Consider the following 62,216-nt stretch of genomic DNA (forward strand, 5'->3'; position numbering starts at 1 on the left):
TTATGTCTTTCGTTCTATATATCACGTGATAGATTGAGCTTTTCTGTTTTTCGTTCTATATATCACGTGATATATTGAGCTTTTCTGTTTTTCGTTCTATATATCACGTGATATATTGAGTTTTTCTGTCTTTCGTTCTATGTCTATATATCACGTGGTATATTGAGCTTATGTCTTTCGTTCTATATATCACGTGATAGATTGAGCATTTTTGTCTTTCGTTCTATATATCACGTGGTATATTGAGCTTTTCTGTTTTTCGTTCTATATATCACGTGATAGATTGAGTTTTTCTGTCTTTCGTTCTATGTCTATATATCACGTGGTATATTGAGCTTTTCTGTCTTTCGTTCTATATATCACGTGATATATTGAGCTTTTCTGTTTTTCGTTCTATATATCACGTGATATATTGAGCTTTTCTGTCTTTCGTTCTATTCCACATTATCAATCGTTCTAAACCACGTGCCAGTCGCTCTATGCTTTTTTTTTTATAGTTTTTCCTAACTTTCTTTCTCTAGACCACGTCACAAATCATGGACTCGATAACAGTAACAGGTGTCGTCTGAAAAATAAACAAGCATTGACGTCACTATTTACAAGAAGACTGAAAAAAGAACACACGAGTGTTTCCATGGCGGTAGATAGTTTATAAGATGCCATCATATTGCGCCCCAAGGAATTCGAAGTCTTTGAGAACGACAGTTGAAACGAGCTACAAGCCAAATGTTACGTCTGAGAAAAGACTCCGTTGCAACTTTCATCGTTAAACTCGCTGAAATATCACCAATAAACGCTACATCAATCCAGGAATTCAGGAACACACGTTGCTCGTGAATTTGTAGTTTCTTTTTATTGGTTGGGACTGATTACAAGCAAAGGTATTCACAATGTTGTAATCTATAGCGTGAATGCCCAGTTATTCAGTGATTAAGAGCATGTTCTTTAGTTGTTTATGCATGCGTTGGATTTTATATGGTAATATATATAAACCGTGCAATGCTCAGCATAATTTTTTGATATTGGAGTTACCTCCCCTTGATTTCACCCATTATTTGATCATTTATCGTATGATATTTACTCATAAGCACTTAAAAAAGTGAAAAAAAAAAAAAAAAACTTAAGCAAAACATAAATAACGCCTTGCGAAGAAAACACAAACTGACATATGCTATATATAGACACAGGTTTCACATGTTCAGGTATGTATATTTTCAATTGTTTTGAAATCAGTAACTGTGCAACATTTCCAAAGGGCAATCATGTAACTTTCTAATTATTAGAAGTTATTAATTAGAGTAAACACTTCAAAGATAATGCTTTAAACTTGTATACGGTTAAATTAGTGTGTTAAAGACACACAGGAAATCATAACCTTCAAATACAAAATGAAAGATGGATAGAAAAAAGTAACAATTGAAATTAAACTGCAGCATAGAACTGGTTTCTTCTAGGACTTATCAGTGATGCTAGGAATGTTAACTGGTGATAACTTATTTGAGTTACCTCCCTTGCATGACGGAGGGGAAATTAAAGGGCTAAAAGAAATCTGATGATGCGATAGCCCTATAATGAAATACATGTACATTTCATAGTATATTATTGTTGGATTTCAAAAGAACGTCAAGCAGACACACACTGTGGACTTAAGTTCATCAGTTGTGCTTGCTACCTGTAATATGCACATTTCAAAATAAATTAAAGTTAGAGCAGAGATAAAATTTTGCATCATAATCTAAGTCATTAAATTTTCACAGATTCAAGCTCCTATTAGGGCGTATGTTACGCACCCATACTTGTCGGGTCGTAGACTACACTTGTCATTGTCGGCAATATAGATATTGAGTATATAACATTGTATATATTCGGTCATCTTTCACAATAATATCGTAATAACACTTCTCGGTTAATTTCTGCATCTATAACATTGGTAGGCCAGGTGTGCGTTGTATTACTACTAAATACTGAATTAAATATTAAAATGTGTTACACACTTGGAGTTTACAATTCCTACAAAAAGTATTGCATCACACAAATAAAGCCATTATTGACAAGATTCGCCCACGGCTTTTAAAATCACCGCTTGTTTTATAGGTGTCATATATAATGGAAAACTTTTAACGATACTACGGAAGGTGAAACAGGAGACAGAAGGCCCATCATTGAGCATCCTTTAGATGGAACACCAGCTGGTCCTTACGCCCTTTGTTACCCGGTACGTACTGTAAATCTTAATAAATGATTGGATTAAATAGTCGACACAGATGTGTCATAAATCACAAACTACACGGAGCTCTGACACCCAAGATTGAATACTGTCCTTGTAAAAACAAGATTGTATACATACAGCCCGCCATTGTGGTCTGCTTCATTCAGCCATGCGTGACAACGTAATTGAAATCCATGCGCAGCCATGTGCATCCTCTGCTCCATTACCCTTCATATAAATGTTTTATCGGCCATTTTGTTCAGATATGGCTAGCATGCGATGGAGATGCTTATCGGTTGTGTTCCCTTTGACCATCGGTCAGTCACGATCGCCATTGACCCTCGGTTCTTTATTAAAACCTGTTATTACCAGACATTAACTTCTCTATAGCCTGTCATACACTGGTGTGTCAGAAGAAAACAATTTCTGACATAAAAAATATGGTACACCGCTATATACCTCGGGAAACCGTTGGTAAATGTGAGCTATTGTCTTGTATTTCCATATCCATACTGGAAACTAAATGATTTTATTTTACCTGTTTGTAAATACACATTGGGTGTTTGACGCAGGGACCATGCTCAGTTATTTTGATGATATTGTATTATACAATATCAATTCATTACGATTTTCCAAAGACCCGTCACTGTTCGCTATTTTCTTTCCAAGTATCTTGTACATATAATATCGCAGCCAGTTACTCCAGTGTATACATGTACGTTATATACTCGATACATCGGCAAATTGGGTCGCCTGCTTTGCGTATCCAACGAAGAAGTCGACGCGACAGATTGGTAGAGTCGGTTCTTCGGTTTCAATTAATTATCTATCCACTTCAACTCAAACAGATACAATAAGAAGCTGAAACTTTTGGATAATGTTAATAACATAAAGTATTTAGCTTCGGGTATTGTATAAGAATATAGCACAGCCTATTCTTGATTTAAATCTGTCTTAATTATGCTTTGTCGGCGCTGTAGTATCTTTAAAAGAAATATCATACACGGCATGTCACCATTGCATTAGTTGTTTTGAACAAATATAATTTCTTTTATGTTTTAAAGACGCGAACACTAGGATACCCAACGGTGATGATGGAGGCTTATTTCCGGAATGTCACTTCCGGTTTTCCTCAGCTAACAACTCATGACGGACCTCTCACCATATTCCAGTCTTCTATCAAACCTGCATAGGACGAGATTTCTATGCAAATCGTCATCAGACTTTGAGAAAAGGTGTTGTAGAGGGCTTTCAGTAATGACCCAGATTTCGTGTCTTAATTATGTGTTAAACACAAAGCCATTGGCAGCCATTGTTGTCATTAGCTAGATAAACGTAATTGTATTTTCGCAACAACTTCATCCACACACACGTTTCGATGGGCATTGATACACCAGTGTTGCTGCAGATCGTGAACTGAGCTTTTAAAGCCGCCTGCTGCTTCATTTTCAATTCCGAAAACAAGACTTCGGGTGGTGATGTTACCTTTGTTGCGAAACAACACCTTTCTTTCTGAGGAAATACACGCCACAAACACATTGTAAAGGTATGAGTTATTTGAAATTAAGTATCACATCATTACCACATGAGGGGGAAATCTTAGCTAAAATCAATACAAAATGGCATCCACAGGAAATGATGAGCCATTAAACCAAAAAGATAGTTGTCAGGAAGTCTCATGTCTCCTGTCAAATGTCGAAAACAAACGTAAATCATGGCGTTGCATCTTCTAATAAAAGTCAGTTATCAGATCATGCAATGCACTTTTGAAATTTAAATCTGCCTACATGTCTACTAAATACATATACCCTACGCTCAGAGTTCGTATCTGAACGTCATTGTGACGTTTTGACATTCAGTGGAATAACATTTGGATGTTTGATGCAAAACCTCACAATACAGGATTTCAAGAGTGAAGATTATGTTCTAGTTTCATTGTCTTATTGGGAAATCTTCTGTTTTTCTTGTGTGATATGAAACTTGACGTGTCCCATGCTCTTTGATATTCCTGGGACCTGTAGCTAGGAATCCACTTAAGACTTAAGGTTATTGTTAAACTATTTGTGGATGCTAAGGTTAGTTTCGAATAAAAGCACATATAACCTTATGGCAAACGTAATCCCTTCATATGATGAACTTAACAAAATGGGTAATTCGAGGTTGTTTTAGTGAAAAGGTAATACAAAGATAACTTTAGTTATTTTAATGGGTAATTTTCTGTAATTCGAAGTCTTTTTTAGACTGCATTAGTGTCCTTATCCCGAGGGAACTCTAAAACCTAAAATTGTTATAAGATGGCATTTCTTCTTCATCCGTCTGTCCGCCCTTCCGTCCGCTGTACAGACTTACTTAAACTATGCTGCAATGTTAATTTCTAGCATTTATATCACTTTTAGGTCTCGTGTGTGGTTAGGAATTCATGTTTTTAAGGTTAATTAATTGATATTGTGATATTCAGTTATAACATTTAGAATTTTTATGGTATATGTGTGGACCGAAAAGTGGCAAAATGGCAAAAACTACTTCACCTCCACATATCCTTGTATATGTTTGATGATAGGGATTGTTAAGTAGACTTGCTAACCCCGTAGACTTGCCCACCGCGTGGACTTGCTCACTGCATGTTGGTACAGAGTAATCTGTGAAGTTAGGCAATTTTCAGTTTAGAAAATATCAAGAATATCATTCCGAGGGTTGGGGATTACTCTGTCGCAGGGGGTTGGCAGAAATATCACGCATTATGGGACCAGCGATATAACACCTTAGGGGGTTGACAGGTTGACAGATATATCACATCCTAGGGGTTGACAGAGATATAACACCCTAGGGGTTGACAGGTTGACATATATATCACATCCTAGAGGTTGACAGGTATATCACATCCTAGGGGTTGACAGATATATCAAATCCTAGGGGTTGACAGAGATATAACACCCTAGGGGTTGACAGGCTGACAGATATATCACATCCTAGGGGTTGACAGAGCTATCACACTTTAGGGAGGGCAGTGATATAACACCCTAGGGGTTGACAGGCTGACAGATATATCACATCCTAGGAGTTGGCAGAGATATAACACCCTAGGGGTTGACAGGTTGACATATATATCATATCCTAGGGGTTGGCAGAGATATCACACTTTAGGGAGGGCAGTGATATAACACCCTAGGGGTTGGCATTAATTTCACAACCTAGAGGTTGGCAAATATATTACACCTTGGGGAGTTACAGAAATAACACAACTTAAGGGATGACAGAGATATCACACCCTACGGCCGGGTTAAGAGAGATATCACACCCTAGGGGTTAAGAGAGATATCACACCCTAGGGGTTAACAGACATATCATACCCTAGGTGGTGACAAATATATTACACCTTAGGGAGTTACAGAGATATCACACCCTAGGAGTTAAGAGAGATATCACACCCTAGGGGTTAACAGATATATCATACCCTAGGTGGTGACAAATATATTCCCTAGGAGGTGACAAAGATACCACACTTTAAGGATAATAGAGATATCACATCCTGGGGGTTGACAGAGATATCGCACCCTTGGGGATGACAGAGATATCACACCCTAGGGGGTGGCAGAGGTATCACATCCTAGAGGGCACACAGATGCACTCACCACACTCATGCATGTCGTACGCACGGGAGGCCGTCCTTAAATGACCTTAGCTGTTAATAGGACGTTAAACAAAATAAACCAAACCAAACAAAACCCTAGAGGGTGACAGAGAAATCACACTCTAGGGGTTGAAAGAGAAATCATAGCCTAGGTGTTGACAGATATATCACACTGTAGGTGGTGACAGAGATATCACACCCTAAGAAATGACAGAAATATCACAGCCTGGGGTTCACAGAGATATCACACCATAGGGTGACAGAGATATCACACCCTAGGTGTTGAGATATATCACATCCTAGGGGATGACAGAGATATCATATCCTAGGTATTGACAGAGACAGGGCACATTTGATAAGGTAGATCTGCATGAAGTTTGCGTTTGATCGGCCCAAGCGAACTTGAGCTATTGCACGGAAATGAATTTTCTGTTTTTAGTAACAGTGACCTTGACCTTCGACCTTCGGGCATGAAAAGCAAATTCCAAGCAAGCGCTTTTGGTGAGGAAGATCTGCATGAAGTTTGAGTTTTATCGACCAAAGGGAACTTGAGTTATCCCACGGAAACCTCTGTGCGGACGACGACGCCGAGTGTTACCTATATGTCGCCTGCAAAAAAACGGCGCTTTTTCGCTTTCTTTGGGATCGAAATACAATTTTAGCGCCATTTTACATTGCCTTTTCGACTCGAAAAGGCAAATATGGCCCTTATCAGCCGCCATACTTATCAAGGGTCGTCATGTTAATCTGACCTTTGTTAGTTTCGACCTCGTTTTACAAAGTAACAACTAATTAAGCTTATATGTTGCTATTTCCATTTGTTTGAGTCACCTCGTCGTGTGTAGACAACGCCTTCATTTAATTGTACATGTGGCTGTTGTGAGAGAGCAAAGCATTGGACAACATACTGTCTGTACTTCTCTTGGCTCTGTGTGTCTTCGAATGTCCCATAAATCATTTTTTGTCTTACATGTCTTTGTCTGAGAACTCGTGTATCCATATATACCGCATGTGCGTATGTTGGTAAAAATCATGCTTTATATTTATAAAACTCTAATTTCAATGAAATATAAAACGACATAAATTTTTAATGTTACAAGCGTTTATTTGAGTGGTGTATCAGTAGAGGATCTAACACGAGTGTCATTAGGATATGCAATCAATCGAGTTAAATAGTTTAATAGGTCACGCGGATGAAAACAATTTTTTATTACATTAACAGGTATGTAAGATTCTATTAAACATATAAATGATGGCAATGCCAAAATATTTCACCTTTAAGATGGGGGGAACTTGGGATGTACGTTTATCTTAAGTGAGATAACCGTGTAACGTGACGTCACACTTTTGTTATTTGTCTTAGGATGTATATCATATGTGAAAACACACACCAGCTATTCAATGTATGACGTCATTCATTTATAACGCCATAATAGCGTTACCACACGCACCATACCATACCTATACAAAGGGGTTATGCCATGACAGACCATGTTTGATAAGAAAATATATGATAAGACTTCTCCTAATGTAACGAAGTTACCCGTTGCCTAACGTGAATACATATGTATGTAGCTGATGAGAGAATGCCATTGGAAATCTAAACAAGCAAACAAGACGCTGGCATTTCATCATAGATGACAATATACTGAGCAAAAATAACGGTGGGTAGTATAGGCTATATAACACTTCTAAGATGAATTAATGAACCCAATCCAATATATGTATAACAGTAAATGTGACATTGTCATTGGTGATTCATTATGATATCCCAGTATTGATATAATTCTCTTAAAAGCTCAAATTTAGAAAGAAATCCATTTCTTGCAACCGAAATAAATCTCTTATATCAATTTTCGAACTTTAACGGTGCAAGACATCTCAACTCTACCCGACATCGATGCATTTTCCTGTGGTTATTTTTTTCAAAGACATCGACGAGTCCCTTCATCTCGACAGTCCAATTCAGACATTCACACCTTGTCATTCGCCTACAGAATCCGATTTACTGATTGGTTACTATAAGCGAGGTGCAGTATTATATATATACATTTCGTAATGAACTCTTATCCAGACAGAAATGTGTGTGATGCATTATTGCCAGTTATCTCGTTTAGGCTAGATAATGCCAAACGTCACGTTGGCAGACTTACATCTATCATGGACCCCGGACGCCCTACATTTTCTAACAGATGACCAAACACTCATCGCACCTGAGGACTCAAGGACGATAATTCCTGGAAAGTGTTATTGGTGTAATATGGAGTCTAGGAAGGTGAGCATCATCACATCCCGACATCATGAGCCATTACTCACCTCCTGTCACATTTATCATCTCGGGTCCAAGGACGTGAGTTGCCAGCGTGTTTATCAGATTCTCTTTATACGTTCTGGATAGTCCTAGATAGTCATAAATGTTTTTTCGATAATGATTTGCTCAATAAAATGTATAGTTAGTTTAACGCAGTTTTGATAATTCATGAAATGTCATTTTTTTTAAATGTCAAAATCAGCAACATTAAAAACTTGAAATGATATAGGGCATAGAATATCATTCCTTGCCTGGATGACAAAAGTGTGATTTTTAAAATGATGTGAAACTTGTCGATTGAGAACATTAACGTTGCTCGAAGAATTCCTCAATGTCATTTTCAATTCCCGGGGGTTCTTTCGAAAACGACATCTTAATTAACTCTACTGCCAAATTACTCTATTAAAAGCGCCTAATTGCTTTTGTATTGTGACATATATTCATCCGTCAAAGGTTCAAGCTAACATAGTCCCGGTAACTTTAAATCCCACCAATTAGCATCCACTGTATAACTAGCCTGGAATTGGCTTTTGCCATTATCATAAACCTCCCCCAGTCTTTCCCTTCGGTCAATAACCGATTCCCCACGAGTAGAAATCCTCGTAGAATACATTTAGACAGTGCAATCTCAAGGGTTTATGACTCGAACCACGACCCCATTAGTGTGAGTATATGTGTACGGGTTTGTTTTCCGAATGCCACCCGCGTAAATCTACACACGCTATTCGAAAAAAGCAAATCCGCCAGTGGACTGTCGACGGTAAAATGTACTATTGCCGAGATCTTTGACCGGGTTACACAATAGACAAGGACTATTGCCGGTATAGAAACCATTAAGCGCTTAGTCTATAAACCTGCCAGCAAACCAAGTGTGTTGTTATAGAAACTTCGTCCCTTTTGTAATTGTCTTTTCTATTGGATTTGATGCACTTTAATTTGCAACAAGTAAGACTTTGTTGTACTTCTTTTGATCTTTGGTATTTCCCAATTTAATGGAATTACCAAAATGTTCTATGCACGCGTCCTTTTTTTTTATTTGATGTGTCGATTAATTAGATTAATCTTTAATTGGTACTGCCCAACTTTGTCCACGTCAACATTCTTAATACTATAGTATCCACGCAAATCAATATTTTATTCACATACAACCCGAAAACATGTTGCCAATTTTATGCTCTGTTTTCAGGTGTTCTAAGTCTCCCTATTTATTTCCTCTATAGCAGATTTTTACACCACACCACATATTTTGAGGGACATAATTCTGATTCAGGGAGCAGATTTGGATGTTTCTAGATCGAACGTGTGACTAGTGGGGAACTTTTTTTTATACAGGTCATTATTTTTGCCGACAATTTAGGAAAATAAATTGTTCTCGTGCCCTGCTTTGCGCTTATCGTATACTACATCTTTTATTTCTTTCATAGCATGTCCATATCATAGCATTTTTGGGGTATAGGAATTCACTTGCCTACCGCCAACTACCACCAGTGCGTCATATTTCATAAAGTTCGCCCTTTTAATCCCTACAAGACAACATTGCAGAGAGTGACGATAAGGCATATGCTGGTTATATAAACATCTCATAATGCTATGTGGTTAAAAAGGGAAAGCTCATCTAACACAACCTATTAAAAATATTCTCGTCGTTGAGTAATTGAATTATTAAGCAATTTCAGCTTTCTGGATATAGAAAGACCTAGCAATATATTACGTCTTCCTGAAATCGATATGCTATGTATTATAATTCATTTTGTTTGTCTTTAACAGTGCAAGAACAGATACGGAACAGGCATTACAGTGTTGACTATCATTCTACAGAGACTAAGGACATTTAACGTGATTATAACTTCTAGATTTCATCATCTAAGGTTTTCAACAGAACAAAACAGAAATATAATTTACCCTTATACTACAGTATAGTTTTAAAGGAGAAGATTAATGTACTTGCTGATAATCACCATAATTTAGCTGTTAAGAGTGTGTCGCCGATCAAGGTCTCCACACAATACCGTTTCTTTCATTATACGAGCAGTACTCCCAGATCGCGTTACATCCTGTTTCGCTTCTTTTTCGCAAACGATATGACCTTTCGTCACGATTAAACTCGGCGATATGTTTTTTGAGTAATTATGAGTTTCGGACCAATTTCACAACAATTATGGCAGCGATGTATTGCAGCGATTAAGACCTGTCGCCCCGGTGTGACTTTTATGCCAAACTGACACCCCTGGTGACATGTTCAAGCAAGCGCAGATCAATTTCCGGTTATCCCATATGTTATATCATCTTTAGTTGTAATTGTTAAAGGTTAGAAATTATAAAAATGTCCGTGTTAGATTAAATACAGGAATTTAATCTTAATGTAACGGTATAGCCAGCAGATGGACTCTGTGTGTAGAAGTGATGCGGAGACAGTCTCCATATATCAATAGATAACCGGTGGGGTCTGTTGACATCTAATTAGTGTATGCTGGAGAAGTAAGGGGCCTTATCAAATTGATATGGCATGTGCTACGGACCAGTGTACCTCAGAGTTGACCTTCCCAGGACACCAAATTTTTATAAGTAATTAATCTGATAGGAACAGTAAAAACAAACGGTAGAGCTAAGTTTGGGCAGTCATAGACGAGGGTTGGCTCGGTTACACACTTTGTACTAAACGCTAGTAAAGACGACTGTGGAAAACATATATTAATGTGTTGATTGTCGTGGGTGTTGTGTAACATTTTGGTGGCAGCGGTGGGATATATCTGTCAGACACATCTCTGGGATATATTGAACACATTTCTGGGATATATGTATCTTAATTAAGTGTTTTAATTTTGGTATATCAAGAAACTGTTATTGGCTATTATAGCTGTTTGAGCCAAAGGAGGTCTATGAACTGTATGCAGTAACATATCACAGTGCAGTATGGCAACTGAGGAAAGCCTGATAGAACTAATGACTGGTGAACAGATAGAGGAACAAGTTGATGAAGAAGTAACTATTATGACAAAGGTTTTAAAAGACAACACTGAAATGAAGGAATTTGAAATGCGAAAAATGGAAATTGAATTAGAAAAACAACGCTTAGAATTTGAAAAATACAAAATAGACCGGGAATTACAGCATCAATTGCGTCTGAAAGAACTTGAACTTGAACTTAATCGTGGCACAACAAAAACTGAAGCCACAACGAAAATTCCAGTGAAACTTAAATTACAACCATTTAATCATGACAAAGAAGATGTGCTAACATATTTGGATGAATTTGAGTCGGTATCCAAGCAAGCAGGATGGGAAGAAGATATCAAAGTCTTACATTTGAAATCCTTACTTGTTGGAGATGCTCGCGAGATTGCTTCTCATTCTAGTAAAACATATGAAGATCTACGGAAGGCCTTAATTACACGATTCAGCAAAAGGAGGTCTGATTATTTCGGAATGTTATCTGGTATCCAAAGAAACCACAATGAAACATACCGAGGACTTATGGCACGCATAGATCAATATTTGGCAAGGTTCATCGGAGAGCGTGATACTATTCAGTGTTTTCGAGAAGAGTACTTCTTGAAGGCGTTGCCAGGAGCACAGTCCCAGTGGATACGTAGAAACCAGGGAACAGGGACGGTGGTAGAGGCTGCAGAGGATTATATAGTACCTCAAAGAGATCAGAATAGGCGGAGTGCTGGGCATATACCTATGGGATCGGGAGGTACGAATGCCAGTAAAGTGGTTTCACAGGAAATGTCGCGATTTGCTGGCGAGGGCAAGAAGAATGTGGTGTGCTTTAAGTGTAAGGCACGGGGCCATATTGCCCGGGACTGTCCGAGTAATAAAAGACAAGGAGGACAAAATCAGGCTTCGTATCTTGTTAGGCAAACAATTGGGGAGCGACTGATTTGTGTGCCAGGTCTTGCAGACGGACAGGAAATAAGCTTTGTCAAGGATACTGGGGCTGATGTGACATTAATTCGTGAGGAATTTGTCAAGCCAAGTGCTATCCTTGAAGGACAGTGTATGACGTTATACACGGCGATTGGCCAGCCGTTTCAAGCAAAACGGGCAATCGTGGATCTTGACCTTCCATGCTTTAAGGGTCATGCTCAAGTTGGTGTCGTGTCGGACTTGGCTGCTGAAGCTTTACTAGGAATGGATATTCTTGACAGGTCAGTTATGGCAGTGACAAGGGCACAGTCCAAGCAGCAAGAGGCTGAGGAGCATGTCGTGGAGCGTGAAATGGAGGTAACAAAAGTACTACCTCGAAACATTATGGAAGAAAGATCGGAGGAAAGGCTGGGTGTTGATGAGCTGTCAACGGTCAACTCAGAGGAACTTTCCAAGTTACAGCGAGAGGATGAGTCGCTGAGTAAAATTAATGCGAAGTCCTTGTCGTCAGCTGAGGAAGCTGATGAAGATGATGTTGCTTTTTATTGGGAACATGACATTCTAAGGCGAAAGTGGAGGACTGGAGATGGTAAAACAGCTGGAAAACAGTTGGTACTTCCCAAATCACTGAGACAAGCTGTCATTAAACTTGCCCATGACAGACCTTTAGCAGGACATCTTGGACAAGAGAAAACTAAGCAAAGAGTCCTACAATCATTTTATTGGCCTGGAATGTTCTCGGATATAAAAAGTTACTGTCAAACGTGTGATGTATGTCAAAAAGTGGCTAGACGTGACCACCAGAGAGCTCCAATGGTCATTGTGCCAAGAGTTGGACAGCCATTTTGGAAAATTGCTATGGACATTGTCGGACCGTTACCAATGACAAAATCAAGGAATAGGTTCATCCTAACTGTAGTTGACGATGCAACGCGATATCCTGAGGCATTCCCATTACCTAGCATTGAGGCGGAGAGAATTGCTACAAAACTCATGGAAATGTTCAGCCGTGTAGGTATCCCAAAAGTTATCTTGACAGATCAAGGTACTAATTTCACCAGCAAGTTACTGACGCACCTCTACAGAAACATTGGGATCAAAGGTATCAAAACAACTCCATACCACCCTCAAACAAATGGCACAGTAGAACGGTTTAACGGTACTCTGAAAGCCATGCTAAAGAAGCTGTGCGGAGGTAATGTCGAGCAATGGGATGAGTTACTGCCCTATACCCTGTTTGCATACCGTGAAGTCCCACATGAGGAAACTGGATTTTCTCCTTTCGAGCTTCTGTACGGTTGGCCTGTTCGTGGACCTTTACAAGCACTAGAATCAATCATGACAGGAGAAGGAGACACCCCAAGATCTGTGGTGGACCATATAGTAAACATACGAGAAAAACTTCAAGATGTCAGTCAGGTGGTTCAAAATAATTTAGCAGAAAGGAAGGCCAAGGTCAAAGTATGGTACGACAAAAGGGCAACTGAAAGATCATTCAGTCCAGGGGATGAAGTTCTTGTTCTACTCCCGACGGAGAACGCCAAGATGCTAGCACACTGGAAAGGACCATATAGAGTGACTGAAAGGGTCAACAATGTCAATTACAAGGTCAACGTCGGAGGTCGCAGAGGAATAGTCACGTATCACGTGAACCTGCTTAAACGGTACTACCGTGCTATGTACATAGTTAGCAGAGTAGAGGGTGACGATGTTGGTCAGGAGGGAAAAATCTTTCATCCAAATGACTCGGAGGAGACAGTTAAGGATGTTAACGTCAACAAAAACGTAGGCAGTGACAAAGTGATGGAACTGTGGGCGTTGTGTGCTGATTTTGAGGATGTCTTTACGACAAGGCCAGGGAAGGCAACTGTAGTGGAACATGAGATAAAAACTACATCAGAGATTCCCATAACACAACGGCCTTATAGGATTCCATACACTCAGCAGGCTGATGTAAAACAACAACTGGATGAGATGGCTGAGCAAGGCCTAATCATACCGTCAAAGAGTCCATGGAGTTCACCAATAGTTTTGGTCAGAAAACGCGATGGAACGATTAGAATTTGTGTGGACTATCGAAAACTGAACAGCATTACAGTGTTTGATGCTTACCCAACTCCCCGCATCGATAACATACTTGAGCAGCTGGGAAATGCTAGATATTTGAGCACTTTGGACTTAACTAAGGGTTATTGGCAAGTGCCTCTTTCTGAAAATTCCAGAGAAAAATCTGCATTTATAACGCCGTTTGGACTCTACGAGTTCACCGTCATGCCGTTTGGAATGAAAACAGCTCCAGCAACTTTTGCACGACTCATGACACAACTACTTCAAGGTCTAAGCCATGTTTTGGCTTATTTTGATGACATCATCATACACTCCAACAGCTGGGAGGAACATATGCAGGATGTTCAGGCTGTGATGGGGCGACTTAGGGAGTATGGCTTCACTATTCGACCAAGTAAGTGTAGTTTGGGGCAGGAAGAAGTAAGGTGCCTAGGACACCTTGTTGGAGGTGGCAAAATTCAGGCAGATCCGGACAAAATCAAAGCAATGATTGAATTTCCTTTACCTATCACAAAGAAACAGGTACGTGGATTTCTAGGGATGACAGGATATTACAGAAAGTTCATCAAAGATTTTGCTGAGCTGGCAGCACCGCTTACCGACCTTACTAAAAAGGGAGCGCCAACAAAGGTCATCTGGAATGAACATGCTACCAAGGCTTTCAAAGACCTAAAGTCTAAAATGGTATCAGCACCAGTGCTGTCAATGCCAAACTTTGAGGAGCAGTTTGTTCTGCAAACAGACGCCAGTGACATCGCTATTGGCGCTGTTTTGACACAAAAGCAAGCAAGTGAAGAACACCCTGTAGCATACCTTAGCCGGAAGTTACTGCCGAGGGAAAGGAACTATGCCACGATAGAGAAAGAATGCCTGGCCATAGTTTGGGCAATCGAGTCCGTTGCACATTTTGTAAGTGGTACAAACTTCGTCGTGGAGACCGCCACAATCCATTAGTGTGGTTAAACCAGGTTCGAGACAAGAACCAGCGCCTATTGAGGTGGGCACTAGCTTTACAGCAATACAACTTTTGCGTGAGATACCGTAAAGGAAAGGATAATGCCAATGCAGATGGATTATCACGTATTTAGGACTTGGTTAATTTTCAATTAACTTGGTAAATGCATTCAAACTGGACAATAAGTGAATTCAAATTGGACAATAAGTGAATTCAAATTGGACAATAAGTGTATTCAAAAGTGGACAATAAGTGAATTCAAATTGGACAATAAGTGCATTCAAATTGGACAATAAGTGTATTCAAAAAGTGGACAATAAGTGTATTCAATGTGAACAGTAAGTCTATTTGAGTTGGATATTAAGTAATTTTATTATGGATTTATTTGGATTCAGCTTTAAGCGTGAGTATTGTCTACTTCTTCTGTATAATCTTTATAATGTAACCGTGTACCGAGTCAACCTATCAGATAGATATCAGTCCTATAAACTTCTCTTGTTATAGAAGTTTATTTTTAGGAGGGAGGTGTTAAAGGTTAGAAATTATAAAAATGTCCGTGTTAGATTAAATACAGGAATTTAATCTTAATGTAACGGTATAGCCAGCAGATGGACTCTGTGTGTAGAAGTGATGCGGAGACAGTCTCCATATATCAATAGATAACCGGTGGGGTCTGTTGACATCTAATTAGTGTATGCTGGAGAAGTAAGGGGCCTTATCAAATTGATATGGCATGTGCTACGGACCAGTGTACCTCAGAGTTGACCTTCCCAGGACACCAAATTTTTATAAGTAATTAATCTGATAGGAACAGTAAAAACAAACGGTAGAGCTAAGTTTGGGCAGTCATAGACGAGGGTTGGCTCGGTTACACACTTTGTACTAAACGCTAGTAAAGACGACTGTGGAAAACATATATTAATGTGTTGATTGTCGTGGGTGTTGTGTAACAGTAATTAATAAGGAAACTTGCATCACGCATAATAAAATGAATTTTGCTTTATTACCTTCCTTCTATATATTCGGTTCCTTCTGTAATATATTCTATAGATTAATGTACATGTTCTATATCCCTAGCATCAAGATGTGACAAAGAATTTGCAACCGGCCGTGTGATATAATTTAAAGTAGACATCGAAGTACTGCTAGTGGTAAGGCATTCAGGAATTTCCCCTAAAGGACGAGATTTGTTTGTTACACCCATAACCAACGTCGGAAACCAACAAGATCCTGCTCTTGTCATTTGGGGAGGTATTAAAACGGAAAGGGCAGAGTCTCGATGGTTTCCGGTGAAGATCTTCACTGAAGGGCAAACATATTTTGCTCTCACTTTCCCCCGACAAGTTACTGCTGGGGATCTCCATAAGTTTGTAAACAAATATATTGGACAGTAGGTGCATTGCTTAACGATAGCATTACGAAAGATAAAACAAGTCTCATATGATTCATTTAAGAAATAATTGTTATTTTTTGTTGTTCACTGGTGTATGAACGGCATTTTTTGACAGATATTTTAAATGACGCGCATTTTTGACAGATATTTCAACATGACGCGCTGACGCGCGTCATTTAAAATATCTGTCAAAAAATGCCGTTCATACACCAGTGAACAACAAAAAATAACAATTATTTCTTATATTTACATTTCAAAACTATTTTTCAACGTAATCTTTGAAAAAAATCATAAGAAACAGTATTCTACGTTCGTTATACGTAGTGACGAAACAGCTGAAAGATCGATGTAACAGCGTAACAGATAGTTCCAATTTGGCGGGAAAGGTCATCAAGGTCATCAAGTACACAAGTACACAAAATATAGTTCCACACAAATTCATTAATTCAATCACGTCACGTTAACATTGTGTTATATCTTTAAAGAAATATTTCAACAAGCATTCTCTAACTTGAGGACGTGAAAGGGAAATCTCCAACCCTCGGCGTGATGGTCTTGATCGTCTAACCCTCAACAGAGCCTTCGGTTAGACAAGAAAATCACCCCTCGGGTTGCAGTTTTTTCTGCGACACCCTCAAAGTTGGGGAATGTTCTATTAGTAAAAACAAATAACAGTGTACAATGTATGTCATACATAGGAATCTTACACATCTGAAATGGAAGACTAATAGAATCTAACATGGGTCTGTTCCGTGGACAGGGATATCTCAACTCGCGTGTAAGAGTTTGGCCAGTCAGCATGAGGCTTGCCGAGTACTGACCAGCCAAACAATTACACGAGGGTTGAGATATCCTTGTTCACGGAACAGGACCAATGATTGAATTTGTTCTCACATACTTGCAATCAAACGTAAGTTTTTATGAAAGTTTTTCATCGCGCCATCTTCAATGCTCCTTGGAATGTTCGTCAAAATTGATGACGACATCATTTACGACTTGGTTACTCTACTATTAGTGCGTAGCGTCATATAGTGCGTGCCGGCTGTTTCCACATTCGGTCACACGAATCATAATAAAGGATAACAAGGGACCATATAAGAGAAGACCTCTACCCAAGGAAAAGCACTGATTCCTCTGTGGATACATAAACCAATTATTTGTGGAGTGTATTGCCATAATTATGATATTTTCATTTAATCTGCAATGCGCAAAATCAAAGATACTTGAAAATAGCGATTATGATAGCGACTTCCTCGTTTTCATTAAGATTCCTTAAACGAATTTTCCGAAACACTTTCTCCAGAGATTTGTTCATTTGCAGCAGACTTTTTGGTGCCACCTAAAGGATGTTCCTAATGCGCTGACTGATTGATTTTAAAGGTCACTCAGGATCTAAATGAGAATATACAAAAAAAAACTTGTAACGAATGGATGTCATGGAAGCAACATAGCAATTGGGATGGCATACTGTACATCTAAAATCCATCCTACACCGCAGCTTAATCGACTCACCGACTAACGTACATGAGAAACCCTGGTCAACTATACAAGGTCTCGAACCCCTTCTTCATAGTCTTAAACTAACTATACAAAGCCACTGGACACTTCTATATAGCACTTAACCTACATTATCTCTAGCCCATTCAACAAAACCTCTAGCCCATTTTACATAACCTCTAGCCCATTCTACATAACCTCTAGCCCATTATTTATAGTTATGAACCCGTTCTACATAGCATTGAAACCTTTCTACTAATTTCATTACAAACTTATTGATAAATCTACTGTTATCCAGTGATTTTTAAGCTGACGCAGGAGGCTGCTTTATTTTGAAATTGCCACGTCCATTATGAAGAACTCGTGAGATCTCGAGCTATTTATAGGGTAGCCCCCCCTTTAAATCCATATATAATTGAACCCAGACTTTATTGCCTCGAACCTGTTCTTAATAGCCTAAAACCCATTCTATGTAGCCTCTAATCCATTCTAAATAGCCTCAAACCTTTTCAATAGTTTCGTACCTATACTACTAAATTTTGTGAATCCACATATCTTCGAAATTATTTTACATAGCCTCAAACTCATTTTACATAGCCAGGAACCGATTCTACATACTTGAGTAGTCTCGAACCAATTCTACATATTTATTGATGTTACGAGTTTTACGTCCGCCATTACGGCCTTAATACCTTCCATGTATCATACTCTACATAGTCTCGAACTCATTCTTAATAGTTTCGAACCAATTCTACATATCATCGAATACATTCTACATAGTCCCGAACCGAGTGTACTTAGTCTCGAACCAGGTGTGTTATTGTGGTATTAATCGCATTGTTGCCATTACTATTCTAATAGTTTTGTTTTTTTAAGTTTTATTTTTTTATTTTTTAGCTTTTTCCAAGATTACCGTAGATTGAACTTTTGCTTCGTGCGAATTAACCAGAGTTTGCCTAAACCATTATAGGAAATTTCATTTATTTCTGGATAGATTCAAACTCTTATCAGAGGTAGCATATCAACAGTATGGACTGTTTCCAGAAACGGTTTATATTCCCCAGAGCAATAAATCGGTTTTTAATACACCGAAAACTTCATTATGATTTTTGTCAAAAAATCTGTTATCGAAAGAATGTTTAATCCTGTACACACCAAACGGTGCAAGAGCTGCGGGAAAATATGATGTGTTGTCAATTCCATGCACGCACTGCGTGAAGATACATGTATTTTTGTGTCCCAGTTATGTGATGGATTTTGAATACGAATCAATGCAGTATTTTATATCAAAATCAATAAACGGTTTACAAAATATTTCCTAAAGCAAAATTTCTAAAAGACGGGTTTTTGCAGAGTTCCATAGTCATATGACCAATATTCTCAATGGTAGAAGCATTCCGTACTACGTACCCTCCATTCATATAATTAGCCCCCCAACCCCCAACCCCCAACCCCCCTACCCCACCCCACCCCTCCCCATCCCTATCCACCTCTCATCCTCTACACCCTCATCGTGAAACGTGATATCATGCTTCCCTTTAATACATTAATTTCTTTACTTTCTAGAAAGCTGCTAATTCCTTCTCGGATCATTTCTTCGTCTTTGCAATATTTGTTCCTGTTACTCGTATGCCCATAGAACATGCCATTAGTCTTTGAAAAATAGACATCAGACAATTGCGACGGCCACAATTTACCATTATTGTCAGTCCTGTTAAACGTAGCATCCATATAGGCCAAAATATCACCACATGAAAGTGATTCAGTTATCTTTACGTTGCGGATATTGCTGTCTTGAGACCAGACTATTTAATTGTATATTAGCTAAAGTCTACCCATTGTTATATATTCGTAGTTTTGTTCTAATCGCCGACAAATCAGAGAGAAAGAAACCCATAACAGTCAACAGCGTTGCCAAAAGATCCCTGGAATGGTCAATATACATCAAGAGAATCCATGAATATTTAATGAGCTGGCTGGTTGATTGTAACCTTTCAGTATAACTGTCTGCTGTTCCTATGTCCAGCCTTACTCCCTGTTGGTTTCGGATGTTAAAGGCTTAAAATGAAGAATTTACAGTCCACCTTGCTTTCCAGAATGCCGTCCTCGAAAGTCAAGTCGGATGAAACCAAATAAACTATTGTGATTTCCATACAAAAGAGGTATCGATCGTGCAAACTCTCGCCAAGGATGTGTTTCGTAAACATCAGATCATTGCAGTGTCACCTTGTAATATGATAGTTATTTATGTGTATATCCGGGTTCTAATTTAAGAAGCGTAAAAATCTGTTAAGGCGTCTATGTATATATTATTCACGAGAAGACTTAAATATATTATAAATAATCTGTTTTCTTAATCAAATATCTTGATTGTTTTCCGAAAGCCTGATTGCAGGATCCGCCATTAGGTAGAAATGTAACGCAGCTAAAGCTATAGTTTCTTCAAGAAGAAAAATGAAGAAGAAAAGAAGAATCTTGATGATAAATTTATTTAAACTTAGTTTAGGTAAGCGCATTAGGAATAAAATAAAAATGCTATTTTCGACCAAAACGCAAAAACAGGATCTTTAAGATTTTGTAATTATCCTATTTTATTTAAAATCTGTTTTCATGTTTGCTCTAATATGTCTTGCGAATTGCCGAAGGCACATAAAGTTCTAAAATCATCTGCTTCTTCAAATTATCATCAATTTGCTACAATAGATACCAAATATAGCTGGGCGAGCTCTGAAATCGATTAGATTGTCAGTAATAAACTATATTTAGGTTATCCAATTTGAGAAAAGAATTCAGATATCAATACTGAACGTCAAAATGGGTGCAGATGATATTTATGAGTAAAAAGTGTTAGCCCAAGGTCTTCCACTTCTTTAACATCAAGTTAACAAAATTCAATCATTTCTGTTTCTGGCCTTCATCATACGTCAACAATTTTTGACTATTAAGAAAAATAAATATGTATTTCTTTTTTACATATCCTGCACGTCAAGCTGGAATTGGTCTTAAACTACCCAATGATCATTTCGAGAAATATACAAAAGACAATATAACTGTCAGAAAGGAACATATACTAATATATTTGTCTTAGCAGTAATGAAGGCCTGTCTCTATTCTACCTTCTTTTGGCAACTCAGGCTTGCATATTTCAGGTTGATGAGGTGATTTATTGTATTCGTCTGGTGATAAATTTAATGAACTGTGAATCTTTTCATGTTCTATTTGTGTCAAGACCGACCAATGAGATTGGCGAAGGCAATATATGCGATCCTGGTATTTTCATAAAAGAATTTTGTTTATAGAGCGTATCTTTACAAGACTATCAATAAATACTGGGAACTTGAGCTTGTGAAAGAATACGAAAAACAGTTCTTCATAAAATAATCGTTTTCATATCCGTGCTAGAAGCAATATTTCATTGTTGATATATAAAGGCCAAACAATAATTCATCTGTGCATATTGATAATCAATATTAATTTGGATAGATGTATCTTCAATTTTGTTTATTTCGATACGTAAACCAAAACAAATCTAACGTTTTGGCGGACTAATACTAATCACGTGGCGGTAATTCACAATAAGACACAAATCCTTACGCCCATGTTATGTTATTGACTTGGTTTCCAGACAACACACATACTTACTATATACCTTATAGTTTAATTCATTTTGGCACTACTGTATTAATGTCTCGGCTAATGTAGAGTTTGTGTTTCGTAAACCTTTGCAGGTCAATGTGCAGGTCAATGTGCAGGTCAATGTGCAGGTCAATGTGCAGGTCAATGTGCACGTCAAGGTGCAGGTCAAGGTGCAGGTCAAGGTGCAGGTCAAGGTGCAGGTCAAGGTGCAGGTCAAGGTGCAGGTCAAGGTGCAGGTCAAGGTGCAGGTCAAGGTTCAGGTCAAGGTGCAGGTCAAGGTGCAGGTCAAGGTGCAGGTCAAGGTGCAGGTCAACTTTGCATGTCAACTTTGCAGGTCAAGGTGCAGGACAAGCTGCAGGCCAAGGTGCAGGTCATGGTGCAGTTGGTAAAGTGTAGATACTGTTGTTGGAACTTTCCGGTTACCGATGTTCAATGTAACTTGTTTTCACGTTTTATTCCATTTTTATAGTGATATTGTTCAGAATATACACTTATAATCTTTCGAAATCCAGTATTTGAATTAAGAAGTCTATTGAATTATAGATCATTTGCACCTCCCCATCCAGATTTGACATTATTCGAGTTTTTTTGGTCGTCATCTCTGGTCAACACTTAAGACTCTAAGTATCACAAACGAGTCGTTGCAGTTATATGTTGAATAGTTTTCAGCTCTACTGTATCTTACACTCAATTTGTTTAGAAATGTAATAATATTGTATGCGTGTTTTGTACAATCTACGACATAATGCCACACATAAGCGTAACATTGTATTAATCTTATATATATTTCAATTTCTACTTAAGTTGGACCCAATGAAACTACCAATCGGTTTCATATGTCCATGAATTTAACCAGATTAACATCAATCTACCCGTATGAAAAACACCCAACCCAAATGTACATTCGACATGGACCTCAGATTCTGAGAATTTAAGTGCGATTTTCAACAAAAAAACTGCTAAAATCCCTTATTCCCGCCCGAAGATTGATGCCTAGTTTAGTATAAATATGCCCATTTACAATCAACATCCTGATGCTGTAAATCGTACGAGTGGGCAGTGGACTGGGAATAAAACATTCGTGTCAGGTTCCTGTGTGATAGGCGGTCGAAATAACACCTCTATTTGGATCAATGTATGCAAGGAAGTTCAATCGATCATAAAGAACTATCGGTAAACATTTAGTAAAGAAAGCTTTTAGTTTATGAGTTTCGTAAAGTCACAACCAACTCTGTAACATGTTTCGTAAAGATGGCTGTTCAGTTTGTATCGAAGCGGGAGACAACTAGAGAACACAGTCTAGTAATTATTCGTTTTCATAATGAATTTTAATGATGCTAGTTTTTTATATTGTTTTATGGTAAGTGTCTTGCATAATCGCATTTTCGTCTTAGTAGTACTGCTTGGTCATCATCTGATGACTGGCTATTTCTTTTAACATCAACCATTAAACTTTCACCAGATTCTAGTAACTGAAGACTTGTAAGATTGTTCAATGCGTGTTAACTGCAATATAAGGATTGAATGTTGCTTTCAATATTTTTTGTCACAAGACGCAAGAGCAACTCAATTCATCACACCATGAAATCGACCAAAGTAGCATACAATCCTTAAATGCAAAACAGCGGCTTTAAATCGGCGTTTTGGTGTGCACTATATTTCACGAAGCAGATTACAAAGAAAAGTTAATTCAATAAGGCGTACTAGGTACGAATACATACGAATACATTTAAATATTTTTCCTGAAAAGATATTTAGAAATGTATAAATATAATATATAATGGGCACAATGTTATAGGACTTCGGAGATGTGTTTGTTTGTTGAATTCATCGCCCTGTCAATTACCAGGGCCATTTTGAGGCGTGCTCTCCATGTAGTAGCTGGTAGATACATTACTGAACAGGATACGGGAGGCCTGTCGTAAGTCATCTAGAGCAATAAGGAAAAGTGTTTGTCCAAGGATACAACCACGCCACAACAGCAAAGACCGATCCCTTTCTTAGCTTCTCGAGAAGCATAAAACGCCTGGACAGGGAGTGTCGAACAACGTACCTCGGATTTCTGAGGTTGAAAAGCCTGACGTTCTAATCGACTGAGCTACCGCAGCCCATACTTCTGGGAGAAATCTTATCATCTAGCTGGGCAGATCACTATGTTTTTTTTTTCTCATTCGATAGTGGAAATAAAAAGATCGTCCTGGTATAAAACAAGTCTATTCCGCCAGTCGGACACTTTTTGGGTGATGCTTAGACAACATGTAAGCAGTAACAGCGTGAATAGTAACCGGTGCCCAGCTGTCAAAAATGATCTTTAAAAAATGCGGCATTATTGTCAATTAGAAACTGTTAGTGGGGCGACCAAATAATTGGTGGCTAAATTATATTGAAGCTTTAGGTATGTATATCGATCGACTGCATGATTTTATATACATATTAACTTCGTCCATCTTGTTATAATTGTATATCTACATTTTATTGGAAATGATCAAAACTAATAATTCAGTATTGTATTCCCAATATGTAAAGAAGACTCATTCTTTCAGTTTTTGTTCGTTCCACATTCGTGAGGTCATTAACACGTAGTCCTGATCATTACAATATAATTTCATGTTTACATTCTGGGTAAATTGCCTACATTATATTAGAAACGAGCAGATCGAATCACTTAATATTGTGTTCCCCATATGTTAAGTAGATTCATTGTTTCGTGTTTTCCTCCTTTCACAATCCTGAAGTCATTAACACGTATCCCTACTCATTACAATATATTGGCGACTGGAAGAGTGAACGGCTTAACCACCATACACTTGACTGACATTACGTCAGGTCACACGTTTTAATGACTCGGAAAGAACCTCTTGATTGTCCTAAAGGTACATTTAGCAAGAAATAGAAGCAGATAAAATTTACAATGAATGTAATTAAATTGTTCGCTAATTCGAAGTTTACATCAGCTTGACGAATTGTACTCTGCTGTAAAATCGGTATGCCAAACAAGACACAGAGAGGAAAGACAACACAAGACACGTGTAGTAGAGGTGTTGATATGTTTATTTGTTTGTTTCTTCGTTAATTTGTTATGTTTTTTTTTTTTTTTTTTTGCTTTATGCATGTTTTTGAAAGACATCCGTTCTAATGACATTACCCATGGGCCATAATAAGAGTACTCTTCCACTTAATTGTCGCCATGACGACACCTAGCCAATATATTCTACCAGAATGCCTCCCAGCGAAAGCTTCGTATCATCACGGCAACCTGTCTTAAATACCCCATCTTGGTCCTGGAGGATTAGTGCATTACCATAACCGAAGAGATGAATGGTAGAGGTCTATGAGGACAATGAAAAAACAATGGTCGGTTTATCCTGCTGCATGTTGATCATCTTAGGAGATTTAATATCATCCTTGCACAACTGGGGATTTTTCGTCGATGTAATATGCGTTGGCGTTCTATTTCTGAATCTTTTTTGAGTAGACATTGGGAGAGCCAAGATAAAGACAAGAAAAGAGTCTATGTCCTTGTCAAAGGATGCGAAGTTGGAAATTTGGAAGTATAGAGAGATATGTCTGTTTAATTGCGTAAGAAGATGTTCCCCTTGGAACAATTTTAGTAAGATGCAAATGTATCTAGACAAAATTGCCTGCTGCCTGATAGAAACATTTTGGACAATGATCTTTTTCATTTTTCATTTGTTTTTTGTTTTTGTTTTTTGTTTTAGTTTTTTTAGTGGTAATGTCCTGAACGTTTTCCTTATCCGATCCCGAAGACTTTGAGATTTGACCAAGTGTCGTTTATGCCAATAATGCTAAGACATCTGTTATGTAATTTTCCGTATGTTCATCTTCGATTGCCGTAAAATTACGGCTGCCATGACAACGGGGACTTCATTGTGTGACGTTTCTATTACCTTTGTTATTTTCCTCAGTACGTAACGACTTTTCATTTTCACAGCGAAACGAGTCAACAATCTAAAAATATCATCATCAGCTCGTTATTGTCGGAGGTATACTGATTACAAATGGCAGTTATTAATGACATAAACGCTATTAACATTCAAAGACAATAATTCAAGAATCAAATGAAAGGTTGCTGCATATGCTTCCTACCTTAGCAATTTTGTCAGCGCGGATTTAAAAACATGTAGTGAAACAACGCTGAATAGCTCATAGCGAAATCAATTATTTCACACGTTCTATATATACCTTAAAGATATTATTTGATCAAAATCGTTCCTAATTAGCAAACACAGCCAAAGTAACGAGTGGATGGCATTTTGAAAAAAGAATACTGATATTCTTCAAATATCAAGAAGCATTAAGATCAACCATGCTACAACGAACTATCTGGATCCTTGCCTACTCTCCGTTGGCTTCAATCATCTTTAAATTTATTGCCAACTAACAAACACTACTAACAGGCAAGGAAATAGTTTTCCTAACAAGATAAACCCCGCTAACAAGAGAAATATTGATACATTTCCCTCAGGATACCAGAGAAATTTGAATCTGAGAATTTAATTGTACGCTCATACTACCTTCATAGTTCATACCAACTAATATTGTAGATCTATACAAAGTTCCTACGAAAGTACATATTTCGCTTCTATCAATATTTCTATCATTGCCCATTCACAGTTGATTATACACTATGATGGATTGTGATGGCTGATGAAGATATTCCCTGGGTGATAGACTCATAGATGAGTAAGAGAAGAGATTTCTATCTCTGTTCACACCTCATTTAACAGTCATATATATTTACACTGGAAGGGGTCGGCAAATTAGACAGGAATTTCTCATAAGAAATATTGTCGCCATGTTCAGTGGGTTGTAAAACGCTTAAGATGTCAGTTATATTCATTGAAAGGATGTAATGAAGAAAAAATGCCCATCCAATTTGAAAAACAAGACATCAGCTTTAAATATTAGTTTATGAGGAATAGTAAATAAGAGAAGATTTTATTTAGTACCTCTTAATTTCTTCCCGTGTGCTAAAGGTATCAAATCCGATATTTCAAGGTTGCTCAATTTTCCATATACCTACCCGCCATGATGATAACTATAATTATTGTCATTAACTGACTCAAGGTTTTCCAAAATAATACTTAAGAGCTATTTCAACTACACTCTCTAGCCAGCTGAAATGATAGAATTGTCACCCGGCTCTACCGTCATATCTATTTGTCATATTGGACCGTTTTCCTTTCAATTATTCTTGATTAATGGTTTCTTCGTCAACTGAATCCGATTGAATTATACAACTAGAAAGCCATGTTACTCTTGAAACGTCTTCCTCTGTGTATTGTTTTTGTTTTATAAAATGTTTATCCATTAATATGGGTTCAAAACGGCGCCATAGAATTTTACCGCTTTGTAATTCAGTGGCATTGCAAATATTTCCAACATTATCCAAAAGGTAGTGTTTAAAATGTGTGCTATAATGTGCAATGATAGGTATGAAAACGAAGAATTTACGGTGTCTAGTGAAATTTAAAAAATAATAAAAACAACAAAAACTAAATATTATGTGTTTTATAAACACGGCAATCATAGGGGATATATGGAACTATTTAACTCATGTTCAAAGTTTGATAACCTCAATTTTTTAATATTTCAGCACAAGTTATAAATACAATTGTAGATAGATAGATAGATAGATAGATAGATAGATAGATAGATAGATTCACCATATTGACTATGAATGCCAACTGAAAGCCGTTCAATTCTTATATTTACCATCTGCGATTTTTTTATTTGTCATGCGATTTTTGTTTTGAAATTTTCAAATTAAAATTCCCCGCGCTTTCCAGTAGCTGATATCACTTCCTGTTGGCAGTTCATAGGCTGGTGAACTCGCAACTGAATTGGTAGGGTTATATAGTGGCAGTGCCATACAATGGTAAATATAATACGATAAACAGCAATATCAACAGGCAATATAAATTTGAAACGAATGCAACCGCTATATCAATATTTTTATATGGGATATATGAAAGCTCTCGTTTACGTTTGTACCGAGACTTCTCCATTGACAAAGAGGAATCATTTCGATATCCGTATTACCCAGGGCTTACGTTCGCTCCGATTAATCTGTAAATATTTATAAATAAGAAATGTTATTAAAACGTATACGACCTCATGCAGTGGGATTCACCTTTTGACGTTCTTAAACTAAATACAGAAGTATTTACAAGAAATATAGCCTGTGTATTGAGCCCTTATTATCGTAAATATAAAACTTTAATATGTGCACTATTTGGAGCGGAAGGCTTTTGGCACTAATGTGTAATTTGTCCTTCTAAAGTGGTTGACAGTCAATCGCGGCTATCTGTATAGACATGATGCCCTATTGAACATTTTCATAAAATAGACCCTTTAATATACTGAGAACAGAGTAAGGCTGAAATCAACAACAGACAACATCAATCATAGTCGCTGATACGTGTTAAAGGTCGCGCATGCGTGATAAAGATCATGGGGACAAATTTTGGTACTCTGTCAGCCGACCAAAGGGGAACACATTCCACAATACAACCCCTTCTATATCCTTAATGTTGAGCTATTCTCTGAATGTCCCGAGGCATGCTACATCAACATACCAATATGTATTTACAGTTTTATAAATCATAAACATCTACGCTGAAATTTGATTTTCCTGTATGAATAATTTGCACTGAATGCTTTGATGTCTCTTTGTAAAAAAATTCTTCACGACCTCGTGCACTTTTTTAATATGAACGCAAAGGGAAGATGTTTTGCATCTTAAAATAATTGAAATCTCAGTTCACCGTATTTGTGAAATTAAATTCAGTAAGACATAGTGACAGTAAGCTGGATTTAAAATTCCTTTTTTCATGTCCCTCTAACAGTAAAATTATATGTCCTAATGGTGTCTGTTGAAAAAAAGTGTAAGTCTGTCTCAATAACTGTAAGGGCCGCAAAAGCTGAACCGGTTTAAACGCCGGCGAGGCAGCCATGTAATAGGGCTGGTCTGTGCTGTTGTGGTTGTATCCTTGGACATGACACTTTACCCTTATTGCTCTGGATGGCATTCGCCAGACCTTTCGTGTATTGATCAGTGAGGTGGCCATCAGCTACTACAGGAGACCCCCCACTCAAAATGACCATGCCAATCCATGCGGCGATAAACCCAGCGACTAAACAAAACCAATTCATTAACCCTGTTGCAATAACATTACCTTCCGCTTTGCTATATTTCTCTGACTATAGGCAAATCATGGGCGTGTTGAAAGAAACTGCTGGATTAAAAGATTCAATGAAGATGCGAAAGATTTGCAGTCAGGGGATGAATTAAAACAATTAGATAATACCGACCTAGGTTTTATCAACACCATAATTCGACCTCAAAATAACAAACATGACAGGAAAGTGGATTAACATCGAGGCCGATGCAAAGGACTAAATCTTACGTGACATTCCTGGATTTGAATAGATTCACATCCGTCGATGTCGCACACAATTTATGCATATTCCATTGTGTTCATAAACCTGCATCTTTCTGAATCCTTCAAATACCATTAGCAGCAGACGAGAAGATAGTCACCTCATACCATCACACTGTGGGGTGCAGTTGGCAGAATCCGTCTTAAATCACAAGAGGGTTCTTTACAGAATTCGACTTTCAATGTCATATCTACAAATAAGTCATTCACGTAAAAGAATGGAAAGTTAGCAGTAAATAATGAAGGCCTCTTTCGTAATTTTATCTTATTTCGTAAATCCTGATCAGCTATGCGGAGTTAATGTAGATTGTGCGTTATCATGATCAGTAAGTTCGATCAATGGGTTCAATAAGTACAGAACATATTCCTGAGTCCATGTGGAGAGGCGCGCTACAGACAACAGCTGCTGGGCATCTAAAACCCATTAAAATGTTTTTCTTGCGTGATCTGTTGTACAATACCGGTAAAAAAATTCCCTCGAGTATCGGGGCGTTACTGAAAACAAACCTCGTGTTGTTTCGTGATCAACATTTCACGGATATTATAACGTATGACAACCGGTTCAAAATCATATTTCTATCAAATACACCGACAGCGAGTAACCTTTTTTCTGAGTGATTCATTGCAGGCAGCAGGTTACATCAGAGTCACTCTTCAGCTAAAAGAGAAACCATTTTTGAATTTCCAACAATACAATTCGGTAGGATTTTACGTCACAAAATGGATGGCAGTTTGCATTGATCATTTTCCGTGTCAGACCACGGTGTTATAAACGTTCCTTAATATACAATGTCATTGGAGATAAGGGAAAGGTTCAGGAAGTTCCTTAATTCCGTAATGCTTCAGAAAGGAATATCAAAAATGGACAAATTTTCTCAAGTTAAGGAATATTGACGAAACTTGGGTAAAAATAAAACGTAAATTAAAAACACGGTTGATTTTCAACTGAGATCAATATAAAATCTCACAAAATATTGCTAGTCTAATATTGCTGACTTAAAGCAGACGAATATGAGCACGTGCTGACGGCGTGACTTAACTATAATAAGACAGAATTATACAATAATAGATCAAGGATTCATTAACATGAAAAGGCTGTATTAAAGACCTTTTTGGCGTGAATATATACAAGATCACGGCAGAGCAACTTAGTCAAGCAGGTGTCACGTTTCTCTAGCGTGCAGCACGCAACCGATAAAAGTGTCCTATTCCACGTGTTAAAAAACAACGGTGTCAGTCAAAGGCCTTCTGACAGAGCGGAAAATGTATATATTCCAATTAAACTATCAAAACAAACATACGAGAAGAAAACGTAATTTGCAAACCTTGAGAACCTTTAAAAGTTCGCTCAGGGGGTCCGAATTATTTTCGAACAAATCGTATCGCCTTGACTTAGCCCTAGTCATCAAGTATATTATCGACCAGTGCCCTATATTCTTTGTTTTTATTTTATCTACGTCCTTTACGAGTTCGACTTCAACGTCATTACTTTTTCAATACACGTGTGTAATATTGCCTTAAAAGATTTAGAAATATTGAAATATGTATTCATAATCGATTTAAAATAGATTTTATTCAGATTTATATATTAGGACATTGACTTGGAAAAGGCACGTTTGAAGCTGTCATTAAAAAATCATCAACTTTTAAAAGTATATATACATGTTCTTGTCATATCTGTAAGACTTCGCATGAAGTTAAATAAAATTGAGATGTACAAAAACCTTTATAAAGACATCAGACAGGATTCATGTCATTGGCTTTTCTTTAAATTATCCTATTATGTATCTCCAGCTTACCATCATTTTCGAGTTGTCAAATCTTAATGAACAGGAATACGTGTAACCCTATCGTCTTCAGAAAACCCCGCCGTATGACTTTCACAGAGTGGTAAGGTACACTTAGTTTTGTTTTTGGTTTATTTTTGTTTAAGTGTCCAGGGTCATTTAAGGGCATACCTGGTTTCGAGGTGGAGGAAAGCTGGAGTACCCAGAGAAAAATCACTGGCCTACGGTCAGTACCTGGCAATTAACTGTCCAACGTAGGTTTCGAACTCGCAACCGAGAGGTGGAGGGCTAGTGATAAAGTGTCGGGACACCTTAACCACTCGGCCATCGCGACCCCTGATAAGGTAAACAGCTAGATATCTGCCTCTAAACTGTTAAACATAATCAAAGTACGAAATGCTGATGTCGGTATCGAAAATCGATAATATATAAGCAAATACAACAAATATTGATCAATGACGGAAATTTTAATACACGATTCGTGGAAATATTAAGACATAACAGGAAAAAATGAATTAATTTAGTCCGGAAGATTATATTTTCTTTAGACATGTACAAAATTAGAATAATATACCATGTATTGCTTTTATTCAATATTCACCTCAAACGTTCGAGTTTGAATCGTTCAGTCAATATCCCCTTTTGAAATGTCCCTTAGACGTCCAATTTATGTATTAAACCACTCTATAACTGAATGTTCAACTGTGAGAAGCCGTTAGGTATTTAAATTTTATTTCAGTGCAAGCTATAAAAACAGCTGTTATAGTCGTGTGCATTATCTGTGCCAATGTCGGAACGCTCCATAACCCCGTCCAAGTGTATTTGGTGGCTCAGTGTGTCATGTCGACGTCCTCAATATGCAGAAACCGTCCCGCACTAGTCCGGGGCCCTCTCTTATTTATATTTAACTGCTACAGAGGAGAATCATTTTAAAACGTTAAATCTGAAAGGTCTCTATGACCAGCATGCTTAGCTACAATTCTGAAATCAACAACATACCATGACCTTAATTTTCTAGATATCACCCTTAAATTTACTGTACTGTCTTCTAAACAAGACACGAAACATATCTCGTCGTAAAATGTATAAACAAAATTAACTTATCTTAAAGTTATCGTGCTAGTACGGAAGCCGAATAGGACCAATGAAAAAAATAGACTTAGTTGGTATCATTAAAAAATAAATAAAAAATCTCGTATATACGAGTTTCTTTCTCGTATATACGAGATTATTTCTCGTAATAACGAGATTATTTCTCGTATATACGAGTTTATTTCTCGTATATACGAGATTATTTCTCGTAATAACGAGATTATTTCTCGTATATACGAGTTTATTTCTCGTAATAACGAGATTATTTCTCGTATATACGAGTTTATTTCTCGTATATACGAGTTTATTTCTCGTAATAACGAGATTATTTCTCGTATATACGAGTTTATTTCTCGTAATAACGAGATTATTTCTCGTATATACGAGTTTATTTCTCGTATATACGAGATTATTTCTCGTATATACGAGTTTATTTCTCGTATATACGAGATTTTTTCTCGTATATACGAGATTATTTCTCGTATATACGAGTATATACGGGATTATTTCTCGTATATACGAGTTTCTTTCTCGTATATATGCGAGTTTATTTCTCGTGTAGAATTTTTTCTTGTTTTTTCGAGTTTTTTTTTCTTGTTTTTTCGAGATTTTTTTTCTTGTTACGACAATCGCACGGTTTTCGGCACGTAATGGTAAAGGCTGAGAATGACGGAAGACTCGTTTTACGATTATGTGGACTCGCTTGGGGTTGCAAGTGATATATTACGGGATCAGAAGGTAAGTGATTATGTACATAGGCCTATTTTATTTTCCTTCTAATGAATAGGTCTAGTGAAATGTCACATGCGGATCATGAGTGATGTAAATGATATAATCATGTAGCTAGGCCTACATCCCGTCATCCCCGAAATGGCGGCGGACCTACACGCTTCAAATGATATATGATGCAGCTACTTTTTATTACTGATTGATTGCCCTCAAAATTCGAAATAAGAAGCACCGAGATATATCTCCGAAAACTGTTAGCACTCGTGTAAACATTATCCACGTGTGTGGCGATGTTATTGTATGGCGACGTTAGTCGCTAACTTGAAATGTGTATGTTCAATATACATGTGTGACAATGACAATTGTTTTATTCTCAGTGAACCTAAATTTTATACGTTCACGCGACTTCCGACAGATGGATAATAATAATAATAATAACTAGATTTGATCAGGATCAAAGCACGAGATTTCCAGCTAGGAAAAGATCGCAGACATGCGTTCGTTCTGACGGACGCTTTTGTACGTTTTACCTACGATTTCTATTCGTTTTCTCTTCGCTTCCCTTCTTTAACTGATCATTTGACTTTTAACCGTACCTGTAACTATTTTTTTCATCTCATATGAAAGAGCATGGACCACTGAGAAGGAGAGTGTAAATATTTTGGTAATCGGATAAAAAATTACGGAGATATGGCACTTTGAAAAGTTAAAAGTTTTTCCCGCCAAAATTCAAAATTCAGGCAAAAATGCTTCTCTTCCGTCATCTATACACCTATAGACTTGATTTTTGGCACAACAATAGCATATGCGAGTGGCTACAAAACTTATTACTTTTCATTGACCTTGACCTTCATTCAAGGTCAAATAAAAAAAATCAAAATTTGAAAAAAATCTTTCTATCGTTTTTTCCCTTAAACTATCAGTGCATCTTGTAGTTCATAGACAGGACATACTTTTCTCTCTAACATGCATGTCAATGTCCCAGAACGAGTTCAAATCGAGGTAAAACTTTTAAAATTCAAAATGAGGTTTTTTTTAATTACATTTTAAAGTGCGTGATTGATGAAGATGAACTGTGCAAGTTTTATGGTCGTGCGATGAAAAATGAAGAAGAAATGGCACTTTGAAAATTTTTCGTTTTCCCGCCATAATTCAAATTGATATTTAGCACAGTGATAGCTTGTACGAAGGGCTACAAACTTGGTTACTTTTCATTTATCTTGACCTTCGTTCAAGGTCACAGAGGTCAAATAATCAAAAATCAAAATTTTCAAATTCTTTTAATTTTTTTATTTTGATTCTCTTTAGAAGAAAATGCTCTTATGAAGATGTATGCAACGTTTCAAGGTCAAATCATCAAAAAAAACAACAACAAAAAAACCCGAAGATAAAAGTATGGTATACACGATACACAGCAAGGTATACACGGTACTGGATGCACGATATTTTTGCGGGATACATAATATACGATACAGTAAACACAAAACACGGTACGGTATACACGATACTTTTTACGAAATACACGGTATTTGGTACGAGCTGCACGGTACGGTATGCATGATACATGATACACGATACACTGTATGGTATACACGATACTTGGTACGAGATACACAGTACAGTATACACAATACACGGTACGGGAGAGACGATACACTGTATGGAATACAAGATATACGGTTCAGTTAACACGATAAAAGGTACGAGACACACGATTCACTGTTATACGGTATACATGGTACGGGATACACGATACACGGTACGGGATAGATGATACATGTTACTGTATACATGATACAATACGGGATACACGATACATGGAACGGGATACACAGTACAGTAAACACGATACAAGGTACGAGATACACGATTCACGGTACAGTAAACACGATACAAGGTACGAGGTACACGATTCACGGTACAGTAAACACGATACAAGGTACGAGGTACACGATTCACGAAGGTCAAATGATACAAAATAAAAAAAAATCAAATTATCTTTAAAACGGTTTATTTTCATTGTATATGAAAGAAAACGTTATTTTGAAGGTGTTTGCAGCGTTTGAAAGTCAAATCATCAAATATAACTCGGAAAAAAAACCTTTGGAAAACATTTTCTCGCCAACATTAAATATTATCCTCAATCTACGCTTAAAATGTTTTCTTCCAATATTCTGATACCTATAGACTTGATGATTAGCACATCTATAGCATGAATGTTTAACCTTGACCAACGATTTTTATGATCAAGGACACGGTTCAAAATCAAATGACGGTTTAAGAAGTGAAACGAAGAGAAAACGAAGAGAAAACGTAGGTAGAACGTACAAAAGCGTTCGTCAGAATGATAAAATGTCTGCGATTATTTCCTAGATGGAAATCCAGTGTTTTGATCTTGATCAAATCTAGTATATATATGCTATTATTTGTGTTCCAAAGAAATTATCGGCGGATTCTTATAACAACAACTGTCGGTAATAAAAAGTAATGTTTTACTTACATCAGGTAATTTCCTACGGCATGTATATCAGGTAGAAACAGTCACCGTTGCCTATTATTAGCTCACCTGCCCGAAGGGCAAGTGAGCTTCTGCCGTGGTGCTGAGTCCGTCGTCCGTCAATCCGTCGGTCCGTCTGGCGTCATTTTTTTCATTCAAACAACTTCTTCCCAATAACCAAGAGGCCCAGGGACTTGATATTGGACCTGTAGCATACGGGTGTGAAGGACTACAAAGTTTGTTCAAAGAAATAACCTTGACCTTCATTCAAGGTCACATGGGTCAAAAAGGCTATAATCTTCCAACGACTTCTCAATAACAAAGAGGCCCAGGGACTTGATATTGGGCCTGTAGCATGCTGAGAGGCCCACGGACTTGATATTGGGCCTGTAGCATGCTGAGATGTAGGGCTACCAAGTTTGTTCAAATAAATAACCCTGACCTTCATTCATGTTCACAGGGGTGAAACCAGCATAAATCTGTAAACAATTATTTTGCGATAGCCAACAGTCTCTGAAACCTGATATTATAGACAAATATTATGCTGGAATGAAGGACTAGAAAATTTATTGATATGAAAAAGTAAGCATACACTGATATTTGAAAAAAAGAGGTAATCAGCATAGTAAAAAATCTATGTGTAGAAATGACCTCAATCAACGTCAAAGTTGGTGTAGAGCCAGGTGAGCGATACAGGCCCAGTGGGCCTCTTGTATCTTTTAAAGTGTACCCTGAACGTAAAGCGATAATCGAATATGTTATTCTTTGTAAACACAAAGAAGAATGTCGCAAACCGCATCAAAATCGGTTGGCCGAGTGCCGAGATATCGCACATCGAAGTATGGTGGCCAGTAGCATAGAGGACAGTGCGAACAGTAGCAGCACAAACATGTCTGAATACGATCTGGACATGAGATTTTAGGTTGTTGAATTTGGCGAAAATTGCCGACAAGAAGTCGGAATCCAACAATATAAGTTTAAGTTTAAAAAAAAAATTGTGAAATTGACTCTGAAATCTGAAATCTGATTAACACAGACTGGTGTAATAATCGGTCAATCACCAATAAATGTATATTAGTTATGTGTTTACCATTTCTTACTCATTACCAAAGAAAGGAACACAGCATCAACATTTTTATATAAAATAATGTGCCATTTCATTCGCAAATTAATATTCAAATAAACATACCAACAATACAACAGTTCTGGATACTCTGGTTTGTGAGAACAGACGAACACACATACAGTAAATTCATGCGTTATATTCTATACAAAACCTGCTTCTAGTCATGAAGGACACTTAATTCAGAAAGTAATATATTATAATCATCATGATCTACAATAGACTAAATCTCTCCCGTATGAATATCAGTGTTGAAGTCTACAACAAACTTCTACATATACAGATTGTATCCCTTATTTTACATGCCATGGTCTCAGGGATTAAGGACGATTAAATGCTTGAGAAAGATATAATTTATATACGATCGTTGTCAGTGAAATTATATAAAAGTGATTCGCAACAATTATAATATAATTGATACTTTCTGTACGGGTATAAAGCATACAGAGTAGCTACTTATTAAAACCATCATTTTAGCTCCTATTTTTATGATAAAAAACCTACAAATTATTTCATTGTGACTAATCATAATTAATACTAAAACTTATAAACTCGCAATGATTTTCGTGTATGATTTTTTTTTCAAATTTTATGTATTTTTTGCTATTTTTTTTTATTGTGTCATTATTGTGAAGTGATCCAGATCCTTGTGGTTTTGCTTTCCATTCGTGTCGCAAGTCATATCTTCACTTAAAAAGGGACTTCTTAACAGATGTATAAACATGTTCGGAGAATTACAAATTCTCAAGTTTGAATGGGATAGTATACCGCTAAACAATTACCAGGTGTGAAATTACGGTCCACAAGCTCGTCACACCTGTCTCTGCACCGCAGGTGTCTGTGATTTCTGGTGTTCTAATCGGCACACGCCGATAATTGCTTGTGAGTTCACGCGTTTGGTTTCTGTGCACTTCAAAAAAGTTCCGAAGACATGCTTTTACAGGTTGTACATAAATTGAGCTTGAATTTTATTAAGAATTGCGTTTATACTATAGGGAATACATTTTCAAGTTGTTGAAATCAAACACATTATTTTTGGAATTCAGTGAGTTTCGTTTTCCTTACAAACGAAAAAAAAATCGTATCTCAAAGGTTTGTCTATAGAGTAATTAACCAAAGTTACCTCATTTATATATATATATATACCCATGATGTTGAAAAATTACTTTATGAATCTTGTCTGGGAGTTACTGATCTTTCATGGACACGTTTTATCAATTGCGGACAATTACCCAAAAAATCACAAATAACGGTATCATTGCTGTTTTGGCTAATAAAAAATTCAAAATGATTAGCATTTATTTCACATCTTGTATGAATTGCATTTTAAACTTGTATTACTAGAAGTATTATAACCGAAATCAATACTGGTACATTTGTATGTAACAAACCGGTCATGCCCTCATAATAAACGGCCCGTTATTCAAATGTCATACATGTTACCAGAGACATATATACAGTATCTGATGTTACAACGACCCGTTAAAATAAAAAAAAAATTAAATATACATGTTATATACGACCTGTTATAAAAGAAAATAAATAAGATGATACACGTTGTATTTGGCCCGTTATAATAGAAAATTAGTAAGATGTTACATGTTGTACATGTATATGGCTCGTTATGAGAGAAAATTAGTGAGATGCTACATGTTATATATGGCCCGTTTAAAAAGAAAATTATATGTCCCTGGTTTCGGTAGCACTTGTTATTAACTAATTCACCAATATAACCCAGGGAGTTTATTTAGCACTTTCATTTTTGTTGTCTTATTCGCATTAATTACAGGCACGTGTTCACATTTGTTTCTATATATTTCCTATAAGGCGGCTCCGATCGTGTTCAACCTGTGACGTCACAGGTCAGAGGTCACCAAAACGAGGTATTCAGGTGTGTTTTCGAGAAAAATCGCAATTACTCGGTAATGGGTCGGCCGATTTTGATACAGTTTTCTGCATTCTGGTTTATTAATCAATACCAATAACATATTTAAATATATTTTTTCGTTCAGGGTACACTTTAACAGCTGAAATATATAATAGCGTAATTACTGCCGAAGTGTTCTGGGTACGACTGTAATGTTCAGCGCTGTTTATTAAATCGGATAACACCTTAACTCAGTAGCAGTAACATTTTATACGCACATACGCAGCCCAACTTCCTGCGGCGGAGGTATGAAACGGGTCCCATTGCCGTCTATAATAACAATGTTCCCGGTGAAACTTCCTACGGGAGTGTATTAGGGCCACTAGAAAAATAAAATGTCGTACGTACGACTTACTATGTTGTACGTACGATTTACTATGTTGTACGTACGACTTACTATGTTGTACGTACGACTTACTATGTTGTACGTACGACATACTATGTTGTACGTACGACTTACTATGTTGTACGTACGATTTACTATGTTGTACGTACGACTTACTATGTTGTACGTACGACTTACTTTGTTGTACGTACGACATACTATGTTGTACGTACGACTTACTATGTTGTACGTACGACTTTTAAAATCATATCGTACTACGACATAGTAAGAGTCTCCATTTCTATGGGGCGGCTTGTCACTATTAATTAACAAAACTAGATATCCATAACTGAAATCAATAAATGAATTATGGACATCAATGATTAATCTCGAATATCAATAATTGAATTATGCCTATGGATATCAGTGATTAATTTTGAATATCAATAATTGAATTATGGATATCAATAACTGAATTATGCCTATGGATATCAGTGATTAATTTTGGATATCTATAAGTAATCGAATTATGGATATCAATGAATGAATTATAGATATCCATAATTCCAATTTTGGATTTGTGTAAATTTGAAACAATTCAAGATGTCGCAAATTTTTAACTTTGGATATCCAGAAATGAATTATACATATATCAATAATTCGAATTATGGATATCCAAAAGTCGAATTACGGATATCCGAAAATACATGAAATTATTGATATCCAATTTTTTTTATTTATGATATGAATTCGAATTATCGATATCCAAAATTCAAATCATGGATGTCTAGTTTTGTTTAAGTTTTGTATGGTGTCCCATACATTTCACATGGTTTCTCTTCTTGAACACGCATGTGATGCACTTATTAAAGAATTAATTGGATAACTACATGTACTATTAATATTTTTAAGACGTGTAAGAGTATATACTTGACGAAACTTTGATACACATATCCCTCTATTCCACGTTACGCGGCGTAATTTACTGTACATCGCCGTAGAGCGTAATACCGCGTAACAGTGCTGTAATACACCGTAATATACACGTATCTCCCCGTAAATGTTTACGCCGTCTTACTGGACGGCTTTTCGCGAAAGTGGGACTGAGCCATAATGTACAGGTGTTACCCACCTTAAGATTTATGATGCCCGAACCGAACCTATACTTACGGGTATGTTATGAGAATATCACCGATGTTATCTTGATATCACCGATATTATCTTGATATCATCGATATTATCTTGATATCACCGATATCATCTTGATATCACCGATATTATCTTGATGATTGTATCTTCTAAATCGATGTGTCTTATTTGATTTCAGATTGACCAATATGTCATACAACTGATGTCCGAAGAGGAAATGAAAAAATACATACCGTTGCACGGAGACAGAATGAAAATCCGAAGGTACATAAGAAATCAGGACAAACATAAAAATATGGGATTGTCCAGGCAAGGGGAGCTAATTTCGAAGTTAAGATCAAAACTTGAAAATAGATTGTCCCCAGAAAATTCTGCTTGCGCAGAAGTGCTCGCACTAGACATTTGACAGGAAATGACCATGCTATGAAGACCAATCGACTGATCGAAATCGGCTGGATCCACATTAGTGGTACGACACGCACTCAGATAAGAACAAAGCAAGGCGGTGGAACGAGGAAGGTTACAGTTACAAAATCAGCTACTAAAAAGGACATCCATGACCTAGCAGTGGGATTGTTCTTTCCAGACGGGGTTTCCTCCAAGGGAAGTAAGTCTGACTTCACGTTTGACGTCTCTGATTATCAAGAGGCACCATTTGAAGACCATGTAACAGTGGGGGAGTTGTACACTGCTACAAAGTTGAACATTCTGAGATTTTATTTGACATCAACTGCCAAAGATACAGATGATGATTCACTGCCGGATTTGGAAGGCGATTTGTCGGCTCTAAAAGATATCGAAACATTTAATGATGAACCCATGGATACAACATGCACCAACATGATAGCGGAGGCTGCAACAACGGCAGGTATTTTGAATGCGATTGATATAATGGAGGATATCGAAATAGACCCAAATATAAATGATAGAAATGAAGAATTAAACGACACTCTACTTTCCGAAATACTTCCGTCCACTGAACAAACTCTGCGTCTGCATCGCGGACATATCCTTAAAGACCTGAACCTTGCAATCAAGAATGTGGATCCATTTCGAGATATCATAACTGTTCAAATTGTTCTCCCGAATGGAATTATTGAGGTAGCGGAAGATGCAGGGGGAGTTACAAGGGATGCCCTAACAGAATATTGGGAAACATTTTATGAACAAAATACAATGGGTGGCGATTTCAAAGTTCCTTGTATCCGTCATGACTATGGCACAGACGAATGGACTTCAGTCTCCAAGGTCATTGTATTCGGTTGGAAATCTGTAGGATATTTCCCTATAAGGTTGTCTCTTCCTTTTGTGGAAAGTTGCATGTTTGGGAAACACACAGCAGATCTCAAAACGGAGTTTTTAAAAACATTACCAAAGGCTGACAGTGATGTTCTGAAAGGCTCAATGTCCAATTTCCAAGCAGTTTCGTTAGATGACCTGACGGATGTCCTCGACACACATGATGTTAAGACAATTCCGAACCCAGGAAACATTGAACGCCTTGTGAGTGAGATCGCACACAAGGAACTTATTCAAGCTGGCATGTTTATTATCAACTGTTGGCATCCAGTGATGAAGCATATGAAGATGATCACTCATGAACGGTTGGTAATCATGTATGACCAACTGGTCCCATCACCAAGACGCGTGGCGCAGCTATTTAAATTCCCGGAACACATGGCTCAGGAAGAGTTAACCACCGCAAACCACATGAAGCGCTTTGTCAGGGAACTAGATCACGGCAACCTCGGGAACTTTCTACGATTCTGTACAGGATCAGACATTCTCTTATGCAAACACATACAAGTCAATTTCGTAGTCAATGAAGGTCTCGGGAGGCGACCAGTAGCACACACATGTTCCTGTATGTTGGAATTGCCAAAAAAATACGAGTCATATCCTGTTTTCAGATCAGAATTCCTAACGATTCTGAAAGCTGGTGTTTGGGTAATGGACATAATATAAACAAATACTCATACTTACATTGTGTACCAATATCTAGCTATTTTCAGCGGGGCTTATGTCATTGCCCTGGTATTCCTTAGCTATCAGTGATATTCATGTTCAATGGTGTTAATGACATCTTTAAAATATATACCGTCGAATTGGCACAATTTGTATCATATAGTTTCACATCTAATGGTACATGTCGTCACAAAAGAGTGCTGGATTTTGCATAGAACATCTTTGAGACCCAGTACTATAGTTTTTAAAATGACATGTACTTTTTTTTTTTAATTTAGTAGGGAACAGATGGTTCTCATAATATCTGTCGTGTTTAGTTCGTGTTCTTTAAAAACGATTGATAGTTAGTCCCGCGAATTTTAAATTTGAATATAACATTGCAATATGTGAGTTAGTGATACACATAACATGCATGGCAAATGCTTTCATAATCGTATGCCAATTATCTTAAGCATCTTATTAATCTTTTTATAGGTATTACACTGTTCATTTAAAACTTCTGGTTGAGCCACAATAAGCAGTGGTTAAAAACAATTGGATAAAATGGACTGTCAACGGTTCCTAATCGGTGACCTGTACATGCTTCTATAGACTTGTCGTTATTGATTAAAAGCTAACTATATCATTTGTCTATGTCTTCTTATCTGTTTCAATCCTCATACTTTGTCAAAACATTTGGCCAAGCACAAAATGAACATATTTCGATACACAAATCCCGCATACATCTGTTTGTGCAGTATGGAATGTATACACAATTCAATAATATAATGTCACGACCAGCATTTGTGAGAATAAAATCTATTGCATAGCACAATGATACGAGTACAAGATTCTATTTACCACAGGATAAAAGCGATGATCTCAATGTATTTCCCTATATTTAAGTCACTTGCTCAGTTTAGCTTCGCTGAGTACGGAAGCGTATAGTGACCCCCCGAAACCAACTTATAAATGATTAAATATTAGTTTGTTATGACGTATGACCTACTTAAAAGTTGTCTTCACGACTTTTATATAATTTTTAATCACACTAGCGACTGAAATGAAGCTTCTATATCATGATCTCGTTTTCATTACATCAGTTAAGTTGTCATGTGACATAATTTGTGTCAATTTTGTGACTACCGAATTTCCGACAGAAAAATCATTATCGTATCACAATATTCATCAAATAACCCGGTTTGACAACTTGTAGAGTAATATCACGTTAAAACGGCTTAACCATTTAATTAAACCAAATGCTATGTTACAAAAATGGCTGTCAGACTCCAGTCGTTTTAACTTGATAATATTACTCAACAGGTCGTCAAACCGAGTCATACGTTTTCGTAGTTACGTATTTGATAAATATTTTGATACAATTACGACTTTTATATTTAAACTATCATTTACGAGTTCTTTTTTTCTCGTTATCGCGATAATGAAATACAAAATTGTAAGGTTATCACGAAATTGACATAAGTTATGTCACATAACAACTGAACTGATGTAATGAAAACGAGATCATACTATAGAAGCTTCATGTAAGTCGCTAGTGTGATATATAAAAGTTGCGAAGACAACTTTTAAGTAGGTTGTAGGACATACTAAGCTACTATTAAACCATTAATAAGTTGGTTTCATCGGGGTCACCACACGCTTCCGTACATATGGATGGAAAGTCGTGTATTATCCTCTATTTTCATAATGTGTTGACTGCTTAAACCTAATAAGTATTTCAAACGTCATAATAAAAGAAAAGAGATCAGACGAAGACAGCGTCACTAGATACAGTATATTTATTAGATATCAGACATAAACGTGTAGCTACATTATGTTAGTACATGTAGATATGTCGTCAAGCTGATGTATTCATTTACAACAGTGATTTTATTATATTTCTCAAATTGTAATAAAGCTCCTTTTCTTGAGTAGGACATGTCGGCATGTGACACCTGTTTACGTCCATTATGTTCTGAGATAGTTCATAGACATCCTCATCACATGTATATGTCCCTTTTGGCGTTGTCTCTTCTTCACAAATCTGTATACCCATTGCATCGACAGGACAGGTTCTGTCCTCCACATCATACATTTCTGGCATGGTATACATAGTCACCGGACGGGAGCCTCCACGACACGGACCTTGGGCTGTGCGTATTTTGTGGGAGTTCCATGTTGCTACAAATTCATCTAGTTCTTCCTGACAAAAAAAAATCATCATATGATAGCATGTTCCTTACATTTCTGACATGGTAACAATTCAAATGCTGCAACTGTATTTGATTTCGTTTTATTTTAAAATTCTGACTACCACCTTTTCATAGTTTTTGCTTAACAGGCATGACTGCAATAACGTTCACTATTTACCGAATGAATAATAAATCGTATCTGGGTGAAAAAACGTTCAGGTGACAAATCCGTAATAAATTAACGTTGGACTGAACCACCAAACAATATCTTAAAAAGAATCGGAATTGGGCATCGGCATAGGTGATTTATACTAACAATGCTGATGAATCTTAGCCTATTTACTTTTTACTTCAGCGGATTCGGGATACACGAAAGTGCACCTAACATTTCTGGTATTAAACTGTTTGTATGATTATGGTTGTCATCAGATGTCTTATTTTCTTATAGAGATAACTCTCAGAAATAGATATTTACATAAAATATCTCAGTTATAGAGAAATATATCTCTGGAAATAGAGAAATCCAGGAAATCTCCACAAAACATTGCGTTTTCATCATCGGTTAAAGATCTGAACAATTTCATCCAAAATTGACATGTTTGTTTCCTCAACATCCCCCATAACCACTCAATTCTTTGATTGTTTGTGCTTTTTCCGTATAGAAAACTTTTATTTCCAGCAAGTTCGTCGTCATGGTTTTGTCTAAGAAATATTTGCATTTGTTCAACATGTCCGTTTTCGGTCCCCATATCTGCACGTACTCTCTGTGGACACCCTTGTATTTGTTTTACTGCTTTTATGAAGTAGCTGGCTATAACTTTTGGATCGTTGTTTGTCTTGTAGGCCTCCATCCAAATAATTTTGCGTGAGAAACCATCTATGCAACCATGAATTGAAATGCCGTAAGGTTTAAGTTTGTCATAACCGTCTATATGCCAGACGTAGTTAGGACCTTTGCTGAAGTATGTCCGTCGTCGTAGCCTCCGTCTTTTCCTAGCAGCTATCCCAGTACTATCCAATACGTGTAAAAGTGCCAATACCGTATCTCTTGGTATATTGAACCCATGTTGTAAACATTTCTGATGCATCCATCTGTATCCATGGTGAAAATTCGATGCCATAACAAATAGTGCAACGTCCAATATGTCCGAGTGGTTTTTCCTTCTCGACAAATGTTGCTGTCGTAAGATCCTTTTCAATGTCGATCTACTAATAACACAGCCAGACGAAATCGCCAATGACGACAATATTTCATCATTACTGAATCCCAGGTAAAAGCAACATTTCACAATGTCGGTAACAACTGCCATTCCGTAGTGTTGTATTACATAAGCTCCGGTTTCATGATGGAGCACACTGTTACATGTAATGCAAGACACTTTAATATATGTATAAACGAGAAATAATCTCGTTATGACGAGAAATAATCTCGTATATACGAGAAATTAACTCGTATATACGAGAAATAATCTCGTTATTACGAGAAATAATCTCGTATATACGAGAAATAAACTCGTTATTACGAGAAAGAAACTCGTATATACGAGAAATAATCTCGTTATTACGAGAAATAAACTCGTATATACGAGAAATAATCTCGTATATACGAGAAATAATCTCGTATATACGAGAAATAATCTCGTATATACGAGAAATAAACTCGTATATACGAGAAAGAAACTCGTATATACGAGAAATAATCTCGTATATACGAGAAATAAACTCGTTTATACGAGAAATAATCTCGTATATACGAGAAAGAAACTCGTATATACGAGAAAGAAACTCGTATATACGAGATTTTTTATTTATTTTTTAATGATACCAACTAAGTCTATTTTTTTCATTGGTCCTATTCGGCTTCCGTATGCTAGGGAGCCCACAGAAGCATCGTTTCTGAAGTGAGTCATGTTGGAACAAGCAAAGACAAGTCCGGTAATTCAAGAATTGGGTAATAACTCTAACCCATAATGGCTGTATTTGTTCGCAATGCATAAAACTTCAGGAAACTTAATGCGGTTAAAAATATCTTTTCGTGCCAAATCGCTCCAACAAATTCGTTTTGTATTCATTGGAGCTATGAAGTGTTCTCGGCGGCTGTTGATCGGACTTCGCTGGGGGTCCACTTAAGTGGCGATGAAACACCAATCGGTTAGATAACTTGTCTTTTCGAGTAGAATGATCATTTAATTAAATTGAATCGAAACCCAATGGATTACGTTTTGGAGATTATTTTCACTTGAAGGAAATAATCGATACCACAATGGACTTCTCGTGTCTTTAATTAAAGGGACAAGAGTCTTTGAATTGGTATTTCATTTTACTAAATATCGTCAAAAGTACAGATTAACAGTTAAATTTCTATAAAAGCTCATGAAAGCAATTTACAAGCTCAGATTTAGAAATACTGGTATCATTGTAAAGGCAATATACAAGTTAAAAACATTTAAGCAATAATTCCGTTCCTTAATGGTGGGATATAGTCAACTATGAATGAAATCCGCGTTCCATTGTTGTCAGAAATAGGTTTAATCGGGAAACACGCGAACGTTACTTAAGCTCATCACTGCTTACGTTAACATTCCTCTGTTTATGTTGGGTGACCGAGGACAATGTAGATATCGAGAAACCAAAAGTTAATACGGAAAGTATCAACGAGAGTTGAACCAGGGGTTCCGGAAGTTTTTTTGTTTTTTTGTTTAACGTCCTATTTAAGGACGTGCCAGGTTTGGAGGTGGAGGAAAGCCGGAGTGCCCGGAGAAAAACCACCGGCCTACGGGCAGTACCTGGCAACTGCCCCACGTAGGTTTCGAACTCGCAACCCAGAGGTGGAGGGCTAGTGATAAGGTGTCAAGACACCTTAACCACTCGGCCACCGCGGCCCCTTTCCGGAAGAGTAATCGTCTTCCGCTCTACGTTAAATCTGAGCTAAGTGACATTCTCAAACCCAAACTTGAGGTCACGGCAAGAAACTAGTCAAAAATAATCTAGACGAAGAACAACTTTTCGCAAAGAGTGCTAAACCACTGGAAATGAATTTAACTTCTGCGTAAATGAATATTAGAAGAACAAACCATTGTAGGACTCTGAATTGCTTGGCTGGCGAAAAATATTGATATAAAATATCTAACATCTCCATGCAAAAGTCTACTTATTTCTAAATAAATATACGCTTCTTATTCATGCGTTATGTCTGGTCATTGAACCATGACGTAATTGATATGCATGATTAAATTAGGTTAGTCCGTCGATTAACAGTAATTAGGTGCAGTAACCTGAGAGAGATATAACGTCCAATATAAACAGATTGTACAGGTCAGTGGGGTTAAACGTACTTATGCAGAGGACAAACACTTGTTCAAGTATAGTAATGGAAGAGGGTATGCCGAAAAGTACTGCCCGGAATCAAATGTGTTAAACCCGAAAGGAAAGTCAGGGAGTCTAAATCGGCCAAAACTACATTAAACAAGAGTACTGTCGGCGGTACAAAGCTCGCTTACATTGTATATCACTACACCTCACACTAGAATGAGGGGCGAGTTCACCATCGGTACAAAGCTCGCTTACATTGTATATCACTACACCTCACACTAGAATGAGGGGCGAGTTCACCATCGGTACAATAAATCACTATACCTCACACTAGGATTAGGGGCCGAGTTCAATATCACTACACCTCACACTAGAATGAGGGGCGAGTTCACCATCGGTACAAAGCTCACTTACATTAAATCAATATACCTCATACTAGGATTAGGAGGTGAGTTCACCATCGGTACAAAGAATAATGGGGTAATTTCACCGTTGGTACAAAGCTCGCCTCATATTGTATATCATTATATCTAACACTAGAATGAGGGATGGGTTCATTATCGGTACAAAGCTAGATTTACATTGTATATCACTATTTCACCAACTGGAATCTATATTGCAATATATTTATACCAATATTTTAACAAAAACAAATTGCAATATTTGAGGTAAAACTGACATAGTTAAAATTAGGTTTTGAATTGTAGAAAACAATAAAATTATTACGATTTTGAAACATATTTGTCACCAAAAATTAATAGATAACATTCATAGCAACCCTGATGCCAGATATTATTACCCTAGTACAATCATAAAGGAGCTAACTGATGCCTTTCAACAATTTCATCAAAACTTAACATTAGATTTGACTTACGTCCAAAAAGTTTTAAACAAAATCAGGGTTTTCCCAAAAAAATATTCATTTTTACTCCGGATAGTAATACTTAACCCCATGGCAACACTAAAACCAAATATTGGAACCCTAGTTCACATATAAAGGAGTTTACTCTAATGCCGTTCAACACGTGCAACAGAACCTTAACATTTAGAAACCAATACCGACGCCGACGCCGGAGTGACCACATACGCCCCTCCTCTCTTCAAGAGGCGAGCTAATTATAGAAGGAAGTATCCCCTAATGTGATAGTTACCTACATGATATCATTGTATATTGGATAATTTTGGAAGTCAAGCAATATAAATATATTTGGGTTCAACATATCTAAAGTATTAAAAGGAGAAGACGCTATGATCCAAGCGGGATTTAAATATTAATTTCACTCTCTGTGCTTGAAGAACCGACGGAGATGATGACATTTTAATTAGACTTTCTGGATCAACTCAACGAGGATGAGATGAAGAACGGGTGAGCATTCTGAGCAAACAAATAAGTTACTTCTTAACTAGGTTGTTATCCACCGAACAACACCTAGATAAACTCATTAAATTCCCTCAAATCTAATGTCAAAGCACATTGCAGCGCGAAACGAGAACCCAGAGGCGTGTGTGTCTGTATCTAAGCGACAAATACACAACATCGAAGAACATGTTAGAAATCCCATAGGGGGGTCTTTTTTTATTCATACTTGCTCTCCTCTCTTTCACTGAAGCGCCCTGGATTATTAAAATCTTTTACATCATTCGTTAAATACCAAAAAAACAAAAACACATTTTCTCAGCAACACCCATATACTTCTTTGCATTGTCGAGATATTAATTTATTTGCAACTCTCCGTCAAAACAGTTGATTGATATAAGCATTTGCAAAGTACATAAAGACGTTCACTTCTTTTCTGTTGAGGATTTGACTGAAATAAACTAGCATCATCACCCGTATGTAAGCCATTCTGAGATTCCATGCTAAGAAATCACTCCCGGAAGCATTATGGAAGATTGGGGGTTTAATCAGAGGCCAAGATTCTAAAGAACAAAACCTAGAATAAATTGGATGATCTTAATGACCTGTCGACATGACTCATCATGACGAAATATACTATAAAAGTAGAGATAATTTGTAAACGTATAATTCCATATTTACGACGGTTATTTAAGTAGCCACTTGATTGTAATGAACGGTGTGCGTGTGTGCGAAATTTACACTTGTTATATGGAATAAATATATTGAAGGTTATATCCTTGAGTCTGTGTTCATTTACTATACTTAATGGTTATCAAATTATAAGACCCCATTCCCAGTGGGCCCGAGATCAACGAACCTAGGTTAGGTCTCTTGGATAGAAACCGCTCCCTTTAACAATACAATGTACAAACAAACAGCATATGACTTGGTTGTTTGAAGAGCGAACTGGAAACAATAGTGTATACAGCTACCGAATTTTATTGTTTTTATTCATTTTTCATATCCATTAATCTCAAAAAGATGTATCATTATCGATGAATTTTTATTACAATTTGTATTTATCGGTCTTATCATTTTACTGCATGTAAGTGTATGGAATGTTCATTACAAATTGACGGTACGTATCCTGCAATCTCGCACGATACCTAACAAACTGTGAATCTTGGCTGCAATATAACTGCATTAGCTCTTCCCGCTTATATAGACGATCGGGACACTGTATAGACAGTGTGTACCTTAACACTTTTCGATTTGTATGGAAAGTGAAAAGATGACAGTTTGTACCCTACAATAATTCATATTTTAACAGAAAACAATATCAAGACATACCTGTATTACCCTGTATTTCGGCTATGATACAAGTATGCTTGACATGAAATGTGATCGCATATTCCCTATAATTATTCATAATTCACATTAAAAATATCTTTGGATATCAGCAAATTTAGTGTAGAACATCAACCTATTGGTCTTTTTCAGTATTCTATGTTTATGGAATATTACGCAAAATAATAGCATATACCCTTCAATTATTCATATATCCTGAGTAAATAATCTCGCAAGGTACAGTAAATGTACAAATCACAGGTAGTCTTATTTTAGCGCTGAAAGCCTTCCGCAAAATCATGATCGCGTTAATTAAAATTTCTTATATCTTTCCCAAGGTAACTACTATAAGTACGTCTCATTAATGCGCTGATGCGTTTGAATTCAGTTTTGCGCTAAACATTTGAGTACGCGAAAATAAGCATGTACACGAAAATAAGCATATTTACAGTATCTTACAATATGAACCTGTTGACTCTTTCCGCTTCTCAATAGGACATTAGAAAGTGATATCATGCACTCCTCAATGGGTCGTCTGAAGTAATGTGTCTGAGTGTGGTCAATGGTGATACGTCTTATGTCCAGACGATGACCTGAGTGGAGGCGAATCAATAGCAGACGAGTTGTAATATCCCCTCCGCAGCTGTTAAGACATTTACCAAAATAAACAAATGCTTATTCCAAAAGTAATGCTTGTATGCTATCTACAGATATCCGCACAGCGAAACAATATAATATGAACATAAATAGGCCAAAACGTCCCACATTAGTGGTGAGATTTCAAGAAAACGTACTGAAATTTGATAATAATTTCGTCGACTGTAATTGACCCTGAATAAGTTTTTGCAATGAGTGAATGAAAAATAATACAACTCGTGATATCAATACAGAAAAAAACTAGTTGAATTGATTTTTTTATCCGTTTTTACATCTTAAATTTTTCATCTTCAGCGTGATTGCTATGGGAGTCATAGTTCACTTTTAAATCAGCGTTCCTTAATTGAACTTTGACAGCCTGTCTCTTTCATGTCAATCAAATAAAGGTTTTGATTGACTGGGATCGCTAAGGGACCTATAGAGAGCAGATCACTATATTCGTTAAAGTGCAAATCAAAAATTGATTCTTGGGAGAAAACAGTTTACATTATCACAGGTCTTGTCTGTCTATAATAGATGTTTGGAATTTGTTTCCAATGCCAATATTTAACTCATTTTAAAGATTTCCCCAATACTTGACTTAACATAAGTGATTTGACTTAACACCAGCGTCAAACTTTTGCAGCTTGAAAATCAAGTATTTATACATTTTGTCAAATCAATTGATATCAGTAAACATGATTTTTTTTTTGTACAAAAGACAGACACATCAACAGTATATTTTAATAGATAGACAAGAGGCCCATGGGTCTGAACGGTCACTCGCTTTCTGAAATATTTCAGTCAATTTGTCCCTTTTTGGTACCCCCAAGGCCATGGAACTGGCCATGGAACTGGCCATGGAAGGTTTCTGTAAAATTTCACTGAAATTGGTTTAGGGCTTTCGGAGAGGAAGTTATGAATATAAATTGTTTACGGACGGATGACGACGGACAAACATATATGCAGTACATTTCAAAAAGATACCAATGCATCAAACAACTGTGTGGTTCTAGGACTCATCAGTGATACAAGAGGCCAAGTATCTGGAAATCAAAAAGGGAAGTCAGGGAAGGGAACACAACACAGACCTAAGATAGAGCAGGAGGTACACTTTCCCCGTAATTCAATTTATCTTGGAAAAAATAGAAAGAGAGAAATAAATTACCCGCGTCTAAATTCGTACAGATAGTGGTATCAGTTCAGAATATACACACAGATTTTTTTTCAGTGAGGCGTCATTAGAAGATGCAGTGTATTAAATTGCATTGAGTTATAAATTTGCATTGTTCTCATTCATTAGCATGCCTGCTCGTAACAGGTTTCCAACAAGTTTCTTTGTAAAAAATTGTATTGTCTTTCAAATTTACAGTTTTGCAGTGCCTCGACCAACATTCACTTTTTTCTTTGTTTCAGTCTGAGAAAGACATGCTATCAAAAAGTTAATCCTTACATTCTGATATTAGTACAATAAAATATTTACTTTTTATTGATTTATTATTTTTTTCAATATAAAATGTTTGTTTCGGTGGCAGCTTGATTTGCTATAGGTAGTGTTTCTAATTCCTGATGCTGAGGCGCTGATATATCGGCCAAAAACGTTACATGATCTATGGTCGGATGGAGCTGTAGAATTCGATCCCTTCATTGCTGCAATGCAAGAAGAGACCTAACTGGTAAGTAGATTAGCCTCAATTTCGTCTGACCGGTGACGTGTACAACCTGTCAAGTTCATGTCTCTTGTTCGACCCTCTAATAGTCGGACCTTGGGACAGACCCCGCGTGACAGAACAGCGACAGAACCACGTGTGTTATTTGGAAAGAAAAAAACAATTAATTCCGGAAAAGAACGTCTTTACGACTGCTCGAGGACATTAAGGCATATGTCCAGCTTGTTTGCACTGACCCAATAGGTATAAATCCATCGTAAAAGGTCCGTATGTGTTCATTTTGAAACAATCAATTGTGCTCGTGCTAAATTATTCCATCAGCGCTGTTTGTGAAACCTACAATGTTAACTTATAGATTTTTAACTAAAACGTTCAAACCAATGGATTTCAAGAGAACCTGTTTTTAAGTGATATTTCTGTAAGTTAGTCTAACAAACAAATGCTGATATATCTTTGTGTGAAACGATATGTATTTTTTAAAGTGATAAGGAATGTTTCTTGTCAGAGTTCTTAAGCTAACTAGTCTCTGAACAACCGGGCGATTGGCATTCCCAGGGGTGCTATGTTTGGTTCCGTAGTGAAACCGAGCCGATGCGGTTATGATGTGTTTAATTACATCCAATATTCTCTACCATATGAATCAATAATCTAGCTGACATTTTAATGGACTTGACAATACTTGTGTCATCCGTTCAACGTCCGATATATATGTACATACGTATATATATATGCAAATCAAATATATGTGAAATGGACATTTGATGAATCGGAATTAAACATATTTCCGGATCCATATATTTGTATCAAATATAATTTCAACATAGCAGATATCCACACTTTTCGATTGAAATGTACAATATTAGATTTACTATATGGTATTGCTAGGCTTAAACGCCTACATGTACAGAGAAAGACCCGTGTTGTTAACTACCGATAATTGCCGCCTTGGGGACAACTTTATTAGGGAAGGTCGCGTGTTCAATATATAACGAAACATACATGTTCTAAAACACAAAAAACTCTATTAACACTGCTTTTTCTCTGTGGCACCTAACTCACGAACTTAGCAGAAGACAGTAATGAGTGAAAAGGCCGTAACAATGGCGGATTTTGTTGTGTTGCGGTTTCCCTATAAGCTTGTCAGGAAGCGAATCCGTAAGATATCACTATACGGCATTGTTGGTTTTAAAAATACACCAAAGTTTAAATTAACGATCCTGTGTTTAAAATTCGCTCAGTCAATACTTGTTTAGAAAATCGTCAATTCAGCACGTGGCATTTCAATTGCTAGAGGCAAGCGTATTCACAATTTGTTGACAAATGTCGGCATCATCGGCGGAATAGTATTGTGATGCCATGGTTGAATAAAGGTACTTACTGTGCCAGTCCTGTCTGAATTAATTATGCATTCGAGTTACATTTGAATATTTCATGTCGGCGTCGTAATTCAGAGGGCCTTGGTTTAAACATAAATATGTCACCGACTTGGGTACTGTTCGCGAGGAATAATTACACATCCCCACGGCCTTGCCTGGTGTAGTCTCAATCAAGCCTCGCACTCGCAATTATCGGTCTTGAAGGTCGAGGAATATTATTGCTCTTCGATAAAATTATATATAAAGGATTTAATCAAAATTAATCAATATTCTTTATTGGTTTACAACAGCATCTTTATGGCGATGATATTTTTGTGATGTACATATTTTTTATGTAGAGATAAAGATTTTAGTTAACGATCAATAATGCGTTTTTATTAAGTCAAAGTTGGTGTATATCGGAGGGAGGGAAAGCAATATAATGATAGCAAAACATGAAATTGATTTTTGCGTTCTGTTGCAAATTAAACGCCAAGGGTAGACATGAATAGAAAAAGGCTATATATAAGAGGCGCAGAAAAATGGAAATGCAATTCCGGATACAAACGAATTATGTAAATATGGCCATGGTGTGTGTTAGTCTGACATTGAGCTTCCAGGGCAGACGAATGTTTTATACCTGTAGCAGTATATATTGATTTGTCATCAAACGTCACCGGGACACTGATTCTGAAGACACCGTGATTTTACAGCGTTTGTTCCAGGCACCCATATAACAGATCTTATGAATAGTAAAGAGTCGCCATTGTCCGTCTCGTTTATCTGTAGCTTCCTTTTAAAGATCTCTGGTTCGTATTTAGTGTCAACTGCTTAATGGAAAGCTGATAACAACACGCTGCAAGATTATACAGGCTTTTAAATTTATAGTGAAAAAAAAACTGTAAAAAAACCTGAATAATAAAATAATATGTTTGACTTTATTCTAGTTGAATTTTAAAAGGCTACCTGGCAGAATACAACAGAATAAGATTGATGTCAACAAATGTAAATTATCATATAAATAATTTGTTTACCGTCCTCTATACAGATTAAACATGGAAACAAAGGACATGGCAGTTTAGATACGTAATTTGTCACGACAGGTATAAATAAATATGCATGTACATGTATTCTTTTACATTTGTATTAAATGGCCAAAATGATAAACAATGCAACGGTATTATATTTTGTTAAGGTCCTCTTTCCATATTAAAAATCTGAACATGTCATAGCCTAGCATTCGATAAACCTGATACAACAAGGCCATATGAGAGAAGGAACGACGGAAATAACTAAAATCTGTGGAAAACAAGTATATGTGACCACTATGGTGAAATGATTTGTATTCTTCAAATCAATTTATTAAATAATGTTTTCTTTCCGGACCGTGTGGTATCGCGCCATATCATCGACGTCCTGACGTCATGTCATGTGACGTCAAATATTTGCGTCCATCTTATACATTTGGAGAAAACATCTTTATCAATTCACAGATACACAATTTACAACATTTTTGTATTTAATAAAATTGAAATACTCACATGGGTATGACATGCAATTTTGTTCATCGTTTGCCAATATGCAGATAGGCAAAGCTATACCCTTTATAAGTAAACACAATATGCAGTGTATACGGTGTTGTTGTGAATATACGAGTTTCGTGTTTAACAAACGACTAGCAAATCAAGGTCGTGATGAAAACTGGTGTGCATGCAAGAAAACTAAAATTAAAAAAGAAACCATATATCCAAACTGCTGTCACTAGGATTCCCTATGCTCTAACCTCCATAATCCAAAGCCAAACGAAATCCTACGATTCTACTAGATGTTCTACATGTGCTGCTCGCGATATCATCCTTTGGGATATGGCAAGCCTATTACTTCATCCTTACTGTAAGACAAAGCTTACCTGAATGTGTTTGTAGATGGTAGTTACATGTGCAGGGACTCTTTTATGGTCTAAATTTTGTACATAAAAACTCTATATGAAGATATATTACCAAGCATCGCGTTTTACTATTACAAATTTTATTTGTTTTTAGTTGTTTAGGATCTTCGCAACAGCTAGGGTCATATGAGGATGGGTGGCTAGGGGAACACCAACAGCTAGGGTCATATGAGGATGGGTGGCTAGGGGAACACCAACAGCTAGGGTCATATGAGGATGGGTGGCTAGGGGAACACCAACAGCTAGGGTCATATGAGGATGGGTGGCTAGGGGAACACCAACAGTCAAGGTCATATGAGGATGGGTGGCTAGGGGAACACCAACAGTCAGGGGTATATAAGGACAGGTGGCTAGAGGAACACCAACAGTCAGGGTCATATGAGGATGGGTGGCTAGGGGAACACCAACAGTCAGGGTCATATGAGGATGGGTGGCTAGGGGAACACCAACAGTCAAGGTCATATGAGGACAGGTGGCTAGAGGAACACCAACAGTCAGAGTCATATGAGGACAGGTGGCTAGAGGTACACCAACTGTCAGGGTCATATGAGGACAGGTGGCTAGAGGTACACCAACAGTCAGGGTCATATGAGGACAGGTGGCTAGAGGAACACCAACAGTCAGGGTCATATGAGGACAGGTGGCTAGAGGAACGCCAACAGTCAGGGTCATATGAGGACAGGTGGCTAGAGGAACACCAACTGTCAGGGTCATATGAGGACGGGTGGCAAGGGGAACACAACTGTCAGGGTCATATGAGGACAGGCGGCTAGGGGAACACCAACAGTCAGAGTCATATGAGGACAGGTGGCTAGGGGAACACCAACAGTCAGGGTTATATGAGGACAGGTGGCTAGAGGAACACCAACAGTCAGGGTTATATGAGGATGGGTGTCAAGGGAACACCAACAGTCAGGGTCATATGAGGATGGGTGACAAGGGGAACACCAACAGTCAGGGTTATATGAGGACGGGCGGCAAGGGGAACAACAACAGTCAGGGTTATATGAGGACGGGTGGCTAGGGGGACACCAACAGTCAGGGTCATATGAGGACAGGTGGCTAGAGGAACACCAACCGTCAGGGTTATATGAGGACGGGTGGCAAGGGGAACACCAACAGTCAGGGTTATATGAGGACAGGTGGCTAGAAGTACACCAACTGTCAGGGTTATATGAGGACGGGTGGCTAGAGGAACACCAACTGTCAGGGTTATATGAGGACGGGTGGCTAGAGGAACACCAACAGTCAGGGTCATATGAGGACAGGTGGCTAGAGGAACACCAACAGTCAGGGTCATATGAGGACGGGTGGCTAGAGGAACACCAACTGTCAGGGTCATATGAGGACGGGTGGCTAGAGGAACACCAACTGTCAGGGTTATATGAGGACGGGTGGCTACAGGAACACCAACAGTCAGGGTCATATGAGGATGGGTGGCTAGGGGAACACCAACAGTCAGGGTCATATGAGGACAGGTGGCTAGGGGAACACCAACAGTCAGGGTCATATGAGGACGGATGGCAAGGGGGACACCAACAGTCAGGGTTATATGAGGACGGGTGGCAAGGGGAACACCATCAGTCAGGGTCATATGAGGATGGGTGGCTAGGGGAACACCAACAGTCAGGGTCATATGAGGATGGGTGGCTAGAGGAACACCAACAGTCAGGGTCATATGAGGACGGGTGGCTAGAGGAACACCAACAGTCAGAGTCATATGAGGACATGTGGCTAGAGGAACACCAACAGTCAGGGTCATATGAGGACGGGTGGCTAGAGGTACACCAACCGTCAGGGGTATATGAGGATGGGTGGCTAGGGGAACACCAACAGTCAGGGTCATATGAGGATGGGTGGCTAGGGGAACACCAACAGTCAGGGTTATATGAGGACAGGTGGCTAGGGGAACACCAACAGTCAGGGTTATATGAGGACCGGTGGCAAGGGGAACACCAACATTCAGAGTCATATGATGATGGGTGACAAGGGGGGCACCAACAGTCAGGGGTATATGAGGACAGGTGGCTAGAGGAACACCAACAGTCAGGGTCATATGAGGACGGGTGACAAGGGGAACACCAACAGCCAGGGTCATATGATGATGGGTGACAAGGGGGCACCAACAGCCAGGGTCATATGAGGATGGGTGACAAGGGGAACACCAGCAGTCACGGTCATATGAGGATGGTCGACAAGGGGAACACCAACAGTCAGGGTCATATAAGGACGAATGACAAGGGGAACACCAACAGCCGGGGTAATATGAGGACGAGCGACAAGGGGAACACCAACAGTCATGGTCATATGAGGATGGGTGACAAGGGGGACACAAACAGTCAGGGTCATATGAGGATGGGTGACAAGGGGGTCCGTAATTTGAAATACTTTATTAACAAAACTGTTCCCCAATGGAAAACAAAGGTTCTCCCTGTTTATATTGGGGGATATCCCCATGCGCCTATTATCAAAGATAATTGGAGAATGTTAGTTTTTTATGCCGAAATCGCGAAATGTAACTTTCACGAAAACAACCGGACTTGCAGTAGCTACATTCTTGTTTACCGAGCAGTCAGTGCCTTTAAAATAATAAGTGTATGTTCCTGCGATAAATGATTTGCGTTCACATCAGATAAACCCATTAACTTATTGTTAGATTGGTCTAACGCAATGCAATAAAAGAAAAGACGAATTTTTTTGGGGGAAAATCACTATCGCCTGAGAAATGGTAAACCTGAAACACCGGCAGAGTCGTCAATGAAGTAAATGCTATCATTTTCAGAAGACAAAGCATTATGACCTTAAACTATACTTTTTACCAGTATTCGTCTACTTTTTCTTGCCATCAGTCCTTTCTCTAGGTTCACACTTTGATGACTGGCATAGATAACATAAAACAGCCGTTTCAATTCTTTATGGATTCGCTCTGATATAAAACAGAGCTACACAACGAATCGTTTCTCACATCAGACTTGTAAAATTTACGTCTTTGTAAGACAAAACCTGCCATAGACCTGGTACACTGAAGCGAGAATTTTAATACAAGGCCTCGTAGCAAATCAACCTTTTTAAAATGAATTTGTCTATTAGTTTTACCTACTCCGAGGTATCGGCTTAAAAAACTCTAGAGAGCTGTACATGGTAATTATGAGGGCTCCGTTGGTATTTCATCTTCGCTTCCTGTTGTGGGCTTAGCATATCGATTTTAACTTTCAATTTGGACATTATGTTTCAGGAAAATTGTATTATTTCTATTTTAATTATCCTAACACCTCGAGGGGATTTAATTATACAATAATGTGAAAAAATATACGTCAAATAACAAAATATATTCCTGCAATGACCAGGAAAAAGAGATTGGCTGAGTAGATGCCATTATCTTCATCCTCTAGACACCTGAACCCCGTCCCTGCTTCCTGATTCTACAGTATCACAATTGGATTCTCCAGACAAGGAGGCCGATAACACGAGCACGTGACAGGTTTTATTTCCTTCCTCCTGGGTTCCGTGTATTTCCTTTATCTTACTTTAACATAAAGTATACCTCTGGAAATAATTGAAGTGAAATATATCTTATTCTGCAATATTCTCTTTGGTATCAGACGGGTTACAGTATTCTACTGACTGATCGGTAGAGGCGACTAATACGTTTTATTCTATAATATTCTCCTTGGTGCTAGGCGGTATGCTCGGCAGAGGCGACTAATACGTCTTATTCTATAATATTCTCCTCAGTATCAGAAGGTATGCTCGGCAGAGGCGACTAATACGTCTTATTCTATAATATTCTCCTCAGTATCAGACTGTATGCTCGGCAGAGGCGACTAATACGTCTTATTCTATAATATTCTCCTCAGTATCAGACTGTATGCTCGGCAGAGGTGACTAATATGTCTTATTCTATAATATTCTCCTTGGTGTTAGACGGTATGATCGGCTGAGGCAACTAATACGTCTTATTCTATAATATTCTCCTCAGTATCAGACGGTATGCTCGGCAGAGGCGACTAATATGTCTTATTCTATAATATTCTCCTCAGTATCAGACGGTATGATCGGCAGAGGCGACTAATATGTCTTATTCTATAATATTCTCCTTAGTATCAGACAGTGTATTGGATTACGGCATCAACTGTATGATCGGCAGAGGCAACGAATCATAGAAAACATGAAGAGTAAAAGCTAATCCCCCAAACATATCATTCTGGTTATGTATATATTTCTATCTGCATAAATCATTACAATGTATTTCCGTATTATTTATGCTTCAAAAAATATCTCTTGACATCAATTCATTGTGATTGATTCTCTTTATTTAAAGCACAATACACATATTATACCGTATAGTTAGTTCTTTTTGCGGTTACAAATATTTGCGATTTACTCCCAAATCTGTGTGACATAATTTTTTGAGGTTTGGATACAGTCAGTTGTAAAATATGTTTGCATAGTATACGCTACCGACTTAAAGAATAATGAGATGTCCTACTCATCTGTTCATATCCTAACGACGCTACAACAATAATCATGATGACGTAACCCCTCCACTACACGTGTTATTTGTTTAAAAAAAATGAAAAATAGGATTTATTTACAACTTGTGAAGTCATCTTCTTACAACAATAATTCAACAACAGATGATATCATAGATTGTCAATTATTGTTGATTTTAGTATTGTGTAATTTGTGAAGTTAACACCTGCATAACAAACAGATCTTAATGTCAAGTTCGTCACACCCCCACCATACCAATCTAATACGATTTATTGGCCTCTCAATGGAAGCCGAAAATTAACTTTAAGCAATTTGATAAATTGCTGTAGTTTACGAACGATTCACAAAAGTTTGAAGCAAAGAAATGCATTTTCAAGCGAAACCTGAAACGACAAAAACGAGCCTCAGCAAAATAAACCTTTACAGTAAATACAATTTTTCGTTCAAGAATTTGTGTATTGTTTTAGAGAAGCACTATGGACACAATGAAAGTGTATTAATAGTCGTGTTTGTTGTATATTGTACTTGTGATAAATGAGATCCCCCAACCTAAAATGTATAACCTTTGACCTCTCCCAATTTTACACATTTTGTGGTGTCCGTTGACATTACTCTTGGTTGATCTTTGGCCCAGAAAGGTAAGTGTGCCACACAATTAATGAGACTCCTACAAGTATATCGCCTTTACTACAATTTTTCTCGCTCATTTTGACTGGTTGTGTATTTATGGTGATATAAATGACACTTAAGTAGCAAATGTGTCCTCTCCTTAATATCTAAATGCTCAAATTATCCTTCAAGCATTAATGCTCCGGTAAGTAGAACGGCAGTATGATTATTAAATCTAAAGCAGTGTAATCTATTCCATGTGTTATTCTTTGAAAGGTAATTGTGTGACTTTACGAAAGAGCGGACTGTCTCGAAATTCTGTCAATTTACCTCCCGGACGCTACTTTTTCATAGATATCATATATAAAACATGAAAAAACACACATCAGCATTATAAAGCATTAATACTTATGGTGATTATCTGAGAAAGATTTTGTATAATTACAAAACAAAATCAGTCCTGATTTTATTTTCATATTTTCATCGAAAATCTGTACTAATCTGGCGTCTTAGCAATTAAACACAACATTTTTGTTGGACTTTTAGTCAGTTATTTAACATGAGCTAATGATACAGAGAAAGCGATTGCATAAACAACGAACAACTTTTTTTGTATAATTATGTCAAAGACATGTTGACTTGTACTATTTCTTTTGTTGTTACGTTTAGCTTAACAATAAATTTCCTTCCTAATTTTATGGCTTTCTTTGGATACATTTTGTTAAGTTGCCGAATCTTTGGTATTTCAAAGCATTCTAATTATCAGCGTGGTTCAAAATCGTCGTTACGGCTGAAAGCTATTATGTCAATGACGCACTAAATCAATGAATATATTGCAATGAAATTTAATTATAGTCGAAATATCAGAGTTACCTTGCTTTTATTGTTTGACAATTAACATATCAACACAATGATATAAAACACCCAGCACTTAATCTATTGTTTACGTAAATGTTTTATATCACAATTTTAATTGTAATTGCAAATTAATGTAAACATTTATATTAATAGCTATCATCAAATAAATCATAATTGAAGTCACTGATGTTATGTACTATATTCATATATAGACGATCAATGTAATTGACATATCTAGTGTTTGTCTTAAAGTGTGTGTAATTAAGCATAAAACAATGACAAATATAGCCAGCCTACTTTATGACACAAACGCCTGGTAAATCTCACCTGGGTTTTTTATACCTGCAATTTCTCAGGTGTTTTTCATGTAATGCAGTGTCATCCTATCATATGTGTTTATTTACAGTAATTATGTAGTAGATCACATACATTACATTTGACACCTTGGCGACAGCAGGGAGACATATATCGAACTGTCAAAAACCGGTCCGAATCGATTACGACATTATCAATACTATCATTATTCTCTGTACAAGGACGTCAGGTAATGTTGAAATACAAATATAAACTTCAATAGACCCAGGCCTTATCCAAAGTCTATCATTTATTTGAAAGTCACACTTTAGAAGATTTAGCTATACATGTGTGATGTTAACACACATCTTTGAGAGTTTTTTGTGGCTTGGATATTAACTACTTTCCAGACTAAGTTCGTAAATGAAAAGAAAACTTATGTACTTAGATATCTATTGTGAAGATTCGATTATAAAAAGTCATTTAATTTTATAGGTAATGCTATTGGTGTGCATGATTTCACACAACAAAGGAAAGAAGAGGAAAAGGTAAATTAG

The 62,216-nt window shown here is 37.3% G+C and overlaps 1 protein-coding gene across 1 annotated transcript; it reads left to right on the plus strand.

Moving 5' to 3' along the window:
• Window positions 1-11,064: 11,064 nt before the first annotated feature.
• LOC117330166 lies at window positions 11,065-40,067 on the plus strand. Its single transcript, XM_033888387.1, has 4 exons — window positions 11,065-14,997; window positions 21,662-21,859; window positions 21,904-21,954; window positions 39,840-40,067. Exons 1-4 carry the CDS (start codon window positions 11,065-11,067, stop codon window positions 40,065-40,067), a joined length of 4,410 nt encoding a protein of 1,469 aa, XP_033744278.1.
• The last annotated feature ends 22,149 nt before the right edge of the window (window positions 40,068-62,216 follow it).

This window comes from Pecten maximus, chromosome 6 (assembly GCF_902652985.1).
Source record: "Pecten maximus chromosome 6, xPecMax1.1, whole genome shotgun sequence".
Lineage (NCBI taxonomy): Eukaryota > Metazoa > Mollusca > Bivalvia > Pectinida > Pectinidae > Pecten > Pecten maximus.

Excerpts from the sequence above, each read along its gene's own strand:
- LOC117330166 (XM_033888387.1), top strand. The coding sequence starts at position 11,065 with ATGGCAACTGAGGAAAGCCTGATAGAACTAATGACTGGTGAACAGATA. Across the intron at positions 14,998-21,661 it reads TCGAGTCCGTTGCACATTTT|GTCAATGTGCAGGTCAATGT; the intron begins GTAAGTGGTACA and ends AAACCTTTGCAG. Across the intron at positions 21,860-21,903 it reads AGGTCAAGGTGCAGGTCAAG|GTCAAGGTGCAGGACAAGCT; the intron begins GTGCAGGTCAAG and ends TCAACTTTGCAG.